We start from the raw sequence: 70,314 nt of genomic DNA, 5'->3' as shown, positions 1-70,314 counted from the left end.
ATGACAAATTCTTAAGTATACTGGTTTGGAGAATATTACTTATTATGGAACAACACCAGGTTACAAGGTAATTTTAGACAGTTGGAGGCACTGGCTGTTTCTTTATGACATCCATCATCTACCTGTGCACCTGTCAGGTTTCCTCACTATCTCAACAATGGGAGAGGAGTGGCTGTACCTGCTGTCTGGCCAGCAGCTGGGACATCCAATCTCCAAAATCTTCGTGAGTATCAGAATTATATATATATACATTATGTGTATATATATGTATGTTTCTGTGCTCCGAGATGTTATGTAATGAGAGGAAATGGTGTACCATTTGATGAGAGGGGTGTAGCTAAAGTTGAACTCAGACATGATTTTATATTGTGTGTTGTTGCATTTAAGTAATATTGCTAAAAATAGAGTTAACTGTATTAAGATGCTTTAATAATTTTATACTGTGAACTGATCACTCACAGTCAAAGGTTTATTTAATATTTGTGTAGTGAAGAATGTATGAATTATGAATGTATGAAATATGGAGATGTACCTGTTTTTCGACAGACAGACGTGTCGCAAGAGGTAATACAAATGTGTTTGTAGTTGCTTGGAGAAAAACAGGTGATCATAGGAAGCTTGTTCTGACTATGTGCATTTCTATGGTGAGTGTTAAAAAAATGACAAGAGATGATAAAATGTGTATTCCAGTGGATGGAAATAAAAAAAAGTGCAGCGTAAAGTGTTAATTTGTAATGTTTACATAATTAGTATTAGTAATTCTAAATTAAATGCAGAGATCAGTCCGCGCGCTTGCGTAAAGTATGTCATGTTAAAACTCTATAAAAAAAAACAAATGGATGTTGTTGGGAACACAATGGCAGGCTGCAGCTTCTTTTGCTATTTCTATAGTTGTGTCAGTAATGTTTAAAAAAATATTCTTAAAAATCTTTAAAATAGTGTTTAGTATCTGTAAAACAAAAAGTGATTCTGTCACAGTATCTGAAAAGTACAGGCAGAGTTTACGTTATTGTTTGCCAAGAAAGTTCTTATAAGTTCAGAATGTCCCAGACAAAAGACAGAGAGTTTACAAAAGCAAGAGAACTACAAAGGCTTATATATTTATTACATTGTTACATAAACCAATAGAGAAAGTTTTGAAACAGCTGATTTTTAGAGAAATGTGATTTTTGAGATAAATAGTGTTGATGTTATTAATGACCATAAGCCAAATGTTTAATGCTATGTTATACCAGACTAAATAAGAATAAAACCGTTGCGGCTAATCATAAAGGATTCCACATGATTACATGCTTAAGGGACTTTTTAAGGCTAGGCTGAATGATGCATAACGTAATAGGGCAGCATTTTAATATCTAGAGTGGGAAGAACAATACTTTAACATAATTGCCAACTTAACAAGGAGAGGAGAGACACAGATCTTTTGCAGAACAGAGATGTTGGGTTGGAAGATATTTGGATGTAAGTGAAGAGATGTATGTTGGTTTGGTTAATAGCGTCATTCGTGAGTGTAAGTATTTTAAGTTGAATATGGTAGAAGACCGACAACCAATAGAGAGTCAGACAGAGTAGATTAGCAGACACTGAACATTTGGTGAGAAAGTTCAACTTCGCAGCTATATTCAAAATGTCATATAGTGGGGAAAACCAATAATGAGACTATTACAATTGTCTATGAGGAAATAATGACTCCATGTGCTAGATTTGTTACATTGTCTTATGTAAGATATGGTCGAAGTTTGGCTATGTTTTTTAGATGTATGTAACAGGATTTAGAGACAGTTGAATGTGAGAAACATTAGACAGTTTATAGTCAAGGATGACACCAAGGCAGCGAGCTTGTGAAGTGGGGTTGATTGTCAAGTTGTCAATAGTTATAGAGATATCAGGATGGTAACTATTATTGGCTGGTAGATATATAATTAATTCTGTTGTGGATATATTAATTTTTAGGTGGCAAGATTACATTCCAAGATGTAATGGTGGAGAGATATACAGTGACACAGATGAGCGCAGTTAGTGACAAATCTGGGGAGAATAGGGAGAATTTGAGTATCCTCTGCATACAAATGATACTGAAAACCAAAGGAGCAGATTAGTTAGCTAAGAATGGAGGTAGAATCAGAAAAGTGCTCAGTATAAGAACGATTATATAAGTAGGATGTCAATCAAGAAGGGATGTGTCTTGAAAACCTAGGGATTATAGTGTTTGCATAGGAGGAGAATGCTGTTTCTGTGAAGTATCAGGAATGAGATGAGAAGAGTGTAGATACTTCATCTATATTAGAAGGGACTAATAGATATAATCCTATATACTTCCTATGTTCACAGCAGGATTGTAAACTTTTGTAATGACAAACTGTTTAACTCGTTCTTTCAATATTTTCAGAGTGAGAAACTGTCTGTCTGTGTACTTTGTGCGTTAGTGTGAGTTTCACTCTCTCTCTGTGTATACCCCTCCCAGATCGAGAAGCTGCACCGAGGAGAAGAAAAAAAAAAAAGTTTTGTTTCAGAGAAATGCTTTAACTATCTCAGAGCATGAGACTGTGTCTGTATTCTTACATCATAGGTTTCTTTTGTACCTCAGCCAGGGTACTAATAAAAGAAGGTTATGAGACACTTTTTAGTATATACGCAGTATCTACATAATGTTTTCATAAAGCAAAAGGATATATTCTGAAAAAGTTTACAAACAGTTTACAATATTTTCAAAATAATCTGCAATTTTTTTATGTTCTTACAGATGACTCGTTCCTTATCCAACAGTGCGCTATGGTTATATTCAAAGTTATTTTAAACTTCAATAAGAGATAATAACAAACAATTGTGTTTTTTTTGCAGAAGCAAGTTAAAAGTTTAATGGGACAAAATCCAACTGTATACTGATAATTTTAAATATACAGGACATTGTTTTCCACCAGCTCGAAGACATTTATATCCTTAAAGGGTGGCATTAATTGTTAAGTTGAATTGCATCTATTGGTTTTATATACTGTTATGCAGATATTTAATAATGCTCAACTTAAACATGTTCCTACAGCCAGATTTTCTCAATGGGAGATAATATCTTAGACTCATATCAATCTTACATATGTCATAATTTCAATTGTGTTACATTGATCTTTATCCTCAACAGGGGGGAATATGGTTGATAATAGTTAATGGTGAGGAAAAAGGAAGACAATGAACATGTTTGCAATAATGAAATATAAAAATATTTTTCAGTAATGGGAAGTTTCATTAGATAATCTTGACTTAGTTCTCTTTACTGATGATAACTGTTACAGACAGATACATAATGTTTTTTTGGTTACAGCGTATGCATTACAGTAACTACTACAATCAACGTAGTTAGCTGAATGTAATGTACAGTATTGATTGTAGCAATTGGAAGCATAGGGGTTACCGCATAGCTTCTGGGAACTATAATTTTACATGTACAAACAGTTAAGGAACTGAAAGAAGCAATATGTTTACTGATAATAACTTGTAGTAATTAAGTGTCGGGTACAAACTAAAGAGATTGATATTATTTTCATGGGTAACATATTAGCTTACAGGGTAGTATGAAAGGTAATTTTAAGTACATATGATGAATCAGTTATAGAAACTCAGTTGATGTTGTTTAAGGATATCACATTTTACCAATAAAGACAATATCAGGAAAATACTTCTCACAATGAGGTCAATGTCTGGGAATTAGAGCATTGGTACAAGAGAAGATGATAATGGGTATTTGAGTAGAATTGAAATTATTACAAGCCTTATAGAGATGTTCATGGGTTAGTACATTTAAGAGCAGATAATATAAATCACATTGTACAATCTTACTGGTATGCTCGAGCCAGAGATAAAGTGAAAATGTGAATGTTTATGTCATTCAGATGATAAATAATGAAGAGAAAATGATACCTACTAAAACATTTTCAAAGTACTATTGATAATTGATTTTATTCAGTTACCAATGAAGAAAAAAGAAGGATTAAAGTATGTCGATGAGAAGGATTTGGAGTATATCGATTAGAAAGGAGTGGGGCATGTCGTTTTAGAGGATTAAAGTATGTTATTATTAAGGTTTCAGGATGTTGTAAAATATAGTGTTAGCATGTTCTTGGAGTTTACCGAATGTATAGCTCCATAATGCTAAGAGAAGAGATTTTGGAAGAATTTGTATGTCAGGTATAGGTTGCTTACTGTAAGTGTTATTGAAAGTTACAAGGAAAGTTTTTCAAATAAGTGAAATGATGGGAATAAAAGGAAAGTTACACACAATGGTGTTATAAAAAACAAATGAGTTAAACTTACAAAAGAGACAGCAATGGCATTGTTTGAAGGCCTATATTTGGTGCTTCATAGTAATAGAATCACACCTGAGCCTTATCTCAATCTCTCCTTATTATTAATTGTTTTTTTTTAACTACAATCAAGATGTGTTACTAAACCAAAGACTGATTTGAGATTACAACATGATTTGACTGTTCAATATTTTATACAATTGTCTAAGCAGCTACAAGAACAATTTTGGGGAAGCTCAACAGGATATTCAACTAACATCAGCATTTGATGCAGAAGATGAAATACAGTCTAGAGACTATGATGGTATGATGAGAAGTTTGTTACATTCTGGTTCCCTTACAGATCAATGGGATGGTCCTTGGCATGGCAAAAGTAATGCTGACAACAGATACAGCTATAAAGATTGCTGAGAAGGACACCTGGATTCATGGCTCACAGTGAAAAAGGTCAGAGAGAGATCTGAGCTTAAAGGGGACTTATCCTCAGACTCAAGTGCTGATATAGAGACTGTGATATAAGACTATGAGAACTCTTCAATCAAGATGGAGATTTTTGCCCACAAATAGACTATGATATAGACTGATGACAAAGGAACCATAATTTTTCTTAGCTGCGTGATGGAAACAATCGTGTTTATTGCAACATTGAGACTTATTTTTATTTTGGAGAGAGGGCGAGCAAGGGTTCATGGTCTGGTATGACTACACATCCAGTAGTGTGGATGATGGGGTTATTCTAATAAGTCCTTTCCTTCCTCTTTTCTAAGCAGGGAAAATGATCGGCATCAGAAGTCTGATTTTTCATCTATTGAAAAGTGCATTGGCATTTACTGTACTAAACCAGAAGAAAGATGTATACTATGGTGTATGGATATTATTCAAAAGAGTATCCAATTCTACAAAAATATTCATTGATGGGTAAAGTATTAAATGCTATTAATTGTTGAATTTGTGCCAGAACCATTCTTGAGTTGAAATATACTGAAAATACTAAGATAATTAACATAAAACCATGTGAGAATTGTGAAAGAAGGTTGTAAACAGGAAAAGGGGTTACTGATAACTATAACTTCACAAATCCACTAATAATGATGTTATTTTCATATGTAAGTGAACGCATTCCATTCTGTTTTAATAAGAAAGTATATGAAATGAAACAGACTACACCTCAGATCTGAATAACTACAGGAATGTTTACTAGTCCAATACAAGTAGAAAATGTTGAGTCATAATATTGTAATAAAATCTTTACTGTGTACAAACCTTAAATTCCTGGCTATACTGATCAATGTAAGGAAGATTTTTTAAAGGACTGAATGCTTATTATGTACAATGTATTTTTACAATGAGACATTTGATTATACACTGCTAGGGATTAGTTCCAATATTGAGTGTTCCAAACAGTGATACAGATCATATAGTTCAGACGTTAGTAATACTAATTACTACCATGATATTTCAGTTTGATGTTATTTTCTTGTTACCAGATAATCTTTATTACCTATGAGGAAAGTATGCTTACAAATTATTGCCAATTAATTCAGAAGATATTTCCTTTTTAGGCAAACTGATGCTACAATTTTATGTGATAACTCATAATAATTTGTGATAAGTTATTTTGCAGGATGCCAGACGTTTTACAAGAGATATTGATCCAGTGAATAAAAATACATTTCTCTGATTGATACTTCAGTGAGACATCATGTTGGAAACAACTTTGCTAACATCCTTACGTATGATAATTGGGGATATTTGGATAATCAACATGAAATTATTGAACTGGACAAATTTATTGACAATGATACTGGACTTTATATGATAAGACATTCATATATGTTGGACATTTATTAAAAATATTCCGGAATGAACAATTACTACAACACCGTCATAATTGATTGCTTAATTGTACAGACTGGAGGATATTATCGAACTTTTTATACAAATCTTGAAATTCACTGTTGAAGTTATTTGACCAATAATACTACAGATGAAGAAACCATTATTATCAATTACATAAATGAGGCGTATACGATAGAAGAATTTCTATGAATACATTATGATAAAGACTCTAAAGTGATTTATGATGATCATGATTAGATACTAATTTTTGATTTTCAGGTTTAGAAATGTTTTTTAACATATTTTATGTACAAAGTTTATTCTTGAAATCTTAATCCTGATTTTTGTAGGTGGCCTATGCTGTATTCAGATGGCTACTTTAAAAATGAAAACATACAAGAAATGGAGATGAGATATAGCACATGTAATTAATGTGCTTATCTAAGGGTGGAGCTGTCGAAGACTAATTTACATAATTCCATATTTATGTATGCTTTATGCTGTATAATGAAGCAGTACATGAGATATAATAGAGCATTGGTACTTCCATTTTCTTTCTCTGTCCAAACTCAGATTTAAATGGAAATTAGTGTGTGTCTTTAAGGCCGCTCCCAAGGGAAACTGTTTATCTAACACAGTGAAGAAAGCATGCCCATATATGTATGCTTGTGCTGAGGAAAATATTCAGACTAAATATGGGATGCACCAAACGATGAGTATCTCTCAAAGGAATTCCGTTTCGATTCTGATTACCAAGGAGGAGTTAGCAAGAACAAGCTTTGTCTATCTGATAATGTTAGTGGGTGTATAAGGGGCGTATAATCTGAATATTGTAATAATGTATAAGTACTGTGTGATAATGTCAATCGTGGTTACTACTGCATTAACACTGGGAGAATATGTCCCAGTTAAAAGGGCTTGATTTAATTAATTAATAAAATGACAAATTCTTAAGTATACTGGTTTGGAGAATATTACTTATTATGGAACAACACCTGGTTAAAGGAAACTTAAACACTCTTCATTTCTTCCATTCCTCCGGCCATGGATCCTACTTCTCCCCGTGATCCTATATGCTGCACACAGTAACTATTATATGTACTTGCAGACAAGACTCTTCATTTCTTCCATTCCTCCGGCCATGGGTTCTACCTCTCCCCATGCTCCTATATTCCCGCTATTAAGAAACTCTCTCATTTTACCATATAAAAGTAAATATCTTTACTCTTTAGTAGTAGATATCTCATCCAACACTTTGAGAGATAAAACACTAACTCTCTGGAAATCAGATTCACCTTCCCTGTCTGACAGTGAGGATCTGTTTCGGCATTATGACTGCGAATATTGCATTCTTCTTACTTAGCAGAAGTACATATTCCAACAATTTTTCAGTGCCGATATCCTACTCAAAGACCATTTCAGTACAGTCTATGCCGCAGAAAGCCCAAAATGTCTTATCTGCAGGATTCATGCATTGCATGTGGGATTGCAGGAACATTATACAGTTTTGGCATAAATTATTAAATTGTCAACTCAATTTGTTCCATCTCAGTAACCCCAGACCCAGAAGCTGTATTTGTTCAGATTTCTCAAATTGGGATTTAAACCCCAATAGGAAACAGTTGATTCCGCTGCTTATTATTATAGTAACAGTAGCATAGAAGATGATGATCATCCTCTCCGTCAATTTCAGAAGTTAAACTGAAGCTACTCCAGCTATTATATTTTGATAGAAGAGACACGTTCCCAGCTATTATATTTTGATAGAAGAGACATGTTACCCCTTGCTGGGATTGCACAGGGAGTAGACCCCCCTGACAGGGCCTACTTACATCCTCCATCGAGTCAGTGCTCCCCCTAAAAAAAACTTCCTCATATTAAAACACCAAGGACTGCTTGAACCCACACCGTGGGGGAACAAAAGACACTGTTAAAACTTTCTACTCGCATCTGGAACTTATATGCATGTTTGATACACTGTGTAAATGACTTCACCCTTAAACGGGTCCTCCCCACTACTGCAAGTTTAAGATTGTACACCCCAATAAAGATCATCTCACTAAACACATCCCAGTCTGTAGATCACTCCACACCCACCCGCATATATCCAAACCCCCACACCACACCTTGAGCACCTGTTACCCTCCTCTATACATCGATTCACCAAAGTAGGTCGGACACTCCTACTCCCACATCGCCGCTCAGGTACCATCCCCAACTACCCATCCCACATACAACTACCCATTCCCCTGCCCACCCCCCTTAAACGCACACCACTTCGGACAAAGCGCGAAGCACCCCCACACATTACCCAGTTCAGTATTCTATAGGACATATATATGCATCCTGGAACATCATATATTCTTCTTATAGACAAAGTACACCATTCCATGTAGTAAGAATAGCATGTTGTTTATATGATTGCTAATTCTGTAGTGATTTTTTTCTTCTATTAATACACCTTATATGGATTGGGCACAAATCTTCCCTCCCCTCCTCTATTCCCCATGTGTTTTCCTATTGTTATCCCTCCTTTCTTTTATACTTTAATATATTGTAGTGAGTTATTAATGGTCCCTTTGTATAGGCAATATAAGTGTATATATACTGTAATTATTGTGATCCCTGCCTATTTTGGCATCAGAGTGTATTATTGTCTATGCTTTCTTGCTTACTCTAATGGCGGGCATGCTGTTTTGTGGGACTGGGCATTTCCCTTTCTTATAATACTCAGGGATCAAAGATATTTGTACTTGTTATGTAATATGGCATACATGGCTATTGTTCTCAGTATTATATTCTGTTTGTATGATAAAAATCTTAACAAAACAGATTTAACTAACAATTTGAGGTAGTCTAAATCACAGTGAATATATGGCTTATGTATTATATACTCAGTGTCCGTCACCCAAAATGTATAATAATATAATGTGGAGTGCTTGTTTTGGTTCCCACAGTAGAAAGTAAACTTTTGGCTAAATGGCATGAACACTTTGAAATCCTAGAAAAAGTGGGGGAGATTAATTATAAAGTTTACCAGCCTGGGAAAAGCCAGAACAGATATACCATGTAAATCTTATAAAACCTTGGAAGGATATAGCAGCTGTCCTATCCCCTCCAGTAAACCCAGGGCCTTTGGTTCCCAAAGTAACAATTGCTAAAACCCTATCAACTGTTCAACAGCAGGAGACTAAAGATTTTCTTATAAGAAATAGGGTTTTGTTTTCAGACATAAAGTGTATAACCAAAGACATTAAACATGACATGATCACTAACTCAGGGGTTAAGATGAACCTAAAGCCCTATAGATTACCAGAAGCCCAACACGAATCAGTGTCCAAAGTAATTAAAGAAATGTTGGAGTTGGGTGTAATTGAATAATCACATAGTGAGTGGACAAGTCCCATTGTGCTTATTTCAAAGCCTGATGGGAGTTTGCACTTCTGTAATGATTTCTGTAAGTTGAATAATGTGTCAAAGTTCGATGCCTATCCAATGCCTAGGGTGGATTTCTGCACCAGAAGGGTTGTTCCAATACAAGATGTTGCCATTTGGCTTACATGGGGAACCTGATACCTTTCAAAGGAGGATGGATACAATTCTAAGGCCCCATAGACAGTATGCTGCTGCTTATCTAGATGATGTAATCATCTAGTCTTGATTTCACTTACCCAGACTACAAGCAGTGTTGGACTACATCTATAATGCTGGATTGACAGCCAACCCAAAAAAGTGTTGTCTAGGGATGGAAGAAGTAAAGTGTTTTGCATACACCATTGGCAGGGGTTTGATAAAGCCCCAACTTAATATAATCGAGGCACTACAATATTGGCCACGACCCCTAAATAAGAAGCAGGTGAGAAGATTCTTGGGAATCATGGGGTATTATAGGAGATTTATATCTAATTTTGCCACCACTGCAGTCCCACTGACAGACCTTACCAAAGGCAAATAAAAAGTTATGGTTAAATGGAGTTTTGAAGCAGAAAAGGCTTTTCAGGAGTTAAAAGTAGCATTGTGCACCCAACCAGTTCTGACGATACCTAAATCTGACGAAATTCAGGATGATTACTGGTCATGCCCCTTTAAAATGGTCAGAGAATAAAGAGAGCAATAGGAGAATAACGAGGTGGTTCTTGGTACTGCAAAATGTTACATTTTCAGTAGAGCACAGGCCAGGAAGCCAGCTGGCCAATGCAGATGCTTTTTCTCATGTGTTTTATTTGGGGGCTGCAGTTGTTCCACCCCACAGGTCAAAACAAAGGGGGGATATGTGACAGAAGCACTGGTAAAGTGCTAAATGGCATATATGTGTGTCCAAGGTTTTTGACCCTCAGGATGTCTGTGTCTGATTGATTAGAGTTTGGGCTTTAAGTAAAACCCGGATAATGGGTCCTGGGGGTGTGGATGTGAGAGAGAAGAGAGGGCTCCATCCACAAGGCTGGTTCAAGTGTTTAAGGCGCTTGAGAGCAGGCTAATTAGTGACTGCAGCTGTGAGAGGCTGATAAAGGTTGTATCAGGGTTTGGCTCAGTGTTTCATACATGGGAGAGCAGGCAGTCAGGCTTGTTCAGAGAAACTGATGTACCACTTGTAAGTACTGTGCATATGCCTATGTTGGTGGTTAAGGCAGTATGCCCTACCACTTTGAGAGATGGAATTTATTATCTAGTTAGTGCCCAGATGGGCTAAGATTTATTTTTGTTTTACGTTTTTATACTACACAATAAAAACTAGCTGTGGCTAGCTTGCACAAAAAAAACTGGACTGGTTTCCTAGCAGCTATGTTTGGAGGTGTCCATCTACTCTAGGAGAGGGACCTCCTACCACGATCCTATTACAGCACACACTTGCATACATACACACGCTTACACACATACTTTCTGTGCTCATTTAATCCTTAATGATAATGGGTAATGAATATGTGTCAATGTAACAGCAGTATATTAGTATATTTAAATATTGAAGATATAATATCTTTAATGTTTTTTTTTTAAATTTGCTATGAATAACGTTTGCACTAATATTGGGGTAAGAATATGGTATTGGGATTGCGTAGAATAAAATTATTGGGCAATATTACAGGTATTCATATGATACTGAGGACAATGCCTAGAATTTATTTAATTGTCTATACAGGACACTGTAATACCTAAGGTTAGGCTGTGGGTGAGATACTTAGTCTTTGGGGGGTTTAGAGTTAAGCTGTGGGGAGATAGAGTTAGGCTGCAGTTGGAAGGCTTAGGCTTTGGCTGGGTTAGGGTAAATCTGTGTGAAGTGATTGGGTTAGGCTGTGGGCACGAGGTTTAGACTGTGGGGGTTAGGGTTAATCTGTGGGGGTCAGTGTAAGTTTAGGTGTTAGGGTTAAGCTGTAGGGGATAAAGTTGGGCTGTGAGGGGGTAGGGTTAAGTTGTCGGGGGTAGTGTTAGACTGTGGGGGGTTAGGGTTTAGCTGTGGGGGGGATAGGGTTAGGCACTATATGGATGATTAGCAGTATACTTTCTGGAATGATGGAGGATCACAGGTCTGAAGTTACATGAGAGGTGGAACATGGAAACTGCTGCAGCCATCAGGAGCAGGTAAGTAGCTGCTGGGCCACCAGGGAGAATATGGTGACATTCTACAGATCTACATGTTGACTATCAACGTGGTTAATAGTGACATTCTCATTGCAGCATTATAAATGTTGCCAGATCACACTATCGATGGCTTGGATCCAATGTTAAGTGGCTTACCCAACAAGGCTGAGGTTCCAATGTTTCCTTATCATTGACAGTTCAGTTCCAATGTTAGCTCACTGTGACTGACTCCTGTGGCCGACCTACCCCCACTAACTTCAGAGAATCTTCAACCAGACATGCAGCTTGGGCTGCGGCTAGTTGTCTATGACGTGATGGTAACACTCAGTATGTTACAGCAGAGCAGCTCTGCCTGGCAATGACAAAGTGCACTGCTGATTGGCTAAGCTCAGAGTCCATCAGGACAGTCACATGGGGGTCACAGGTGGCAGAGCATTGTGTGATCACTGCTGAGCATGAAGCACAGTAAAAGCCAGCCTACCATTACTAGGAGGTGGTGGGTCATCTCAGCCAGTCCTGCTGTAACCATGAAGAGTCATCAGAACACACTGATATTTCATAACCAATGTTTAAAACTAAATGTTCTGTGACAAAAGCTAAATACATCGGCTCTATCAATGTTTTCATGTCCAATTCTTACTGTAATACAGACATCAGTAATAGTATCTATGTTGTCATCAGAGAAAATGTGGAGATGATTTACCATAGATGGTTCCAGTGACAATTCCCAGCATCCTCCTCCAGTCCTCAGACCAAAGTTGGGAATATGCAGAGAAGCAGGTACATTAGTCCATGTATAAGGGGGAACTGTCCTATTATATCTACATGACTGACATAGGGAGATGCTGTGACCCATCACCAAGGCTCACAGTACCCATTGTCCTTGTACCCATTACATGATCCCACATATGGGCTGTTATGGATCACGGTGGTAGATCCTCCCATGTCAGAATACCAACAGCGGCATCCAGCCAGAAACCCTATGCCTGGAGGTAAGTACCCTAATTCCTCCCCTCCTGCAGCCTAACCCTAATCCCCCTTCTCCTCAGCCTCCGCCTTGTTCCTAACCTAATACTTACCATTGGGATGTCAACGGTGATTCCAGTGCCGGGATTCTCACCACTAGCATCTTACCACCGAGCTGTCGACTATATCCCAATATAATAAAGGTTACAGTTGTCTCCCTCATTCCCCCCACACTCCGCCTTTTCCTTTATACACAAGTTATCACTAAACACAGCAGTGAGGCAGAATCTTCTACATCAGAGTCATTTTATTGCAAGGTTACAAGAATATAGTTTCCTTTTGTAGTAACACTTGGAATGTTATTTATTGAATATTTAATACTACAGATTACTATAATATTGTGATTGTTTTGCTACTAGAATAGTGCAAGAAACTCAGATTATAAAATGAGCAGCTGCTGTATCCTGCAAACCTGGGGGCAGACACACAAGCAGCAGATAAAGTGGATGGAGATAGAAATCTGTAACTTAAACATAATGGTAACAGCAGCACAGAGTATTTCAGCTCATACAACTCCATTACAACTATGGTCAGACAAGACTGACATGGATACAGCTAGGTAACAGTACAGAGTAATGATGTGAGGTTCCCGGCATACTGGTACAGTGACGCTGTGCATCTGTATATAGATAACAGATCATACATCCAACGCTCAGAGATGTGCAGCATCCTGGCATTTTCCATCAGGTGGGGTCTGTACGTATTAGGAGCCGTCCATGAGGAATAGCTGTCCTGGCTTTCTCTCTTTGGTATAATATGGTCCTTACATTAATGATGAGAGTAACATCCTGCACATAATAGTCCTGTAACGTCCAGTTACTCATACAGAGCAATTCCTGTTATCATTCATGGCTTGTGTACAATGTGTCATTTCTGTATTAGTCATGTATTATAAGCTGCAGGATATGATACTCGCACAGTGCTGTCATTCCCTCCATGGCACACATACAATAGAGATGACATATTATCTAATGCATATGTACTAACATAATGCTGATATATATCATGATAGGAGGTAATAACAGGACAGGCCAGTGTATCCATGCAGGTGCCCATCAGAGAGCAAATCCCCAACACCAGAGCGGTGTCACAGTGACAGGAGACGGGAAAGTGGGGCACACATGTAAGACAAAACCTTTCTTGTTTGGGTATGAAAAATGGATACTAAGACAGTCACAGTATAAAGGTACTAAAAGCAAAGTTAGGATAAATCTAAAAAACAAAACAATAAAAAACTGCATAACAAGAACCTGGGAATACGAAGAGCTGGTGCAACCCCACTATATACCTATAATCACACCAATATATACCTATAATCACCGGTACCTAAAGTGAGAGTAATACAGCTTTATGTCAGTTTATATCCAGTTCTGAATGAGTCAATAGTAATTGTCTGACTGACCAATACCGACACGGCTTATGCCTGACGTTTGTTCTTCGGTGGACCTGACCTCGGCTCGTACCCTGGTCTAAAGCTGACTGCCCTGTCCCTATCTCTATGTTATTTTCTCCTGCCAGCTGTGGCCTAGTGTGACCAGCCAGTGAGACAACTCACTCTCATGCAGAAACCTCTATACTTCCTTGTGATATCTCTGGTAATATCAGTGTTACCACTAAATCATGTCTTACAGCAAATCACTAGATCTTACACGTAGGCCATCACAGAACATGTGCACTACCGAGAGGGCAACTATTCCAGCTTTACTCACAATGTACAAAAACTTTCAGGTCAAAAAGTGTGGTAAATACTAACAAAAAAGCGTCACACGCAGCTGTGTTACCCCACATGGATGTCAGACAGGTCCGTGTGGTGTTTGGTTTCCTTGTTACCAAACTCTATATCTCATATTTTTGTAGGTGTATATGATTTCCTCACTACCAATAATCCTCATCTCCTGACTCTTTGAGCTCATATTTTTGTACGTGTATAACAAAGCTTGTATTGTCCTTTCTGTGACTTCCTCACTACCAAATAATCTCCATCTCCTGACCCTGCACATTACTGGTGGTGTCACCACTGTGGGAGGTGACAGTGCAGGACATACTGAGGACAATCTGTACTGATCCTACTTATCCTGTGATGTCCCTGTATTATTCCTCCATTACTACGTACCCTGCTCACATCAGTATTCTGCTGGGGATATCGGGAGCCTGATGCACTTAATGGACATTACTGTTAGTGGTTTATACCAGGACCAGCAGCTTCCTGTGTCCCAACACGAATTACATTATCTAATGTATAAATTACATAAGTGATCATGATATTAATGTCCTTATCTTTTGGAATAATGTAAATAGCAGGATACAGAGGATCTAATTAGAAGGAACCAGACATCAGACTGCTGTAAGGAGATTAGAGATCCATTTACCAGGAAACCCAACCAGAGAATACTGGATCCAGTGAGATAAAATCAGAGGTTACAGATGTCATTATATCGCCCATCTCACCCCGTCACTTACAGCCCAGTCATCACATGATGTCATAGTTTCCCACTTCCCATATTACATCCCCAGCACATTGTCATGGTGACAGATTAGTTATGTCCCTATATTACATCATGTGGTCTTGTTACTGCACAAATAGGCAAATAGCACAATAATAATATAATACAGAGCTTCCCAAAGTCCTCCATTACAGGCCAGGGTCTAAGGATATCCATGCTTGAGTAATGTAAATGTCATTTACCCTTCATCAACAGCAATCTAGGCTAACATTGTATTTATGCTTGTTCTGATAATTCCCAATAATATTACAGTACTGCAAATATCGCCGAAGTTTCTATATATTTCTTAAGGCTCATACACATTGTTTTTCTCCTGTGTGACGTCTCTGATGTATAACAAGATGTGATTTCTGTGTAAAACATTTCTCACACTCAGAGCATGTATATGGTTTCACACCTGTGTGACTTCTCTGATGTATAACTAGATATGATTTCTCTGTAAAACATTTCCCACACTCAGAACAAGGAAATGGCTTCTCACCTGTGTGAGTTCTCTGATGTGTAACAAGAATTGATTTCTCTATAAAACATTTCCCACACTCAGAGCATGGAAATGGCTTCTCACCTGTGTGACTTCTCTGATGTATAACTAGATATGATTTCTCTGTAAAACATTTCCCACACTCAGAGCATGGAAATGGCTTCTCACCTGTGTGACGTCTCCGATGTATAACAAGAGATGATTTCTGTGTAAAACATTTCCCACACTCAGAACATGGAAATGGCTTCTCACCTGTGTGACATCTCTGATGCATAACTAGATATGATTTCTCTGTAAAACATTTCCCACACTCAGAACATGGAAATGGCCTCTCACCTGTGTGACGTCTCTGATGTGTAACAAGAGATGATTTCTGTGTAAAACATTTCCCACACTCAGAACATGGAAATGGTTTCTCACCTGTGTGACTTCTCTGATGTACATCAAGTTTGCTCTGCTGTAGAAAACATTTCCCACACTCAGAACATGAATATGGTCTCTCACCTGTGTGAATCTTTGTATGTGTAGTAAGATCTCCTCTCAGTGTAAAACATTTCCCACACTCAGAACATAGAAAAGGCCTCTCAGCTGCGTGAACTCTCTTCTGATGCATAGAAAGACTGATCTGCTTGGTAAATCCTTTCCCACATTCAGAACATGACAATGGTTTATCACCTGTGTGATCTGAGCTGTGTGTAACATTACTGGGATTATCAGGAGAACATTCCTCATGGTTAAAAGGATCAGATGATATATCTGCACTGTGAGATGCTGGATGTATACTGGGGATAATGGGGTTTTCTCCTGTAGAGTCCTGTGAGAAGTTATTATCGTCTAGGTCACAATCTGGAGATAATATGAGACGTCTCCCCGAGTTATTCCTGCTGCTGTGTCCATCTGCTGGGAACAGAATAATGATATGGGAATTAGCGCCCCTGCAGAGCTATACCATACTGTGTAATTATAATAAGATGTGCACGGCTGTACCCCTACATCTCCATATTGTGTCACTATAAAACATTCCCGGCTGTACCCCAACATTTCCATACTGTGTAACTATAAAAAGACGTGCCTGGCTGTACCCCTACATCTCCATAATGTGTAAATATAATAAGACGTGCCTGGCTGTACCCCAACATGTCATACTGTGTAACTATAAAACATTCCCGGCTGTACCCCAAAATCTCCATATTGTGTAACAATAAGACGTACCCAGCTGTACCCCAACATCTCCATACTGTGTAACTATAAGATGTGCCCGGCTGTACCCCAACATCTCATACTGTGTAACTATAATAAGACGTGCCCGGCTGTATCCCAACATCTCCATACTGTGTAACTATAAGACGTACCCGGCTGTACCCCAACATCTCCATACTGTGTAACTATAATAAGATGTGCCCGGCTGTACCCAAAAATATCATACTGTGTAACTATAAGACGTGCCCGGCTGTACCCCAACATCTCCAAACTGTGTAACTATAAGTGCCCGGCTGTACCCCAACATCTCCATACTGTGTAACTATAAGACGTGCCCGGCTGTACCCCAACATCTCCATACTATGTAACTATATAAGACATACCCGGCTGTACCCCAACATCTCCATACTGTGTAACTATAATAAGACGTGCCCGGCTGTACCCCAACATCACCATACTGTGTAACTATAAGACGTGCCCGGCTGTGCCCCAACATCTCCATACTGTGTAACTATAAGACGTGCCCGGCTGTACCCCAACATCTCCATACTGTGTAACTATAAGACGTGCCCGGCTGTACCCCAACATCTCCATACTGTGTAACTATAAGACGTGCCCAGCTGTACCCCAACATCTCCATACTGTGTAACTATAATAAGACGTGCCCGGCTGTACCCCAACATCTCCATACTGTGTAACTATAAGATGTGCCCGGCTGTACCCAAACATCTCCATACTGTGTAACTACAATAAGACGTGACCAGCTGTACCCCAACATCTCCATACTGTGTAACTATAATAAGACGTGCCCGGCTGTACCCCAACATCTCCTACTGTGTACTATAATAAGACGTACCCGGCTGTACCCCAACATCTCCATACAGTCAGTGACTTCATCATGTATGTACTGACAATTGTCATGAGGAGGATTAGGGTGTAGGAGTAACACTGGCCGGGGAGTATCCACTAAAGGGGGAGATGTATCAAACCTCACAGAGGCAAAGTGGAGAAGTTGCTATTTGCAACCAATCAGCTTCTGTCAATTTACAAACTGTACTTGAAAAATAAAAGCTACAAGCTGATTGGCTGCTGCGGGCATAAAATCTCTCTCTTATGACACGTTATGTACAATGGGCGCAACATATGGGCATAAACCTGGGATAACTTGAAATGTATTCAGACACCTTATCTATATGCTACACTGGTAGATACCCACGTTACTACCGGTCACTACCAACAGAGTGCAGGCATGGTCTATCCATTATATCACACACAGGTCATACTAGCTGTATCCTGCTGTGTCCTCACACTCTCCATATCTCCATCTCAGTATGTGTAACAGAGTGCAGGCATGGTCTATACATTACATCACACACAGGTCATACTAGCTGTATCCTGCTGTGTCCTCACACTCTCCATATCTCCATCTCAGTATATGTAACAGAGTGCAGGCATGGTCTATACATTATATCACACACAGGACATACTAGCTGTACCCTGCTGTGTCCTCACACTCTCCATATCTCCATCTCAGTATGTGTAACACAGTGCAGGCATGGTCTATACATTATATCACACACAGGTCATACTAGCTGCACCCTGCTGTGTCCTCACACTCTCCATATCTCCATCTCAGTATGTGTAACAGAGCGCAGGCATGGTCTATACATTACATCACACACAGGTCATACTAGCTGCACCCTGCTGTGTCCTCACACTCTCCGTATCTCCATCTCAGTATGTGTAACAGAGCGCAGGCATGGTCTATACATTACATCACACACAGGTCATACTAGCTGTATCCTGCTGTGTCCTCACACTCTCCATATCTCCATCTCAGTATGTGTAACAGAGTGCAGGCATGGTCTATACATTATATCACACACAGGTCATACTAGCTGCACCCTGCTGTGTCCTCACACTCTCCATATCTCCATCTCAGTATGTGTAACACAGTGCAGGCATGGTCTATACATTATATCACACACAGGTCATGCTAGCTGCACCCTGCTGTGTCCTCACACTCTCCATATCTCCATCTCAGTATGTGTAACACAGTGCAGGCATGGTCTATACATTATATCACACACAGGTCATACTAGCTGCATCCTGCTGTGTCCTCACACTCTCCATATCTCCATCTCAGTATGTGTAACAGAGTGCAGGCATGGTCTATACATTATATCACACACAGGTCATACTAGCTGTACCCTGCTGTGTCCTCACACTCTCCAGATCTCCATCTCAGTATGTGTAACAGAGTGGAGGCATGGTCTATACATTATATCACACACAGGTCATACTAGCTGTACCCTGCTGTGTCTTCACACTCTCCGTATCTCCATCTCAGTATGTGTAACAGAGCGCAGGCATGGTCTATACATTACATCACACACAGGTCATACTAGCTGTATCCTGCTGTGTCCTCACACTCTCCATATCTCCATCTCAGTATGTGTAACAGAGTGCAGGCATGGTCTATACATTATATCACACACAAGTCATACTAGCTGTACCCTGCTGTGTCCTCACACTCTCCAGATCTCCATCTCAGTATGTGTAACAGAGTGCAGGCATGGTCTATACATTATATCACACACAGAACATACTAGCTGCACCCTGCTGTGTTCTCACACTCTCCATATCTCCATCTCAGTATGTGTAACAGAGTGCAGGCATGGTCTATACATTATATCACACACAGGTCATACTAGCTGTATCCTGCTGTGTCCTACAGTGCAGACATGGGGCCTAATTCAGACCCGGACGCAAGTACCCGGACGCACGTACGGCGTACGAGCCGAAAAATGCAAATTCAAGCGCTCGCTCTTAATTTCGTACGCAGCTAATCTTCCGCCCCATAGTCTACCAACCCCTCCTCTAGCTAACGAGCGTGCCAAATTGCGACTGTACATCTCCAATTGTGCATGCAGGGAACGCTTGCACCAGTCCAAACCGCAAGTGGGCCTGTCAGTTTTCGATTACCTGCTCGTTCATTCTGCATCCATCCTTTAATCGTATCATGCCAATCAACAGATCAATTAGCTTAATTGCTCTTCACCTTTTTTTTTCATTTTCAATAAACTTTACTCTTGTCCGTGTTTGTTTTTTCACGCAGAATACGTACGGTTTAAACAATGGTTTTCTTTATCCAAAATACATGTTTTTTGCATTTTTCATATTGTTTTCTGTGTTTTGTCTGACGCATATTTTACTTGTTTCATTTTTTGGGTTAAATTAGCTAACGCATGTCACTGCATTTAGCCAATCATAACTCTCATTAGATTTTTTAGCCTGTCGAACACATGACTCATACATTAACCAATAGAATGGTTCCTGTTAATTTTCCAAATACATTAGCCAATCAAAATTATTATCTGGTCTTTATTAAAACTGTTTTTTCAAAATCCCACCATTGCCATCATGAGAGCCTCTGCGTTCACCAGGCGGGAGCTTCTAGTCCTGACGGAGGTAATGGACCGGCGGATAACCAGCCAGCCTCCCCCCATCAGCAACAGAGAAAAGCGATCCGCCTATGCGGAGGTTCGCCGCCGCCTGCGCTCCTTCGGCTCACGCCGACAGATTGGCCAACTGGAGAGCAGGTGGTCTGATCTCCAACGTCGCACGCCACGCTTCCTGGCATGTTTTCGCCAGCGTATAGCTGAAAGTAAGTTTTTTTTTTTTCGCTTTCCATTTTTATTTTGCGGCCCTATCTGCGTGTGCATGTTTTCATTCTTGCCCTGTTTGTTTATTTGCTACATATCTGCGTGTGCATGTTTTCATTCTTGCCCTGTTGGTTTATTTACTACATATCTGTGTGTGCATGTTTTCATTCTTTCCCTGTTTGTTTATTTACTACATATCTGCGTGTGCATGTTTTCATTCTTGCCCTGTTTGTTTATTTACTACATATCTGCGTGTGCATGTTTTTTTTTTTTATAAAAAAAATTTTTTGAGGATGTTTTCAAGGTTAAAAATTAATCATAACTTAAATTGTTATCCATCATTTAGGGGCAGAGCGCAGTCTACGCCGGCATCGGCAGCGATGCCGTCGGCCTCGTCCCCTATCCCCAACTCCCAGCCAATCCTCCTCTCCCCACCCTACCCCTAATTCACCCTCCAACCCAGCCTGACCAGACCCGGACGCCAATCCCTCTCAGATACTTCCCATCCCTCAAAATTCCCCCTCCCCTCAACCCCCCTCTATCTTTTCATCACCTCCCCTCCAACCACCCCTCTCTTTTACACCCCCTCCCCCCCTTCAGAAATCACCCCTCCTCCAACAGACCTGCATTTGCCGACCTCCGAGGAGGACGATGGTTGTGCTACAGGTCCAGGCGTCATTGTCAACGGTATGTTTCCCTTTTTATTTTTTTTGGGGGGGGATGTTATCCTTTGCCTGTGCATTTTTCAAATTTTACTTATTTATAATGTTTGTTATATATATCTTGATTTAAAAATGTCTATGTTTACCCCTTACACATATCACACATGTCCAAACACTCATACTTGTATCTCTTGTTTACGGTACCCACAAAAGTAGTTTTTCTGCGTACTTCTCATTTTTTACATTTTTGATTTTTCAGAGTCATTTTTTTTAATTTACTTGGGCCAAGAATGTTGGCTTTGAATTGTAATGTTTGGCAAAATTTACACTTTTTATAAAGTTGTATTTCCTTTGGAAGTTGTTTGTCAAACAAAATTACGGGTTTTTTTGATTAAGCACCTCATTTTTTTAACCCACAGAGGACCAGAGGCGGCTGACAGAGGCAGCAGCATGTGTGCAGAGGTTGAGGGGCCATGTTATAGGCATGCTGGTGGTCCTCGATCACATGGCGGGGATCCTACGACCTTAATTTTTTTGTTTGTGCCAAATTTGGTCATGTTTTCTTTAAAAAAAAAAAAAAATTTTGTTTAAAGTCTCATTCCTTCTGTGTAAATATTATATTGTTTAACCTTACATAAGTCGACTACTGCAGAAAGTATTTTAAAGTAATGTAACTTAGATTCTAGAAAGCTGAATTATGTAAGCTGGCACATTCAACACCTAACAATACTAATAGGTTTGTCGTTTTTTTTTTTGTTTTTTGGGGTGGGGGAAAGGTAAATATTAAATGAAACCTGTTTAGGCCGAGATTAGAAAACATACTGATTCCACATAATACCTTTGGGTGTTTGTTTTGAGCCACTAAGCATGGTAAAATACTGCAAAATTTAAAACATTACAGGATTAGCCCTTAAGCAAGTTTGCATTTTTTGAACACGGTTACACTTGCATGTAATTTAGAAAGGATTTTTTTAACGTTACCAACATTTATTTACTCAAAATTAAGAAACACAATGTGATTAAGGACAATAAATACACACAGTGAAAACACTCTTCAAAAATCAGCCTACACACAAAATATACAAAAACAAAACAATCAAGAACGGTTTGACGAAGTATGAAGAAAAAGCAGCCGGTGTGTCAGGGGGTATAGATAATATATGACAAGGTTCGTGTGTTAAAATAAACAAATTTATTAACAATTAAAATGGTATAATAGATGAATAGACATATAACCCTGGATAATCTGTTTAAAGAAAACTGTGCATAATATCACATTAGTGATCTTACTGTAGAGATAACAATGTCCAAATTGAATGGCTGTGGTATATAGGATAATATCCAAAAAAAGTGAGGATGCAAATTGATACACTTATCACCACCGTATTGTTTGACGAAGTAGCATGCCAACATGATTCCACAAATGAGTTGACGACAAATTTGGTCCAGAAGTTAAATCCAATGTGTCCACATGAAGTCATTTTTTACGATCAGGTAGTAGTCATGGTTTTCACGCAAAAAATTATGGAATAAATCACAAAAAAAAAGTTCAAATTGTTAATTACATTATTACATGTCTACATTGTATCATCTAACTTCATTTGGGACAATAATTACCTAAAAAATCGGGCCACCACATCATCGCGTATGGCCCCCCCACATACTGACCTCCGACCAACCTCGGGGGGGCCATCCTCAGGCAAGGCATCCTCTGGCTGCATTTGGACACCACTCCTTATGGCGATGTTATGAAATATCCCACACAGGACCACAATTTTCGAAACCATATCCGGCAAATACATGAGCTCGCCACCAGAGTGGTGGAGGCATCTGAATCGGCCTTTTAAAAGGCCGATACAGCGCTCCACCACTTGCCTGGTGGCTGTAAGTGCGGAATTAAAATCACTTTGTGGCCCTGGTGTGGGAGCCAAATAAGGAGTGAGCAGCCAGGGCGTGCAAGGGTAGCCACTGTCTCCTGTGAAAAAGAAGTTACAAAATCAGGATCACTGTGTATCAAGCGTTGCATTGGTATCTAAAAAAGGTCTCAACTTACCCAGAAACCATGCATCACCAGCTTGTAGGTTGTTTAATTTATGCCAAATGCCGGATGACGAATGAGTCATGTGCACTCCCGGGTAATTTTGCATTCAGGGACAGGATCTGGAGGGAGGCATCACATACTACCATTACATTCAGTGAGTGATAGTGTTTTCGGTTCCGAAAAATGGCCTCCAGCCGTGCTGGAGGCTGAAGTGGTATGTGAGTACCATCCACAACCCCTATGGTGTGTGGGAAGCCAGCTATTTGGTAAAAATTGGCCTTCGCCACACTAAGGGAACCCATATCCAAAGGCATTTGAATAAAATGATGGAGGTGTTTGAAAAGGGCCTCCATCACTGCCGTCAGGATCCTTGAAAAGGAGGATTGGGAGATTCCCGCAACTATTCCCACCATGGTTTGAAAGGATCCTGAGGCACAGAAATGTAACACCGCCATAAATTGCGTAAGTGGTGGTATTGCTGTAGGACTGTCAATATGCCGCTCAAGATCACTCTCTATTAATGAGTGTCTATGATGATTTGGGGCGGAAGACGGTATCGCCTTAACACCTCATCATCGGGCATTCCAAAAAGGGTGACACGTGTTCTATATATCTGGGGCCTTGCATGCCTATGATGCCTACGCCTGGGACGAGACTGAGGTTGGTCGGCTTCCGGCAGCATGGCCACAATAATACGACCAACATCAACCTGAAATGGTAAGAATTGTAGTTAAGGTATGTTGCCCCAAAAAATTAAAAAAATACTTATCTTTACGTTAAAATCCAAAGATGCTTACATGCCGGGGTATTGTCATGATTTCAAAAACCTACATTTAAAAAAAACAAAAAAATTTTTTAATTTGGGTTGGCCATTTTGTAATCTTGTGTTTTTTTAAAATGGGCCAAAATAAAGGGGGTGAGCACACATTTCGAACAATAGTAAACCTACATTGAGAGAACTTCCACAATTTGATCCCATATTTTAAAAAAACACGAATTTGAGCGCTAAATGGTTTGCATTTTGAACAGGGGAATCAAGCCTACAAAAGTGCGCTAAATGGTTCACATTTTTACAAGGGGAATCAAGCCTACAAAAGTGCGCTAAATGGTTCGTTTTTTTACAAGGGGAATCAAGCCTACAAAAGTGCGCTAAATGGTTCGCATTTTTACAAGGGGAATCAAGCCTACAAAAGTACGCAAAATGGTTCGCATTTTTACAAGGGGAATCAAGCCTACAAAAGTGCGCTAAATGGGTCGCAGTTTACACATCCCCTAAAACCCGGAAACAAACCGTCAAGACCCCAAAATATGCGAAGAACAAGACATGAACATTTAACAAACAAGTTAAAATAAAAACTTACCAATACACGACAAAGAAGTCACAGAACAAAAACGTCTTTGGGGCATAGCCCAAAAAAACCTACAAAAATAAAACAATAAAAAAAATTCGTTTTTGGCCCAAACCCAAAAAAAAGGAGAACCATATTTTACAAAAGGATGACGGGAAAAAACTTACACAGAAAAAACACCACACCTAAAAAAAAACACAAAAAAATTCGAACGGAAAGTTACCCCAAAAAACCGCCTCTAACACAATCCAAAAAAACGCCAAACACAACTCCCTCCAACAAACCACTCCGAACAACGTAACCTCCAACAAACAACAACCGCCACCTCGACTCGAGTCGCCAAAAGCCATAGTGTTTCTTTTCCAGCTCAAATTAAGAACGGATCATAGGAACGCACAATCAATGATGCGGCCGAATAATAAGGACGCATGTATAAATACGTCACGGAAAAAAAGAAACGGTCTGGTGTAGTTCTTGTTTTTGCTGGAAAAATGGCTACAGACCAGCCAAACAATGGCCAAGAGGCGGCCGGTAAATATTTCTCACATTTCTAATCAAGGCTGATTTTGAAAAATAATATAGTGAAAGATTGACATCTAAATTCAAAATAATTTAATGTAAATAGGTGTTGAGGATGACATGGAAGAGGCTGCTGGGCCCAGTATTCCGGCCAAAGCTGGCAAAAAGAAAAGGCAGCCACAATTCACAAGAAAGGAGATGGAGGTTTTGGTTCAGAAGTGTGTGGACATCCTGCCACAGGCAGACAGGAATATGGGTGTAAGCCAGAAGTGCAGAATGTGGGAGGAGATAGCCAGTGCTGTCAATAGGGTGGGTGAGAGTGACCGTGCAACCCGGGATGTCAAACACCGGTAAGTTAAAACCTAAATTAAAAAAATGGATAGAGGGCCAAATAACGCAGGAATAATGCCAACTTTTTCAACAACAGATGGCAAGACTTCAAATATCGCCTGAAGCAAAAACTGGCTGACAGGGCTAGGCATGCAAGGGGGACAGGTGGGGGTCCCACCCCTGTGTCATTGGAGCTGAATGATTTGGAAGAGCTGGCACAGGGGTGTGTGCAGAATGTGGAGGTGTTTGGCGTGTCCAACATGGATACGGACATGCCAGACTTTGCTGCTCCTCATGTTGTCCCAGGTAAATGTTGTGATGTAACCAACTCTGAAATGTTATTGTGACAATATGTAGATTCTAATGTGACTCTTTTCTCTTTTTTCTCACAGAGACACAGGCGGATGAGTCTGCTCCAGAGGGGAGCCTTGGCCGCAGAATTTCTGCAGGGGAGGAACCAGTACATCCGGCTGAGGACCCTGCAGAAGCCAGTCCAGGGCAATCCCCCTTGCAGGCAGTGGCACTCCTCACAGAACTCAATTTTAAATCGGATTACCATACGGAGATTCTGCAGAGGATGGACGCCAGTCTGCTACGGGTGGCTGAGGCCCTGGAGCAAAATGCTGCGGCCAACGTGACCATTGGTCAGGCCCTGGCTGAAAATACCAGGGCCAACATCAGAATCGCCAATGCCCTGGAGCAGCTCGTTCGCCAGCACATGGTGGAGCCGACCTCCCTTCCTGCCGGAACATCAGGATCCTCCACCTCTGGCACAACAACAGCCATTCCTCCAAATGTGCCTAGCCCTGTGCCTAGTCCAGAGGCCACAACATCTGCCTCTGGACAGGCCAGCCAGAGGACATCCCGGACCCGGTCTGGCGCCCACCCTACCCCAGCCAAACGGGGAAAAAAATGATGACAGCACTGGCTAATTTTCCCACACTCCTTCTATGCTTGCCCCATATTCCTTTCTGGCCAAAACTTCCCTCTCCTTTCTTGTGAAATGTTTTTAATTTGTTTTAAAAAAAAGGGCTCTTTAAGGAACACTTTAAAATTAAAAAAAGGATGCAAATTCTCCTGGCCAAAGCAAATGGTAAAATACACACAAACATGATGACATTATTGTTACAATAGCACAAAACCAAAATAAAAAAAACATTCCTACAAATGTACGCTAATTGATTGTGTAATCCTGAAATTAGCAGCTGTGATTTCCACCTGCGTACGGTTTTGTGCTAACCAAAAAAAACTCTTTACAAAACACATTACAAGCTGGTTTTCAATTCAAAGTTGATTGTTTTTCTGACAAGCCGTGATTAATCGATGAAACATCGTGGAGGCCCGGACCGGAGGACAAGGCCATCGCCATTGTGGTCAAGTAATCCACACCCCAAGCTGTGCGAGCAGTTTGAACGGAAAGAGGATCAGCCAGTGACGTATGACTTGGTACGAACACATTTGACGTTCGCATCTGAAAATTTATGTACGCCCAAAAAACGCCTCGCCACGCCTGCGTTTTTCCATCTCCAGCCCCGTCAACGCCCAAAAACGGCCTGTTCTGTCAATCACATTTGACATGTCACTTCCAGTTCGCAATTTGACGAACGAGACAAAAAAAGCTCGCAATCTGCCTTACGCACATGCGCAGTGGAACACCGGCACATGCGTGGTTTCCTAACATCGGAACGCAACAAGCGTACTGATGCTAACGAACGGCTATGAATGAGGGCCATGGTCTATACATTATATCACACACAGGACATACTAGCTGCACCCTGCTGTGTCCTCACACTCTCCTGATCTCCATATCAGTATGTGTAACAGAGTGCAGGCATGGTCTATACATTATATCACACACAGGACATACTAGCTGCACCCTGCTGTGTCTTCACACTCTCCGGATCTCCATCTCAGTATGTGTCACAGAGTGCAGGCATGGTCTATACATTATATCACACACAGAACATACTAGCTGCACCCTGCTGTGTCCTCACACTCTCCGGATCTCCATCTCAGTATGTGTCACAGAGTGCAGGCATGGTCTATACATTATATCACACACAGAACATACTAGCTGTACCCTGCTGTGTCCTCACACTCTCCATATCTCCATCTCAGTATGTGTAACAGAGTGCAGGCATGGTCTATACATTATATCACACACAGGTCATACTAGCTGTACCCTGCTGTGTCCTCACACTCTCCGGATCTCTATCTCAGTAAATGTAAAAGGACCAGTTTGTATCTCTCTAGGAATTAATATCTTCACTGGAGGTTAGATACGCTCTAACCTCTAAGGGGATCTACTGGAACATGCAAAAGAACCAGCTGGACTCAAATGAATCAGCAAAAACACAATGGAACAGAAAAATCCACATTTTAAACAATCGGGATCCACCATTGCTCTCGCTGTGGACCTCCAGGCAGAAATTTAATACTTTCCTAAAAGATATTTATACAGGTCTGGTTCATATCTCTGGTAAAACAGAATGAAACCAGTACAAGAAATCACATTCAAAGATGTTATTACCATCAGTGACCATTGATAATGTCAGGCAGTAGTGGCCAGGAAGGATCATGGGTGGGAAGGATCGTAAACAAAGGTCATTTTTGAAGTGGACAGTAAAGAACATGAGTAGCTGGTAGCAGACAAAGATATGATGAGTGTGGGGAGAAGACTGGTCAGATCTCTGGGCTGGTAACACACAGTGATATGATGTGAGGGGGAGAGCAGGAGTATAATAAGGGCTAATGGCTCCTGATGTATGAGATACACCAGAGAGTGTGGGGAGGGGACTGGTTAGATCTCTGGGCTGGTAAAACACAGTGACATGATGTGAGGGGGGAGAGGAGTATAATAGGGGCTAATGGCTCCTGATGTATGAGATACACCAGAGAGTGTGGGGAGGAGACAGGTCAGATCTCTGGGCTGGTAACACACAGTGACATGATGTGAGGGGGAGAGCAGGAGTATAATAGGGGCTGATGGCTCCTGATGTATGAGATACACCAGAGAGTGTGGGGTGGAGACTGGTCAGCTCTCTGGGCTGGTAACACACAGTGACATGATGTGAGGAGGAGAGTAGGAGTATAATAGGGGCTGATAACTCCTGATGTATGAGATACACCAGAGATTGTGAGGAGGAGACTGGTCAGATCTCTGGGCTGGTAACACACAGTGATATGATGTGAGGAGGAGAGCAGGAGTATAATAGGGACTGATGGCTCCTGATGTATGAGATACACCAGAGAGTGTGGGGTGGAGACCGGTCAGCTCTCTGGGCTTGTAACACTGTGACATGATGTGAGGGGGAAAGCAGGAGTATAATAATAGCAAATGGCTCATGACTCCCCCACTGTGCATATACATTTTATTCATTAGTTTGTACTGACAGAGGAGGGTGTAGGATAAGAGATTGCTGTAGTGACTGAACAGAGTATGTGACTCTTTTCTGCAATAAGTGCTTAGTACTCACCTGTGCTGATATCTGTAGGGATTTCCTCCTCTTTACACTTCTGATCACCCCTCACATACGTCTCTTCTTCTTCCTCTGTATCTTCTTCCTTTATATCAGTCACATATGTCTCTTCTTCTCCCTCTATATCTTCTGCCTTCATATCAGTCACATACGTCTCTTCTTCTCCCTCTATATCTTCTGCCTTCATATAAGTCACATACGTCTCTTCTCCCTCTATAACTTCTACCTTAATATCAACAAGATCTTCACTCTAAATGACCCATAAAATAATCACGTCTAATTTAATTGAGAATAAACAGAATTTAATTGAGAATAAACAGTAAAATAATCAGTGTATAATACACACACAGACTCTCTATAGATCATATAGTCACAGTCACTTTGGTGTACTGGTATCTACCTGATGCTCCTGTGGGGTCCTGTGACTCTCCTCTGTACAATCCTGTGAATAAAGATGATGGGGACATCTCTCTGTGGTATTTCTATTACTGGGTCCATCTACAGGAAACACAGTGACTGAGAACATTGTATATATGTGATTATCAGGTAATGTGTGTATATAGGGCTCCCAAACCTGCTCTACCCTGTACAATAAATGACAGTCTCCTCTTACCCAGTGATGTGAGGGGCTGGTGATTCTCCATCATCGCGTCCTTGTACAGACCCGTGTTCCTCTATATATTCCTTCTTCTGCATGGAGACATAGACAGTGACATCCTGACACCTTATAGGAACCTGACACACACAATGATATAGTAATCTCCCAGACACATCCCCTGGTTGTACTGTCATGTATTATTACTACAGATATAAGTGACGTTACAGTGACACTCTCAGATCCCCTCACCTCCCCAGTCATGTCCCTGTATTATTAATATAGATATAAGTGATGTCACTGTGACACTCCCAGATCCCCTCACCTCTCCAGTCATGTCACTGTATTATTTATATAGATATAAGTGATGTCACTGTGACACTCCCAGATCCGCGCACCTCCCAGTCATGTCCCTGTATTATTGCTATAGATATAAGTGATGTCATTGTGACACTCCCAGATCCCCTCACCTCCCCAGTCATGTCCCTGTATTACTACTATAGATAAAAGTGATTTCACGGTGACACTCCCAGATCTCCTCACCTCCCCAGTCATGTCCCTGTATTATTACTATAGATAAAAGTGATGTCACTGTGACACTCCCAGATCCCCTCACCTCCCCAGTCATGTCCCTGTATTATTACTATAGATAAAAGTGATGTCACTGTGACACTCCCAGACCCTCTCACCTCCCCAGTCATGTCCCTGTATTATTACTATAGATAAAAGTGATGTCACTGTGACACTCCCCTGGATTTAGGGGTCGATCCAATTAGACATGACAGTCGCATCCACGAGTAAGTACAGCTATATGCCACACTTACGGTGCCATCACACACATATAAATATCCATGGTTGCGGGGCTGGATCGGGCCATGAGCGGAGCAGGTTGCAGGTTAGTTGGTGGCGATAAGTCACCCCTTTGCATCTACTTGAATCAAAGCCATAGTATTCCCAGTCATTTCACTCCTGTCTTTGTCTTTAATATAGCATATACACTAGATAAGCTCACTTAAAAAAACAGGGATCATATTTAAACATGCACCACCGAAAGATGTAGTTTGAAATCTGAGAGCTCTCATGGTAAAGGTTGTTTTAAATTACAAAAAAACCCTCTATTTACTCAGGTAGTTACTGTGAGAGGTAATAGGTGTATGTGTGTGTGTGTAGGTAGTCGGGTGATAAGTGAGGGGTTATATTTTGCAACAAAGGTTAGTTTCTTTTTATCACTCTATATCAGCTCTAAGAAATATGGTGATAGAGAATCAGCCCTTAGTCACATCTCCATATAACACCACTAGTAATACATGTGCCCAGTTATTCCCTAATAACTACAGGGTTATTACACCTGATGCTCCATCTACCACTGATCTGTATTATTGTATTACTGAGAATCAGCTCTTAGTCACATCCCCATCTAACACCACTAGTAATACATGTGTCCTGTTATTCCCTAATAACTACAGGGTTATTACAGCTGATGCTCCATCTACCACTGATCTGTATTATTGTATTACTGAGAATCAGCCCTTAGTCACATCTCCATCTAACACCACTAGTAATACATGTGTCCTGTTATTCCCTAATAACTACAGGGGTATTACATCTGATGCTCCATCTACCACTGATCTGTATTATTGTATTACTGAGAATCAGCCCTTAGTCACATCTCCATCTAACACCACTAGTAATACATGTGTCCTGTTATTCCCTAATAACTACAGGGTTATTACAGCTGATACTCCATCTACCACTGATCTGTATTATTGTATTACTGAGAATCAGACCTTAGTCACATCTCCATCTAACACCACTAGTAATACATGTGTCCTGTTATTCCCTAATAACTACAGGGTTATTACATCTGATGCTCCATCTACCACTGATCTGTATTATTGTATTACTGAGAATCAGCTCTTAGTCACATCCCCATCTAACACCACTAGTAATACATGTGCCCTGTTATTCCCTAATAACTACAGGGTTATTACAGCTGATGCTCCATCTACCACTGATCTGTATTATTGAGAATCAGCCCTTAGTCACATCTCCATCTAACACCACTAGTAATACATGTGTCCTGTTATTGCCTAATAACTACAGGGTTATTACAGCTGATACTCCATCTACCACTGATCTGTATTATTGTATTACTGAGGATGATATTAGTGGTATTTGCCAACCAAGAGGAAATTGTTACTTACATGTGCATCTAAATTGGCTAAAAATGAATGGGATGTACTAAGGGTCACATCTGTGAGAGAACCTGGCACTCGGGTCCCTTGTTTCATCCTCGTCTACCGTATACCCAGAGGCCAGACTTTGTGAGAGTGAAAAGATCCAGACTAATATATAGTAATGTTCTTTATTGTGTTATTCATTAATGTGTGACATCCTGTACAAGGAGACGGCTGGGAGACGGGAATAATAATAAATCACAGGATAGTGACAATCTTACCTGTGGAAGTGTTCTTTTGTCCACTTCAAGTGTCTGCAATAATCAGAGGCTTGGGTAAAACCCCTGTATAAGAGGAAAGAAACTACATATGAGACAAAGAGAAAATGTCAGATATCAATTACCTACATAACGCATAAACACAAACAGGACCTAAATAGACCATAACCACAAATAGCACCTACATAGAGCATAAACACAAATAGCACCTACATACATAAACACAAATAGCACCTACATAGAGCATAAACACAAACAGGACCTACATAGAGCATAACCACAAATAGCACCTACATAGAGCATAACCACAAATAGCACCTACATAGAGCATAACCACAAATAGGACCTAGCGTTCCCGCTAGACTGTTTCAGCGGGGCGCCTTGCTCTGCCCTATTTCTGAAGGGCAGAAAGCACCCTGCCCTCCAGCGCGGAGCCCTGCTGAAACAGCCTTCAGGTTCCGTCCTCCATTCGCGGGCTGCAGTGTCCCGTGGGTGGGGAAAACGGCAGAGCGGAGGTCACCACCGGTGAACGGATTCCATCACAGTGACCGCAGTGCTTGGGGGCTGCCCGGCATGTCCGTAAGTACTGGGCATGCCCCCAAGAGTGACGAAAAGGGGACGCGTCACTTTTCAGTGACCATGCCCCCTTTTCGGGTGCACGCGCCTTCGACGCACGTAGAAGTGCCCTTACTCTAGGTCCAGTTCCCTGCCTGCCACCGGACCTACAGTGAAAACTAAGGACCTACATAGAGCATAACCACAAACAGGACATACATAGAGCATAACCAGAAATAGGACCTACATAGAGCATAACCAGAAACAGGACCTACATAAAGCATAACCAGAAACAGGACCTACATAGAGCATAACGACAAACAGGACCTACATAGAGCATAACGACAAACAGGACCTACATAGAGCAGAACCACAAATAGGACCTACATAGAGCATAACCACAAACAGGACCTACATAGAGCACAACCACAAATAGGACCTACATGGAGCATAACCAGAAACAGGACCTACATAGAGGATAACCAGAAATAGGACCTACATAGAGGATAACCAGAAACAGGACCTACATAGAGCATAACCACATACAGGACCTACATAGAGCATAACCACATACAGGACCTACATAGAGTATAACCACATACAGGACCTACATAGAGCATAACCACATACAGGACCTACATAGAGCATAACCAGAAATAGGACCTACATGTAATCAGAGCAGCGATATAATAAATCAAGAAGCATCACAAAAAACATGTAAAGGATGACAGATCATTAATGACCCGGTTGGACAAGAACTCCGGCAACTGCTGACTGACACTAAATGGACGCGTACGCGCAATGTAGCAAATTTCAGCAAATCTCTATTCAAAAACATGGTTGAGATTCAGGTGAGAGGGAATACTATATGGAGGTGTTGGAATGGGCATTTCAGTGCAACACAAAAGGTACTGCTGCCCATTCCTACCATCACTTTGGTGGCAGTCGCCTTGCACGTCCACTCTTTCTGTACGCCAGTCCCTGATCTGCTCAGGGTTAGTACTGCTCATGGGCAGGATGCGGGGGCCAGGTTAGAGGACAGAGCTGCAGACAGAACTGTAGTGTTCAGTCTAGCACCCTGCTCCTGTCACAACCCATGCAGTTCCTTTTTCCTGTATGGGGTGTCACTAACTGATCTGGTGGTTCTAGCACACTATGGTATGTATCTCAGCAGTTTGTTGCATTAGCAAGTAATATCACATATCAGTGTGTACTGGGAGCTGTGTTATTCCCCCTCATATATCACTGTACAGTCCCCTCTCCCCTATATAATAATACCACGCATCAATGCCCGCATCCCCCTATATAATAATAATATCACATATCAGTGTGTGCTGGGAGCTGTGTTATTCCCCCTCATATCACTGTACAGTCACCTCTCCCTATATAATAATAATAACACATATCAGCGTGTGCTGGGAGCTGTGTTATTCCCCCTCATATATCACTTACAGTCCCCTCTCTGTTATATAATAATAATAATACCACATATTAGTGTGCGCCGGGAGCTGTGTTATTCCCCTTTATATAGCACTGTACAGTTCCATCCCCCTATATAATAATACCACGCATCAATGCCCGCATCCCCCGATATAATAATAATACCAGGCATCAATGCCCGCATCCCCCTATATAATAATAATACTACGCATCAATGCGTGCTGGGAGCTGTGTTATTCCCCCTCATATATCACTGTACGGTCCCCTCTCCCCCTATATAATAATAATACCACATATCAGTGTGTGCTGGGAGCTGTGTTATTCCACCTCATATATCACTGCACAGTCCCCTCTCCCACTATATAATAATAATAATACCACACATCAATGCTTGCTGAGAGCTGTGATATTCATCCTCACATATTACTGTATGGTCCCCTCTCCTCTATATAATAATACCACATATCAGTGTGTGCCGGGAGATGTGTTATTCCCCTTCATATATCACTGGGCCTGATTCAGCATTTATAGCAATTGCAACTGTATACGCAGATTTAGCAATAGTTACTGCACATTCACCACACGTGTGCAGCGATCACACTGCCATTATGGACGCAGAGCAGAATCCATCGCAGAGTGAGTGACAGGATGTAAGCGGTTTGGGGTGGTGACGGGCGAGCTTGTCCGTTTGAATGGGCATGCATAAATTAGCCACTGCGATGGCATACACAGCTTGAGTACTCACTGCGTGAGACAAGGCTTGAAGTTCTGCGTAGGGTCTGACGTGCCTTAATTGCGTAATGGGCCGATGTTCATCAATGTTACCAATGTTTACACTAGATTGCAAGGTAAGACGGATGTGAGAAAACAGAAGTGGGCGTCTTAATGGCGGCTGAGCTTTTGCAATCACTAACATTATCGCAGTTTCAATGCATGCGTATTTGCAGCTAAGAATGCAGTTGAGAGCCGTGCTGGATCAGACCCACTGTATGGTCCCCCCTCACCTATATAAAAATACCATATATCAGTGTGTTCTGGGAGCTGTGTTATTCCCCCTCATATATCACTGTACAGTCCCCTCTTCCCTATGTAATAATGACACCACATATCAGTGTGCGCTAGAAACTGTGTTATTCTCCCTAATATATCACTGCATGGTCTTCTCCCTAAATAATAATAATAATAATATCACATATGTCAGTGCCAGGAGCTGTGTTATTCTCCCTCATATATCACTGTACAGTCCCCTCTCCCTCTATATAATAATACCAAATATCGGTGTGTGCTGGGAGCTGTGTTATTCCCTCTCATATATCACTGTACAGTCCCCTCTTCCCTATATAATAATAATACCACATATCAGTGTGTGCTGGGAGCTGTTATTCCACCTCAAATATCACTGTACAGTCCCCTCTCCCCTATATAATAATAATAATAATACCACATATCAGTATGTGCTGGGAGCTGTGTTATTATTCCCCCTCATATATCACTGTACAGTCCCCCACCTATATAATAATACCACACATCAATGCGTGCTGAGAGCTGTGTTATTCCCCCTCATATATCACTGTACACTCCCCTCCCCCCTATATAAGAATAATACCACATATCAGTGTGTGCTGGGAGCTGTTATTCCCCCTCATATATCACTGTACGGTCCCCTCTCCCTATATAATAATAATACCACATATCAGTGTGCTGGGAGCTGTGTTATTCCCCTAATATTTCGCTGTACAGTCCCCTCTCCCTTATATAATAATAATACCACATATCAGTGTGCTGGGAGCTGTGTTATTCCCCCTCATATATCACTGTACAGTCCCCTCTCCCCTATATAATAATAATATCACATATCAATGTGTGCTGGGAGCTGTGTTATTCCCCCTCATATCACTGTACTGTCCCCTCCTCCCTATATAATAATACCACATATCAGTGTGTGCTGGGAGCTGTGTTATTCCCCCTCATATATCACTGTACACTCCCCTCTCCCCTATATAATAATAATACCACATATCAGTGTGTGCTGGGAGCTGTGTTATTCCCCCTCATATATCACTGTAGTGTCCTCTCCCCCCTATATAATAATAATACCACATATCAGTGTGTGCTGGGAGCTGTTATTCCCCTTCATATATCACTGTACAGTCCCCTCTCCCCTATATAATAATATTAATATCACATATCAGTGTGTGATGGGAGCTATGTTATTCCCCCTCATATATCACTATACAGTCCCCTACCCCCTATATAATAATAATATCACATATCAGTGTGTGCTGGGAGCTGTTATTATGGGACCACCAGTGCTGCTGTATGAGGAGACTGTGTGACAGTACAGGGTATATAGCCCAGGCCTCCCCCCACTGGTATATAGTATAGGTATAGGCCGATCCCCTTGTATGCTAGGACACCACAGGACGCTCCCCCTGTATAGTAGGACACCATAGGCCGCTCCCCTTGTATAGTAGGACACCACAGGCCACTCCATCTGTATAGTGGGACACCACAGGCTGCTCCCCCTGTATAGCAGGACACCACAGGCTGCTCCCACTGTATAGTAGGGCACCACAGGCTGCTCCCCCTGTATAGTAATGCACCACAGGCTGCTCCCCCTGTATAATAGGACACATTACCTGCTGCTGCTGGACACAAAGACGTCGCCTTCCCCGCACTCTATGTAACTCCGCCCACTTCCCACCGTCACTTGTTGTTAATCTGTAATAGGCTTTAGCTCTGCTTTGTAATTTTAACAATCTGATTGTCTCCTCGAAACGTCACTCACCTCATTATCAGGGAGGAGTGGAAGACTGCAGCCATAGAGACGGCGGGTGGGCGGAGCCGTGTTAGTCAGCCCGGTAATCCTCTCTAGAATGACAGTTTTATCTATAATACATGTCCTCAGTGCAGGAGGGCGGCGGCCATTTTCCTGTATACCAGTCCAGCTGCAATATCATGTTCCCTGGCCCTGAGGTTACATTAGGAGCGGCGGCCATTTTCTCCTGGTCTGAGGTCTCCCTCCTCCTATCATTCCCACAGGAAGCAGCAGGGACAGGGAGCAGCCAGTGTTGTGTCTGACAGCAGGTAATTATATTATTATTATTATTAATACTACTATTATTATTATTATTATTATTCTGTAGGCTGAGCAGACATTGGTGTCACCTTGCTATACTACAGGGAGACCAGACACTGATTCCTTGCTATAGTACAGCTGGAGCAGACTGTGGTGTTGTATTGTCACTGTGCAGGTAGGATACACTCTAGTGTCCTATTTTTCTAATGCAGATGGCGCAGACCCTGCTGTTACTATAACACAGGTGGTGCAGACTCCATTGTTACTATAATAGAGGTGGTGCAGACCCTGATGTTACTATAATACAGGTGGTGCAGACTCAGTTGTTACTATAATACAGGTGGAGCAGACCCAGTTGTTACTATAATACAGGTGGCACGGTCTCCGTTGGTACTATAGACTGTTGTTACTATAATACAGTTGGTGCAGACTCTATTGTTAGTATAATACAGGTGGTGCAGACTGTTACTGTAATACAGGTGGAGCAGACCCTGTTGTTGCTATAATACAGCTTTAGCAGACTCAGTTGTTACTATAATACAGGTGATGCAGACTCTTGTTACTATAATACAGGTGGTGCAGACTCCATTGTTACTATAATACAGGTGGAGTAGACCCTGCTGTTACTATAACACAGGTTATGCAGACCCAGTTGTTGCTATAATACAGGTGGCGCAGACCTTGTTAATATAAAGAGAAGGAAATCGGGAACACTGATAATTTGTTTTAGTATCATACAAGACATCTAACAAATATCAAAAATCCAAATTCAAAGAGATTATTAACTCTGGATCTTTAATAAAATATTCTAAAATATTGACCAATAAAATTCTGCTTGTGTCACTAAGTAGTAGCATTTATCATATTAAATACAAACATAAAAACAATTTCAAAGTAAAAAAGAAACAATTGTTGCAGATCAAGGAAGAAGAAATCCTGTAACTCCTGGTGGAGGATAAGTATATATGTTACACGTCCAGTTATTGTAACAGAAATCCGGATAATAAGTATGTTGGATAATGTTTCCCGGGATAATGGATGACCCGTATATTTGTATGCAGGATGAAAGGTTGAATAAACTTTATGTGAAGCGGGCAATAAGTCTTATTTGTGGTTAGAGGTTCTTACCCGGTAACCTCCTGTGACTCCAATCCTGTACTAGTCAGGGGAAGGAGCACCCGCTGTCTGCTCCACAACTGATCCCGGCCGGGTAACCTCCTGTGTCAAAGCTGAATAATTGAGTGAGACAAGTTCAGTTTAAAATTTAATCGCAGCGACGCCATCTTGCGAATGACCGCAAGACTCCATTTTGGAAATGAGATCGCAAGACACCATTTTTGTGGTCAGCATTAATTCAAGTTATAACCCAGGAGCTAAGAACAGATGGCAATGTTTTTGTTTACCTATCAAGGGCAACTGGAAAAACCAGCTGTCTGAGTAGAAGTAAATAAGAAGAGATAATGGGTATTTTTACATACAAATTGGGAATCCCTGGATGCAGATAAAGTATAGTTGTGGCAATTGTAATATAATATCTACACAATTGGATTTGCCTGAATCCTAGACAGGATGGCTCCAAATCCTACAGTTTGAGGTGATAATACATTTGCATTTCACACAAGAGTCTGTGAGAACAAAAGAGGTTTTGTTTTCCTTTGAACACAGCAGGTGGGGGCCTGCTGACAGAGAGCATGTAGAATTACAACCCTCAGCCATCCACACTGCTGGATGTTCACTTCGTGTATGAGAGATTATGCACTTAAATCTCACCCATTAATAACTAGCGTCCTTATACCAAACCCCGAATACCCACACACTACATATTCGAACACAAGGTTCCATAAGCATCAAAATGTATGATTCAAGAAGGTTCAGTTAGTTTAAATGCTAAGAAATAAAGATATTTGTTAACTAAGGAATTATACAAGATAAACATGTCATTCTTGGAGTTGTTCTGATGCATACTCTTTCCACAGTTTCCCGGTGCTATCGGTGAGGAGATCGCATTATGCACTCTCGAGTTATGGACCGCAGAACCTACAAGCAACCAAAATGTATATTTTAGATTCAAGTGTTAGGAATGCTAAAGGAGGCGTTACCAGAAAGACTCCGGCTGTTAGAGGCAGGGAAAGTCTATTTGAAACAAACCTGTTAAATGTGTCGTTACATATGCTTCTCCTCTGGGAACCAATGAGATCAGCAGGAAGTTCTCCCTTTGTCCTGTTTCAGTCTGGGGGGGAATAAATACATGTGTCCAAACACTGGTTTGCGAGTTCATGCTGAATTTTGGGTGAACTGAGGATATCTAGTCAGAAGTCTATCTCTGGGTCCGGAGGCGCAGCGAATGTATAACCGTACTTGGTCTGTATTATTTCCTTTTTACGCCTAAATTATGTATGTATAGATTGCGTGTAACTGACTGTACTTTTACCTGAATAATACTTGTGCGTTGGAAACAGATTCCACTCCTGTCTTTATTTGCGGTTAAACTGCGTACGCAATTAGCGTTCTGTTTAGAGGTTTTAGGCAGGGTTTTGTCTTAGAGGTTCTAGGCAGGTGAATCTTAGAGGTTTATAGGAAGGAATGTATTAAATGGTTTATTTACAAATTTAACAGTGGGGGCTCATCGGTTTATCACACTATCTGATACACGATAACACTCCGTCAGTCCTCTCTCAGCAAAAGGGTGGAGGCGCCTTTTGAAAGACGCATTAGTCTTTCATTACCACAGTGTTGCTGAGAGCGTACTGCCGGTTATTGTGTAGAGGAAGCGCTGATTAGAATCCAGGGACAAGAGAGGAAAAAGTTTGTTTTCCTCTGTTGATAGAACCTTGTGTTTAGAGGGGTGCCGCAGTATTGAATATGCGGCTGAGATGCACTTTTGCGTACGAAGTTAAAAAGTCATTATACGCTTGTGTGGTAGTCGCATAATTGTGTATGCGGCCGGTCGCACAATAAGCGTATACGCACTTCCGGTTCTGCTGCCACGTGTTTGAACAAAGCCATTAAGGTTTACATTTTTTTTCTATCTACCAATATCTGGGTTAAACGTTTATTTTCTGCGCAGAGAAAAAGTGTGTAACAGAGAGTATGTGTTGGACAGTTAAGGGTATTGTATGATCCTTAAGGGCTAGGTGCAAGGGTTAGCCTAGCCGCTCGGTAAGCAGCTTACCGTTCAGTACACAGAGCAGGTGTATGGTTTGTTATTTTTGTTAGGGACCGGCTCTCAGTGTGACTGCAGTGTTCAATAAAATTTGAGCATTGTAGTTGAGCCGCACTAGGTGTGATTGTGAGCTGAGAGATAATAGGTGAGCGTGGCGCATCTAGAAATTTCGTCCGTAGGTGAGCGTGGCGCATCTAGAAATTTCGTCCGTAGGTGAGCGTGGCGCATGAAATTTCGTCCGTAGGTGAGCGTGGCGCATCTAGAAATTTCATCCGTAGGTAAGTGAAAGTATCTTGATTGTCTATCACCAGTTTAAATTTTTATTGAAAAGCGTAGGAGTTGTCTCAGAATGGGAGCCACACAAACAGTAGAAATGTTAGGCAATGATGTGCTGCTAATGGAGGAATATGATGAGAAAGAGTGTTAGACCGTTTCCCAGAATTGGTGGTTTTGATAAAAATGTGTTAGATAATGTCCAGGATCACATCAGTATGGTGCGATCCTGAGAGAAAAAGATTAAGTATTTTGAATGTTTAAAAAAATATGGCAGCATGAAGGGGATGCTTGGCTTAAAAATGTGCAAACGACGCAAACTAGCGTTGCGAACGCATTGCCAGAAAATACATCCACGACGCTGAGATGCAATACGGGCGAGCCGCAAATTGGCGCGTATGTGCGGCAAAGTAGCGTCGTGGAGAGTATTGCCAGCAGTTCACGCTCACCTCCCCCACCTTATGTGGATGGAGGTGCAAGTACGGTTACCAAAAATACCAATAAAAATGTAACAAGCAACTTGTACCCTCTCTTAAGGAACCATAAAGAAAGTGTTTATGATATGGATGATGAGCCTATTGTAATGTCTGCCATTTCCCATGCTGTGCAAATGATAGATGCTGCATCACCACAATCACGGGTGGTGCCGCCATCTCCATCGGTAACAGCAAGGGAAGTGTTAACACACTCTGCACCCATAGAGGAAGTTGTTAATACCATACGTAGCAGCAGCAGCAGATTAAACCACCAGCCAGGTAACCAGGTCAGAGGTAGCAACGCTGCCGGTCTGCATCCCATTCGGACAATAACTGCTCCGAATGGAAATGCAGATGCAAACGGTGTAGTGCCCACGAGGGAAGTAGTAATGCATTGTCCATGGACAAGAGCAGAACTGAATTCCATCATAAATGATTTCCCCAATCCCAAAAAGGAACTAGCCAAATGTCAAAGATTTTTGAGAAATTTGGGTAGTTCTCATGAGCCCACTAATAAAGATTGGCATGTAGTGTTAAGGGCCTGCCTGCCACACAATACCGACGTGACAAAATTTATCACGGACTGTGTATTGGATGGCGACGTTCCCTTAACAGACCAAGTAAACCAAGGTAACATTTCCCGCATTGTGACTCAATTGGGTGTATATTTTCCAGTAGTAGTTAACTGGAACAAAATCTTCACAATTAAGCAAAAGGAGAGTGAAACTGCAGAAGACTATTGTGACCGGGCTCTGCAGGCTATCACCCAGTACACTGGGATAGAAGATATTAAAGATAGCACTCACCACAGGGGAATGATAGTCACGGTACTCATGGACGTTCTGAAAGACGATTTAAAGATTCGGGTTCAGACCTCACAACCTGGCTGGAGGGGACTTACAATAGATAACCTCATAGAGTCTGCCATAGAACATGATAAAAACATCTCCAAAAAGAGAGAGACCCAGAGTGAAAAACTAATGGCTGTCAGTATTCAAGCTCTGGAAGGAATGACAATAACATCACAGCCAACCGACACACCTGCACACACACCTGCACCTGAACAATTACATGTCCTCACCAATCCCACACCACAGCAAACACATCCTTACCCCACATATCATACACACCACAGGTCCCATACTCATATCCCCCGCAATATCCTTACCCTCCCTATCCTTACCCATACCCACCACCTTTCCCTCTTGCTCAAATCCCATAACAATCTTTTCATCCACCCCGTTCAAAATTATGTTTTAACTGTCACCAAGTGGGACACATAAGTAAGTACTGCAAAGTGAAGAACACCACACAGGAACACGAGTTTCCCATGAGTTCATAGGTAACCCCAGTATCTTCTCCCAGGCCTTATATGACTGTTTATAATTTTTTCAACCTATCAATGGATTTGTTCTAATGTAAAATGTGGATGATTTATTGTTGTATTTTGGGTCATGTTTAAATGATATTAAACTGTTGTGCTTTATCTCCCACTCATAGGACGCAAGGTTGCTAAGGATAAACGGCAGCCATGCCAGGCTGAGGTCGACTACTCGGAAAACTATCCAACCCAGCGGCACAGGCATTATTTAGAGCAGTAGCTATTAATAACAAGATTTAATTGCAGGAACCTGTATGCAGATACTATATCCCTAGAATTATTAAAAGTGATAGGGGGACTTATTTTACAGGTGACGTTTTCAAGAACATGCGTAAGATAATGGGTAACAACACTAAGATTATCCCAGACTGTCTTTTCCTTTATTTGCCCCCCCTTTGGACAGATACTGTCCAAACAGGCAGCCTCATGTGAAAAATTGATAATGAGGTTACTGTGCAGGGGCTCACGAAGATGAATGAGAATAACCGAAATTGGAAGTGTTATTAACTAACATGTCTAATGCAACCTGTCATGATGTCAAATCTGGAAGAATTTGTTATGATCCAAATTTTTTTTAGCTCAGGTTGTTTGACTGATCGGTGGAAAGGTCCGTATCTGACGATACAGCATCCTCAAAGGGTGGCCAGGGAAGATACGTGGGTCCATTCCGCTCACTATAGGGAGGTTAACCAACCGGTGGAGATACAAGGCAGAGACAAGGCCGATAACGTGGACCTGTCGATTGCGAGCTTGTGCCGGAAGGATTAAAAAGGTGACGGTGAGATATCTGAGCTAAAGAAATGTGTAGATCAGTGCTTCAAGCAATGGAGTGGTCTGCTGTGGTCATCCTAGTTCTTTTTTTTCCAGAGTTTTATTTTTTTTTTGTCATGATGATCTGTTTGGGGATGCTCGGTGTCTGTGATGGGGGACCAATAAAGGAGATGTGAGCTGATGGCGGAGCTGATGGAGTGGAGTCAGGAGGAGGAGTGCTATACCAAATCAGGGGAGTGCCGGTCCAATTTCAGTACAGTAAATTGTTGTGAAAATGTGAATAATAATAATAAGGAAGAACTGTATTTCAATCCTGAGTTATGACGTAGTGTATAACAATGTAGCCTGAGTTTGAGTGGTCGTGCATGGATATAACGTTTATGTTGTTTTGTCATCTTAGGTAATGCAGTCCAAACCCCTTCCAAGGCTCTCCTTATAGGATAGGTGCATCCCCACATCTTTCCCATGATCCCTTAAGAATCCGCGGTGTGCGTATAAGGGCAGTTTTATGTCACTCCCGGAGACGCATTATCTGAATGGTTCAAATGACCATACTGTATCATACCATAATAACATTGAACGGTATATTCTCATGCATGGCTAAACAGATTCAAATTAGGTTGTGATAGCATGTTGTTTGCTATCAAAGGGTGGACTGTCAAAGCTGAATAATTGAGTGAGACAAGTTCAGTTTAAAATTTAATCGCAGCGACGCCATCTTGCGAATGGCCGCAAGACTCCATTTTGGAAATGAGATCGCAAGACACCATTTTTGTGGTCAGCATTAATTCAAGTTATAACCCAGGAGCTAAGAACAGATGGCAATGTTTTTGTTTACCTATCAAGGGCAACGGGAAAAACCAGCTGTCTGAGTAGAAGTAAATAAGAAGAGACAATGGGTATTTTTACATACAGATTGGGAATCCCTGGATGCAGATAAAGTATAGTTGTGGCAATTGTAATATAATATCTACACAATTGGATTTGCCTGAATCCTAGACAGGATGGCTCCAAATCCCACAGTTTGAGGTGATAATACATTTGTATTTCACACAAGAGTCTGTGAGAACAAAAGAGGTTTTGTTTTCCTTTGAACACAGCAGGTGGGGGCCTGCTGACAGAGGGCATGTAGAATTACAACCCTCAGCCATCCACACTGCTGGATGTTCACTTCGTGTATGAGAGATTATGCACTTAAATCTCACCCATTAATAACTAGCGTCCTTATACCGAATACCCACACACTACATATTCGAACATAAGGTTCCATAAGCATCAAAATGTATGATTCAAGAAGGTTCAGTTAGTTTAAATGCTAAGAAATAAAGATATTTGTTAACTAAGGAATTATACAAGATAAACATGTCATTCTTGGAGTTGTTCTGATGCATACTCTTTCCACAGTTTCCCGGTGCTATCGGTGAGGAGATCGCATTATGCATTCTCGAGTTATGGACCGCAGAACCTACAAGCAACCAAAATGTATATTTTAGATTCAACTGTTAGGATGCTAAAGGAGGTGTTACCAGAAAGACTCCGGCTGTTAGAGGCAGGGAAAGTCTATTTGAAACAAACCTGTTAAATGTGTCGTTACATATGCTTCTCCTCTGGGAACCAATGAGATCAGCAGGAAGTTCTCCCTTTGTCCTGTTTCAGTCTGGGGGGGAATAAATACATGTGTCCAAACACTGGTTTGCGAGTTCATGCTGAATTTTGGGTGAACTGAGGATATCTAGTCAGAAGTCTATCTCTGGGTCCGGAGGCGCAGCGAATGTATAACCGTACTTGGTCTGTATTATTTCCTTTTTACGCCTAAATTATGTATGTATAGATTGCGTGTAACTGACTATACTTTTACCTGAATAATACTTGTGCGTTGGAAACACAGATTCCACTCCTGTCTTTATTTGCGGTTAAACTGCGTACGCAATTAGCGTTCTGTTTAGAGGTTTTAGGCAGGGTTTTGTCTTAGAGGTTCTAGGCAGGTGAATCTTAGAGGTTTATAGGAAGGAATGTATTAAAAGGTTTATTTCCAAATTTAACACCTGTGACTCCAATCCAGTAATAGTCAGGGGAAGGAGCACCCGCTGTCTGCTCCACAACTGATCCCGGCCGGGTAACCTCCTGTGACTCCAATCCTGTAATAGTCAGGGAAGGAGCACCCGCTGTCTGCTCCACAACTGATCCCGGCCGGGTAACCTCCTGTGACTCCAATCCTGTAATAGTCAGGGGAGGGAGCACCCGCTGTCTGCTCCACAACTGATCCCGGGCCGGGTAACCTCCTGTGACTCCAATCCTGTAATAGTCAGGGGAAGGAACACCCGCTGTCTGCTCCACAATTGATCCCGGCCGGGTAACCTCCTGTGACTCCAATCTTGTTTTAGTCAGGGAAGGAGCACCCGCTGTCTGCTCCACAACTGATCCCGGCCGGGTAACCTCCTTTGACTCCAATCCTGTAATAGTCAGGGGAAGGAGCACCCGCTGTGTGCTTCACAACTGATCCCGGCCGGATGACCTCCTGTGACTCCAATCCTGTAATAGTCAGGGGAAGGAGCACCCGCTGTCTGCTCCACAACTGATCCCGGCCGGGTAACCTCCTGTGTCTCCAATCCTGTAATAGTCAGGGGAAGGAGCACCCGTTGTCTGCTCCACAACTGATCCCAGCCGGATGACTTCCTGTGACTCCAATCCTGTAATAGTCAGGGGAAGGAGCACCCGCTGTCTGCTCCACCACTGATCTAGGCCGGGTAACCTCCTGTGACTCCAATCCTGTAATAGTCAGGGGAAGGAGCACCCGCTGTCTGCTCCACAACTGATCCCGGCCGGGTAACCTCCTGTGACTCCAATCCTGTAATAGGGGAAGGAGCACCTGCTGTCTGCTCCACAACTGACCCCGGCCGGGTAACCTGTGAGTCCTATCCTGTAATAGTCAGGGGAAGGAGCACCCGCTGTCTCCTCCACCACTGATCCCGGCCGGGTAACCTCCTGTGACTCCCAATCCTGTAATAGTCAGGGGAAGGAGCACCCGCTGTCTGCTCCACAACTGATCCCGGCCGGGTAGCCTCCTGTGACTCCAATCCTGTAATAGTCAGGGGAAGGAGCACCCGCTGTCTGCTCCACAACTGATCCCGGCCGGGTAACCTCCTGTGACTCCAATCCTGTAATAGTCAGGGAAGGAGCACCCGCTGTCTGCTCCACAACTGATCCCGGCCGGGTAACCTCCTGTGACTCCAATCCTGTAATAGTCAGGGGAAGGAGCACCCGCTGTGTGCTCCACAACTGATCCCGGCCGGGTGACCTCCTGTGATTCCAATCCTATAATAGTCAGGGGAAGGAGCACCCGCTGTCTGCTCCACCACTGATCTCGGCCGGGTAACCTCCTGTGACTCCAATCCTGTAATAGTCAGGGGAAGGAGCACCCGCTGTCTGCTCCACCACTGATCCCGGCCGGGTAACCTCCTGTGACTCCAATCCTGTAATAGTCAGGGGATGGAGCACCCGCTGTCTGCTCCACAACTGATCCCGGCCGGGTAACCTCCTGTGACTCCAATCCTGTAATAGTCAGGGGAAGGAGCACCCGCTGTCTGCTCCACCACTGATCTCGGCCGGGTAACCTCCTGTGACTCCAATCCTGTAATAGTCAGGGGAAGGAGCACCCGCTGTCTGCTCAACAACTGATCCCGGCCGGGTAACCTCCTGTGACTCCAATCCTGTAATAGTCAGGGGAAGGAGCACCCGCTGTCTGCTCCACAACTGATCCCGGCCGGGTAACCTCCTTTGACTCCAATCCTGTAATAGTCAGGGGAAGGAGCACCCGCTGTGTGCTTCACAACTGATCCCGGCCGGATGACCTCCTGTGACTCCAATCCTGTAATAGTCAGGGGAAGGAGCACCCGCTGTCTGCTCCACAACTGATCCCAGCCGGGTAACCTCCTGTGACTCCAATCCTGTAATAGTCAGGGGAAGGAGCACCCGCTGTCTGCTCCACAACTGATCCCGGCCGGATAACCTCCTGTGACTCCAATCCTGTAATAGTCAGGGGAAGGAGCACCCGCTGTCTGCTCCACAACTGATCCCGGCCGGGTAACCTCCTGTGACTCCAATCCTATCATAGTCAGGGGAAGGAGCACCCGCTGTCTGCTCCACAACTGATCCCGGCCGGGTAACCTCCTGTGACTCCAATCCTGTAATAGTCAGGGGAAGGAACACCCGCTATCTGCTCCACAACTGATCCTGGCCGGGTAACCTCCTGTGACTCCAATCCTGTAATAGTCAGGGGAAGGAGCACCCGCTGTCTGCTCCACAACTGATCCCGGCCGGGTAACCTCCTGTGACTCCAATCCTGTAATAGTCAGGGGAAGGAGCACCCGCTGTCTGCTCCACAACTGATCCCGGCCGGGTAACCTCCTGTGACTCCAATCCTGTAATAGTCAGGGGAAGGAACACCCGCTGTCTGCTCCACAACTGATCCCGGCCGGGTAACCTCCTGTGACTCCAATCCTGTAATAGTCAGGGGAAGGAGCACCCGCTGTCTGCTCCACAACTGATCCCGGCCGGGTAACCTCCTGTGACTCCAATCCTGTAATAGTCAGTGGAAGGGGCACCCGCTGTCTGCTCCACAACTGATCCCGCCCGGGTAACCTCCTGTGACTCCAATCCTGTAATAGTCAGGGGAGGGAGCACCCGCTGTCTGCTCCACAACTGATCCCGGCCGGGTAACCTCCTTTGACTCCAATCCTGTAATAGTCAGGGGAAAGAGCACCCGCTGTCTGCTCCACAACTGATCCCGGCCGGGTAACCTCCTGTGACTCCAATCCTGTAATAGTCAGGGGAGGAACACCCGCTGTGTGCTCCACAACTGATCCCGGCCGGGTAATCTCCTGTGACTCCAATCCTGTAATAGTCAGGGGAAGGAGCACCCGCTGTCTGCTCCACAACTGATCCCGGCCGGGTAACCTTCTGTGACTCCAATCCTGTAATAGTCAAGGGAAGGAGCACCTGCTGTCTGCTCCACAACTGATCCCGGCCGGGTAACCTCCTGTGACTCCAATCCTGTAATAGTCAGGTGAAGGAGCGCCCGCTGTCTGCTCCACAACTGATCCCGGCCGGGTACCCTCCTGTGACTCCAATACTATAATAGTCAGGGGAAGGAGCACCCGCTGTGTGCTCCACAACTGATCCCGGCCGGGTAACCTCCTGTGACTCCAATCCTGTAATAGTCAGGGGAAGGAGCACCCGCTGTCTGCTCCACAACTGATCCCGGCCGGGTAACCTCCTGTGACTCCAATCCTGTAATAGCCAGGGGAAGGAGCACCCGCTGTCTGCTCCACAACTGATCCCGGCCGGGTAACCTCCTGTGACTCCAATCCTGTAATAGTCAGGGGAAGGAGCACCCACTGTCTGCTCCACAACTGATCCCTCCTGTGACTCCAATCCTGTAATAGTCAGGGGAAGGAGCACCCGCTGTCTGCTCCACAACTGATCCCGGCCGGGTACCCTCCTTTGACTCCAATCCTGTAATAGTCAGGGGAAGGAGCACCCGCTGTCTGCTCCCCAACTGATCCCGGCCGGGTAACCTCCTGTGACTCCAATCCTGTAATAGTCAGGGGAAGGAGCACCCGCTGTCTGCTCCACAACTGATCCCGGCCGGGTAACCTCCTGTGACTCCAATCCAGTAATAGTCAGGGGAAGGAGCACCCGCTGTCTGCTCCACAACTGATCCCGGCCGGGTAACCTCCTTTGACTCCAATCCTGTAATAGTCAGGGGAAGGAGCACCCGCTGTCTGCTCCACAGCTGATCCCGGCCGTGTAACCTCCTGTGACTCCAATCCTGTAATAGTCAGGGGGAGGAGCACCCGCTGTCTGCTCCACAACTGATCCCGGCCGGGTAACCTCCTTTGACTCCAATCCTGTAATAGTCAGGGGAAGGAGCACCCGCTGTCTGCTCCACAACTGATCCCTGCCGGGTAACCTCCTGTGACTCCAATCCTGTAATAGTCAGGGGAAGGAGCACCCGCTGTCTGCTCCTTAACTGATCCCGGCCGGGTAACCTCCTGTGACTCCAATCCTGTAATAGTCAGGGGAAGGAGCACCCGCTGTCTGCTCCACAACTGATCCCGGCCGGGTAAAGTGAATAGTGGTGCAGGGTGTGACTCCGCTCTGGCGCTGTATGTGACAGCGGATATTAATGATAGAAGATGCTAGAGAGCTGCTGGATTCGCCATGTAGCGCTGAAAGCACGGTTAAAAAACCAGGGTAATCCGGGGTCACAAACAAGTATCCCAACAAGTAGAAATAGGTCGTGGTGAGAGTAACTAATGCGTTTCTCAGCCATGTATAAACTGACCGTTTCCTCAGAGGCAATAAATCTCACTCTCAAGGACTTGTGAATTAATTGTATAATTCTGTGAACCTTCAATGTATGACAAACGGATGGTTCATCAATGTGCTAAATTATATAAACATAAAAGATATATATATATACTGGCAGGAATGTAATATATAACGGTGTCCTGCCAGTGTGACTAAGTGACGGTATAGTACACTAGTCATCTGTGTGATATGCAGGAATGTAATGTATAACGGTGTCCTGCCAGTGTGACTAAGTGATGGTATAGTGCACTAGTCATCTGTGTGATGTGCAGGAATGTAATGTATAACGGTGTCCTGCCAGTGTGACTAAGTGACGGTATAGTGCACTAGTCATCTGTGTCATGTGCAGGAATGTAATGTATAACGGTGTCCTGCCAGTGTGACTAAGTGACGGTATAGTACACTAGTCATCTGTGTCATGTGCAGGAATGTAATGTATAACGGTGTCCTGCCAGTGTGACTAAGTGACGGTATAGTACACTAGTCATCTGTGTCATGTGCAGGAATGTAATGTATAACGGTGTCCTGCCAGTGTGACTAAGTGACGGTATAGTACACTAGTCATCTGTGTGATGTGCAGGAATGTAATATATAACGGCGTCCTGCCAGTGTGACTAAGTGACGGTATAGTACACTAGTCATCTGTGTGATGTGCAGGAATGTAATATATAACGGTGACCTGCCAGTGTGACTAAGTGACGGTATAGTACATTAGTCATCTGTGTCATGTGCAGGAATGTAATATATAACGGTGTCCTGCCAGTGTGACTAAGTAACGGTATAGTACATTAGTCATCTGTGTCATGTGCAGGAATGTAATATATAACGGTGTCCTGCCAGTGTGACTAAGTGACGGTATAGTACATTAGTCATCTGTGTCATGTGCAGGAATGTAATATATAACGGTGTCCTGCCAGTGTGACTAAGTGACGGTATAGTACATTAGTCATCTGTGTGATGTGCAGGAATGTAATATATAACGGTGTCCTGCCAGTGTGACTAAGTGACGGTATAGTACACTAGTCATCTGTGTGATGTGCAGGAATGTAATATATAACGGTGTCCTGCCAGTGTGACTAAGTGACGGTATAGTACACTAGTCATCTGTGTCATGTGCAGGAATGTAATATATAACGGTGTCCTGCCAGTGTGTATAAGTGACGGTATAGTACACTAGTCATCTGTGTGATGTGCAGGAATGTAATCTATAACGGTGTCCTGCCAGTGTGACTAAGTGACGGTATAGTACACTAGTCATCTGTGTCATGTGCAGGAATGTAATGTATAACGGTGTCCTGCCAGTGTGACTAAGTGACGGTATATTACACTAGTCATCTGTGTCATGTGTAGGAATGTAATCACTCACTGATACATGAGAGACACAATGACCAGAAGATCCTGTAACTCACCAACAAGATCATTATTCTGCTGACTGGAAAGGTGACTGCTCGGAATGGGACATTATACAGTAACACCAGGGGATGTGTCTGGGTGATGACTGGAGAGGTGACTGATGGGAATGGGACATTATACAGTAACACCAGGGGATGTGTCTGGGTGATGACTGGAGAGGTGACTGCTGGGAATGGGACATTATACAGTAACACCGGGGGATGTGTCTGGGTGATGACTGGAGAGGTGACTGCTGGGAATGGGACATTATACAGTAACACCAGGGGATGTGTCTGGGTGATGACTGGAGAGGTGACTGATGGGAATGGGACATTATACAGTAACACCAGGAGATGTGTCTGGGTGATGACTGGAGAGGTGACTGCTGGGAATGGGACATTATACAGTAACACCGGGGTATGTGTCTGGGTGATGACTGGAGACGTGACTGCTGGGAATGGGAGATTGTACAGTAACACCGGGGGATGTGTCTGGGTGATGACTGGAGTGGTGACTGCTGGGATTGGGACATTATACAGTAACACCAGGGGATGTGTCTGGGTGATGACTGGAGAGGTGACTGCTGGGAATGGGACATTATACAGTAACACGAGGAGATGTGTCTGGGTGATGATTGGACAGGTGACTGCTGGGAATGGGACATTATACAGTAACACCAGGGGATGTGTCTGGGTGTTGACTGGAGAGGTGACTGATGGGAATGGGACATTATACAGTAACACCAGGAGATGTGTCTGGGTGATGACTGGAGAGGTGACTGCTGGGAATGGGACATTATACAGTAACACCGGGGTATGTGTCTGGGTGATGACTGGAGACGTGACTGCTGGGAATGGGAGATTGTACAGTAACACCGGGGGATGTGTCTGGGTGATGACTGGAGTGGTGACTGTTGGGATTGGGACATTATACAGTAACACCAAGGGATGTGTCTGGGTGATGACTGGAGAGGTGACTGCTGGGAATGGGACATTATACAGTAACACGAGGAGATGTGTCTGGGTGATGATTGGACAGGTGACTGCTGGGAATGGGACATTATACAGTAACACCAGGGCATGTGTCTGGGTGATGACTGTATCATTGTTTGTGCCAGGTTCCTATAAGGTGTCAGGATGTCACTGTTTATGTCTCCATGCAGGAGGGGGAGCATATAGAGGAACACAGGGGTCTGTACAAGGACGTGATGATGGAGACTCACTGGCCCCTCACATCACTGGGTAAGTGGAGACTGTCATGTATTGTACAGGGGAGAGCAGGTATGGTGGCCACCTGTATGCACACATCAGCTGATAATCACATATATACATTGTACTTAATCACTGTGTGTCCCCTACAGATGGACCCAGTAACAGAAATACCCCAGAGAGATGTCCCCATCCTCTTTATTCACAGGATTGTACAGAGGAGAATCACAGGACCCCACAGGGGCATCAGGTAGGTGGGATTTAGGGTCTCAACAATATACCACAGTGACTGTCTTTATATTCTCTGTAGAGAAGCTGTGTGTATCTTATAAACCAGAATTTTTCTACTTAATATGATTAATTAAATGTGACATGTTTAAACTGTTATTTTATTGCTTTGGGGGTTTCTTAGGGTGAAAGTCTGGATGATATCATGGCAGAAGATATAAAGGGAGAAGTAGAGACATATGTGACTGATATAAAGGTAGAAGATATAGAGAGAGAAGAAGAGGCAAATGTGACTGATATGAAGGTAGAAGATATACAGGGAGAAGAAGAGATGTATGTGACTGATATGAAGGCAGAAAATACAGAGGGAGAAGAAGAGACGTATGTGACTGATATGAAGGTAGAAGAAGAGACGTATGTGACTGATATGAAGGCAGAAAATACAGAGGGAGAAGAAGAGACGTATGTGACTGATATGGAGGTAGAAGAAGAGACGTATGTGACTGATATGAAGGCAGAAGATACAGAGGGAGAAGAAGAGACACATGTCTTCGGTGATCAGAAGTGTAAGGAGGAGGAAATCCCTACAGATATCGGCACAGGTGAGTAGTAAACACTTATTACAGAAAACAGTCCCATATTCTTATTGCTCAGTCACTACAACAATCTCTTATCCTACACCCTCCTCTGTCAGTACAAACTAATGAGGGAAATGTTTTCTGGCCAGTGGTGGAGTCAGGAGCCTTCCCCCCATATTAGACTACTGCCCTCCCCCTCACATCATGTCACTGTGTGTTACCAGCCCAGAGATCTGACCAGTCTCCTCTCCACACTCTCTGCTGTATCTCATACATCAGGATCCATCAGCCCCGAATATAATCCTGCTCTCCCCCTCACATCATGTCACTGTGTGTTACCATTCTTCTCCCCACACTATATGGTGTATCTCATACATCAGGATCTATCAGCCCCTATTAGATTCCTGCTATCTATCATTTAACATTTTAGAAGTCAATACTTCTTGGATCACACAGACAAGACAACAGGGAAGTTACAATTATATCTTTAGTGCAGTACAGACAGTGTAATGGTTAGCATTACTGCCTCACAGCACTAAGGTCGTGGGTTCAATTCCCACCATGGCCCTAACTGTGTGGAGTTTGTATATTCTCCCTGTGCTTGCGTGGGTTTCCTCCGGGCACTCCGGTTTCCTCCCACACTCCAAAAATATACTGGTAGGTTAATTGGCTCCCAGCAAATATTAACCCTAGTGTGTAAGTGTGTGAGCATGTGTTAGGGAATATAGATTGTAAGCTCCACTGCGGCAGGGACTGATGTGAATGGCCAAATATTCTCTGTAAAGCGCTACTGAATATGTGTGCGCTATATAAATAACTGGTAATAAATAAAAATAAGGTACCTGTGGGAGAACTGTGTATATGATAGATTTGGACAGTAATATTCCTACCCCACCTCCTTTACTATTACCAGTGTGTGTGATGTGTAGGTCACTGTGTGACAGTGCTGCAGGGGAGGGAGTGTATGATTGTGTGACAGTGCTGCAGGGGAGGGAGTGTCTGATTGTGTGACAGTGCTGCAGGGGAGGGAGTGTGTGATTGTGTGACAGTGCTGCAGGGGAGGGAGTCTGATTGTGTGACAGTGTTGCAGGGGAGTGAGTGTGTGTGACAGTGCTGCAGGGGGGGGTGTCTGATTGTTTGACAGTGCTACAGGGGAGGAAGTGTCTGATTGTGTGACAGTGCTGCAGGGGAGGGAGTGTCTGATTGTGTGACAGTGCTGCAGGGGAGGGAGTGTCTGATTGGGATAGTGCTACAGGGGAGGGAGCGTCTGATTGTGTGACAGTGCTGCAGGGGAGGGAGTGTCTGATTGTGTGACAGTGCTGCAGGGGAGGGAGTGTCTGATTGTGTGACAGTGCTGCAGGGGAGGGAGTGTCTGATTGTGTGACAGTGCTGCAGGGGAGGGAGTGTCTGATTGTGTGATAGTGCTGCAGGGAGAGGGCGCTGCGGAATATGTGTGCGCTATATAAATAACTGGTAATAATAATAATAATAATAATAATAATAATTTATTGTGTGTTATGGTAGTAATACAATACAGTACATCACACTAAGTGGTACCTATAGCAGTCGCCATGTTAATCGCCAGTCCCCTAGATCAGATGTTACCCACACAATGTACCTGGTAGGGGTAGCACCTCACACCCCAAGTACTGACGATGTCAGTCACTACAATCACCTCCTGTATGCCCATCCAGTGACACAACTCTGAGGTGCAATGTTCTGCAGAAGTGTGAGGGGATCCCTAGTCCAGCAGCCTATCACCGCCAAGGCCTGGACATCTTCCCACTGTACCATCCTGTAATACCGTCCTGCTGTCAGGAGACAAAGCTCCACTCTCCAGTATCTCCTTGTAGGAGCCTAAACTCCACACCCCAGAGGACATTACACAGTACTGAGCCCCAACCCCCTCCTGTCCTGTCCTTGTAATACAGCTCAGTGCCCACAATGTAGGTGTACACCCCTGTGCAGGTAACTCATTAGTGTGTGCACTGGTATTGGGTATCCCTGCAGGGGGGCTGGGTGTGATGTACCCTCCCCCTGATTACTAGTTACCCCCTGTGGTGTGAGCGGCTTAGTGTCTGAGAGTTACCGGGATAGAACAATGGGACTCAGAGGATTGGTAATGAGGAGGGGGATCTATGATAATGAGGGGTCCCTCCTCTAGTTATCTCATAGTCATCTGTGACATCCCGCACCCTCCACCTGTTCTGTGCTTCCTGCCTCATAGACAGACAGAGGACACGGCCACAGATAGACGTCCTCTAATACCTTCATATTTCACCTGATAATGTTACATATACACAACATGACACCCTAACTGTACACATTACTGCTATACACCCCTTATGTGCTGTCTATATCCCTCACCTACAGTATATGCTGCACATTACTACTATACACCCCCTTATGTGCTGCCTATACCCCTCACCCACAGTATATGCTGCACATTACTACTATACACCCCCTTATGTGCTGTCTATACCCCTCACCCACAGTATATGCTGCACAGTACTACTATACACTCCTTATGTGCTGCCTATACCCCTCACCTACTGTATATGCTGCATAGTACTACTATACACCCCCTTATGTGCTGTCTATACCCCTCACCCACAGTATATGCTGCACATTACTACTATACACCCCCTTATGTGCTGCCTATACCCCTCACCTACAGTATACACTGCACATTACTACTATACACCCCCTTATGTGCTGTCTATACCCCTCACCCACAGTGTATGCTGCACAGTTCTACTATACACCCCCTTATGTGCTGTCTATACCCCTCACCCATAGTATATGCTGTACATTACTAATATACACCCCCTTATATGCTGTCTATACCCCTCACCTACAGTATATGCTGCACATTACTACTATACACCCCTTATGTGCTGTCTATACCCCTCACCTACAGTATATGCTGCACATTACAACTATACACCCCCTTATGTGCTGTCTATACCCCTCACTCACAGTATATGCTGTACATTACTACTATACACCCCTTTATGTGCTGTCTATACCCCTCACCCACAGTATATGCTGCACATTACTACTATACACACCCTTATGTGTTGTCTATACCCCTCACCCACAGTGTATGTTGCACATTACTACTATACACCCCTTTTGTGCTGTCTATACCTCTCACCCACAGTATATGCTGCACATTACTACTATACACCCCCTTATGTGCAGTCTATACCCCTCACCCACAGTATATGCTGCACATTACTACTATACACCCCCTTATGTGCTGTCTATACCTCTCACCCACAGTATATGCTGCACATTACTACTATACACCCCTTATGTGCTGTCTATACCCCTCACCCACAGTATATGCTACACATTACTTTTATACACCCCCTTATGTGCTGTCTATACCCCTCACCCACATTATGTGCTGCACATTACTACTATACAGCCCTTATGTGCTGTATATACCCATCACCTACAGTATATGCTGCACATTACTACTATACACCCCCTTATGTGCTGTCTATACCCCTCACCCACAGTATATGCGACATATTACTACTATACACCCCCTCATGTGCTGTCTATACCCCTCACCTACAGTATGTGCTGCACATTACTACTATACACCCCTTATGTGCTGTCTATACCCCTCACCCACAGTATATGCTGCACAGTACTACTATACACCCCCTTATTTGCTGCCTATACCCCTCACCCACAGTATATGCTGCACATTACTACTATACACCTCCTTATGTGCTGTCTATACCCCTCACCCACAGTATATGCTGCACATTACTACTATACACCCCTTATGTGCTGTATATACCCATCACCTACAGTATATGCTGCACATTACTACTATACACCCCCTTATGTGCTGTCTATACCCCTCACCCTACAGTATATGCTGCACATTACTACTATACACCCCCTTATGTGCTGTCTATACCCCTCACCCACAGTATATGCTGCACATTACCTCTATACACCCCCTTATGTGCTGTCTATACCCCTCACCCACAGTATATGCTGCACATCACTACTATACACCCTCTTATGTGCTGTCTATACCCCTCACCCACAGTATATGCTGCACATTACTACTATACACCCCTTATGTGCTGCCTATACCCCTCACCCACATTATATGCTGCACATTACTACTATACACCCCTTATGTGTTGTCTATACCCCTCACCCACAGTATATGCTGCACATTACTACTATACACCACTTATGTGCTGTCTATACCCCTCTCCCACAGTATATACTGCACATTACTACTATACACCCCTTATGTGCTATCTATACCCCTCACCCACAGTATATGCTGCACATTACTACTATACACCCCGTTATGTGCTGTCTATACCCCTCACCCACAGTATATGCTGCACATTACTACTATACACCCCCTTATGTGCTGTCTATTCCCCTCACCCACACAGTATATGCTGCACATTACTACTATACACCCCCTTATGTGCTGTCTATACCCCTCACACACACAGTATATGCTGCACATTACTACTATACACTGCCTTATGTGCTGTCTATACCCCTCACCCACAGTATATGTTGCACATTACTACTATACACCCCCTTATGTGCTGTCTATACCCCTCACCCACAGTATATGCTGCACAGTACTACTATACACCCCCTTATGTGCTGTTTATACCCCTCACCCACAGTATATGCTGCATGGTACTACTATACACCCCTTATGTGTTGTCTATACCCCTCACCCACAGTATATGCTGTACATTACTACTATACACCCCCTTATGTGCTGTCTATACCCCTCACCTACAGTGTATGTTGCACATTACTATACACATCCTTATGTGCTGTCTATACCCCTCACCCACAGTATATGCTGCACATTACTACTGTACACCCCCTTATGTGCTGTCTATACCCCTCACCCATAGTATATGCTGCACATTACTACTATGCACCCCCTTATGTGCTGTCTATACCCAACACCCACAGTATATGCTGCACATTACTACTATACACCCCCTTATGTGATGTCTATACCCCTCACCCACAGTTTATGCTGCACATTACTACTATACACCCCCTTATGTGCTGTCTATACCCCTCACCTACAGAATATGCTGCACAGTACTACTATACACCCCCTTATGTGCTGTCTATACCCCTCACCCACAGTATATGCTGCACAGTACTACTATACACCCCCTTATGTGCTGTCTATACCCCTCACCCACAGTATATGCTGCACATTACTACTATACACCCCTTATGTGCTGTCTATACCCCTCACCCACAGTATATGCTGCACATTACTACTATACACCCCCTTATGTGCTGTCTATACCCCTCACCCCACAGTATATGCTGCACATTACTACTATACACCCCCTTATGTGCTGTCTATACCCCTCACCCACAGTATATGCTGCACATTACTACTATACACCCCCTTATGTGCTGTCTATACCCCTCACCCACATTATATGCTGCACATTACTACTATACACCCCCTTATGTGCTGCCTATACCCCTCACCCACATTATATGCTGCACATTACTACTATACACCCCTTATGTGCTGCCTATACCCCTCACCCACAATATATGCTGCACATCACTACTATACACCCCCTTATGTGCTGTCTATACCCCTCACCCACAGTATATGCTGCACATCACTACTATACACCCCCTTATGTGCTGTCTATACCCCTCACCCATAGTATATACTGCACATTACTGCTATATACCCCTTATGTGCTCTCTATACCCCTCACCCACATTATATGCTGCACATTACTACTATACACCCCCTTATGTACTGTCTATACCCCTCACCCACAGTATATGCTGCACATTACTACTATACACACCCTTATGTGCTGTCTATACCCCTCACCCTCACAGTATATGCTGCACATTACTACTATACACCCCCTTATGTGCTGTCTATACCCCTCACCCACAGTATATGCTGCACATTACTACTATACACCCCTTATGTGCTGTTTATACCCCTCACCCACAGTATATGCTGCATAGTACTACTATACACCCCTTATGTGTTGTCTATACCCCTCACCCACAGTATATGCTGTACATTACTACTATACACCCCCTTATGTGCTGTCTATACCCCTCACCCACAGTATATGCTGCACATTACTACTATACACCCCTTATGTGTTGTCTATTCCCCTTACCCACAGTATGTGCTGCACCGTACTAGTAAACACCCCCTTATGTGCTGCCTATACCCCTCACCCACAGTGTATGCTACATATTACTACTATACACTCCCTTATGTGCTGTCTATACCCTCACCCACAGTATATGCTGCACATTACTACTATACAACCCTTTATGTGTTGTCTATACCCCTCACCCACATTATATGCTGCACATTACTACTATACACCCCTTATGTGCTGCCTATACCACTCACCCACATTATATGCTGCACATTACTACTATACACCCCTTATGTGCTGTCTATACTCTTCACCCACAGTATATGCTGCATATCACTGCTATAAAACCTCTTATGTGCTGTCTATACCCCTCACCCACAGTATATGCTGCACATTACTACTATACACCCCCTTATGTGCTGTCTATACCCCTCACCCACATTATATGCTGCACATTACTACTATACACCCCTTATGTGCTGTTTATACCCCTCACCCACAGTATATGCTGCATAGTACTACTGTACACCCCTTATGTGTTGTTTATACCCCTCACCCACAGTATATGCTGTACATTACTACTATACACCCCCTGATGTGCTGTCTATACCCCTCACCTACAGTATATGCTGCACATTACTACTATACACCCCTTATGTGTTGTCTATACCCCTTACCCACAGTATGTGCTGCACAGTACTACTAAACACCCCCTTATGTGCTGCCTATACCTCTCACCCACAGTGTATGCTACATATTACTACTATACACCCCTTTATGTGCTGTCTATACCCCTCACCCACAGTATATGCTGCACATTACTGCTATACACCCCCTTATGTGCTGTTTATACCCCTCACCCATAGTATATGCTGCACATTACTACGATACACCCCTTATGTGCTGTCTATACCCCTCACCCACATTATATGCTTCACATTACTACTATACACCCTCTTATGTACTGTCTATACCCCTCACCCACAGTATATGCTGCACATTACTACTAAACACCCCCTTATGTGCTGTCTATACCCCTCACCCACAGTATATGCTGCACATTACTACTATACACCCCCTTATGTGCTGTCTATACCCCTCACCCACTGTATATGCTGCACAGTACTACTATACACCCCTTATGTGCTGTTTATACCCCTCACCCACAGTATATGCTGCATAGTACTACTATACACCCCTTATGTGTTGTCTATACCCCTCACCCACAGTATATGCTGTACATTACTACTATACACCCCCTTATGTGCTGTCTATACCCCTCACCCACATTATATGCTGCACATTACTACTATACACCCCTTATGTGCTGTTTATACCCCTCACCCACAGTATATGCTGCATAGTACTACTATACACCCCTTATGTGTTGTCTATACCCCTCACCCACAGTATATGCTGTACATTACTACTATACACCCCCTTATGTGCTGTCTATACCCCTCACCCACATTATATGCTGCACATTACTACTATACACCCCTTATGTGTTGTCTATACCCCTCACCCACAGTATATGCTGTACACTACTACTATACACCCCATTATGTGCTGTCTATACCCCTCACCTACAGTATATGCTGCACAGTACTACTATACACCCCCTTATGTGCTGTCTATACCCCTCACCCACAGTATATGCGACACATTACTACTATACACCCCCTTATGTGCTGTCTATACCCCTCACCTACAGTATATGCTGCACATTACTACTATACACACCCTTATGTGCTGTCTATACCCCTCACCTACAGTATGTGCTGCACATTACTACTATACACCCCTTATGTGCTGTCTATACCCCTCACCCACAGTATATGCTGCACAGTACTACTATACACCCCCTTATTTGCTGCCTATACCCCTCACCCACAGTATATGCTGCACATTACTACTATACACCTCCTTATGTGCTGTCTATACCCCTCACCCACAGTATATGCTGCACATTACTACTATACACCCCTTATGTGCTGTATATACCCATCACCTACAGTATATGCTGCACATTACTACTATACACCCCCTTATGTGCTGTCTATACCCCTCACCCACAGTATATGCTGCACATTACTACTATACACCCCCTTATGTGCTGTCTATACCCCTCACCCTACAGTATATGCTGCACATTACTACTATACACCCCCTTATGTGCTGTCTATACCCCTCACCCACAGTATATGCTGCACATTACCACTATACACCCCCTTATGTGCTGTCTATACCCCTCACCCACAGTATATGCTGCACATCACTACTATACACCCTCTTATGTGCTGTCTATACCCCTCACCCACAGTATATGCTGCACATTAATACTATACACCCCTTATGTGCTGTCTATACCCCTCACCCACAGTATATGCTGCACATCACTACTTTACACCCTCTTATGTGCTGTCTATACCCCTCACCCACAGTATATGCTGCACATTACTACTATACACCACTTATGTGCTGTCTATACCCCTCTCCCTCAGTATATACTGCACATTACTACTATACACCCCTTTTGTGCTATCTATACCCCTCACCCACAGTATATGCTGCACATTACTTCTATACACCCCGTTATGTGCTGTCTATACCCCTCACCCACAGTATATGCTGCACATTACTACTATACACCCCCTTATGTGCTGTCTATACCCCTCACCCACACAGTATATGCTGCACATTACTACTATACACCCCCTTATGTGCTGTCTATACCCCTCACACACACAGTATATGCTGCACATTACTACTATACACTGCCTTATGTGCTGTCTATACCCCTCACCCACAGTATATGCTGCACATTACTACTATACACCCCCTTATGTGCTGTCTATACCCCTCACCCACAGTATATGCTGCACGGTACTACTATACACCCCCTTATGTGCTGTTTATACCCCTCACCCACAGTATATGCTGCATGGTACTACTATACACCCCTTATGTGTTGTCTATACCCCTCACCCACAGTATATGCTGTACATTACTACTATACACCCCATTATGTGCTGTCTATATCCCTCACCCACAATATATGCTGCACATTACTACTATACACCCCTTATGTGCTGTTTATACCCCTCACCCCCAGTATATGCTGCATAGTCCTACTATACACCCCCTTATGTGCTGTCTATACCCCTCACCCTACAGTATATGCTGCACATTACTACTATACACCCCCTGATGTGCTGTCTATACCCCTCACCCACAGTATGTGCTGCACATTACTACTATACACACCCTTATGTGTTGTCTATACCCCTCACCCACAGTGTATGTTGCACATTACTACTATACACCCCTTATGTGCTGTCTATACCTCTCACCCACAGTATATGCTGCACATTACTACTATACACCCCCTTATGTGCTGTCTATACCCCTCACCCACAGTATATGCTGCACATTACTACTATACACCCCCTTATGTGCTGTCTATACCTCTCACCCACAGTATATGCTGCACATTACTACTATACACCCCTTATGTGCTGTCTATACCCCTCACCCACAGTATATGCTACACATTACTTTTATACACCCCCTTATGTGCTGTCTATACCCCTCACCCACATTATATGCTGCACATTACTACTATACACCCCTTATGTGCTGCCTATACCCCTCACCCACAATATATGCTGCACATCACTACTATACACCCGCTTATGTGCTGTCTATACCCCTCACCCACAGTATATGCTGCACATCTCTACTATACACCCCCTTATGTGCTGTCTATACCCCTCACCCATAGTATATGCTGCACATTACTGCTATACACCCCTTATGTGCTGTCTATACCCCTCACCCACATTATATGCTGCACATTACTACTATACACCCCCTTATGTACTGTCTATACCCCTCACCCACAGTATATGCTGCACATTACTACTATACACCCCCTTATGTGCTGTCTATACCCCTCACCCTCACAGTATATGCTGCACATTACTACTATACACCCCCTTATGTGCTGTCTATACCCCTCACCCACAGTATATGCTGCACATTACGACTATACACCCCATTATGTGCTGTCTATACCCCTCACCCACATTATATGCTGCACATTACTACTATACACCCCTTATGTGCTGTTTATACCCCTCACCCACAGTATATGCTGCATAGTACTACTATACACCCCTTATGTGTTGTCTATACCCCTCACCCACAGTATATGCTGTACATTACTACTATACACCCCCTTATGTGCTGTCTATACCCCTCACCCACAGTATATGCTGCACATTACTACTATACACCCCTTATGTGTTGTCTATTCCCCTTACCCACAGTATGTGCTGCACCGTACTAGTAAACACCCCCTTATGTGCTGCCTATACCCCTCACCCACAGTGTATGCTACATATTACTACTATACACCCCCTTATGTGCTGTCTATACCCTCACCCACAGTATATGCTGCACATTACTACTATACAACCCTTTATGTGTTGTCTATACCCCTCACCCACATTATATGCTGCACATTACTACTATACACCCCTTATGTGCTGCCTATACCACTCACCCACATTATATGCTGCACATTACTACTATACACCCCTTATGTGCTGTCTATACTCTTCACCCACAGTATATGCTGCATATCACTACTATAAAACCTCTTATGTGCTGTCTATACCCCTCACCCACAGTATATGCTGCACATTACTACTATACACCCCCTTATGTGCTGTCTATACCCCTCACCCATAGTATATGCTGCACATTACTACTATACACCCCTTATGTGCTGTCTATACCCCTCACCCACATTATATGCTGCACATTACTACTATACACCCCCTTATGTACTGTCTATACACCTCACCCACAGTATATGCTGCACATTACTACTATACACCCCCTTATGTGCTGTCTATACCCCTCACCCACACAGTATATGCTGCACATTACTACTATACACCCCCTTATGTGCTGTCTATATCCCTCACCCACAATATATGCTGCACATTACTACTATACACCCCTTATGTGCTGTTTATACCCCTCACCCCCAGTATATGCTGCATAGTCCTACTATACACCCCCTTATGTGCTGTCTATACCCCTCACCCTACAGTATATGCTGCACATTACTACTATACACCCCCTTATGTGTTGTCTATACCCCTCACCCACAGTGTATGTTGCACATTACTACTATACACACCCTTATGTGTTGTCTATACCCCTCACCCACAGTGTATGTTGCACATTACTACTATACACCCCTTATGTGCTGTCTATACCTCTCACCCACAGTATATGCTGCACATTACTACTATACACCCCTTATGTGCTGTCTATACCCCTCACCCACAATATATGCTGCACATTACTACTATACACCCCTTATGTGCTGTCTATACCCCTCACCCACAGTATATGCTGCACATTACTACTATACACCCCCTTATGTGCTGTCTATACCCCTCACCCCACAGTATATGCTGCACATTACTACTATACACCCCCTTATGTGCTGTCTATACCCCTCACCCACATTATATGCTGCACATTACTACTATACACCCCTTATGTGCTGCCTATACCCCTCACCCACAATATATGCTGCACATCACTACTATACACCCCCTTATGTGCTGTCTATACCCCTCACCCACAGTATATGCTGCACATCACTACTATACACCCCCTTATGTACTGTCTATACACCTCACCCACAGTATATGCTGCACATTACTACTATACACCCCCTTATGTGCTGTCTATACCCCTCACCCACACAGTATATGCTGCACATTACTACTATACACCCCCTTATGTGCTGTCTATACCCCTCACCCACAGTATATGCTGCACATTACTACTATACACCCCCTTATGTGCTGTCTATACCCCTCACCCACAGTATATGCTGCATAGTACTACTATACACCCCTTATGTGTTGTCTATACCCCTCGCCCACAGTATATGCTGTACATTACTACTATACACCCCATTATGTGCTGTCTATACCCCTCACCCACATTATATGCTGCACATTACTACTATACACCCCTTATGTGTTGTTTATACCCCTCACCCACAGTATATGCTGCATAGTACTACTGTACACCCCTTATGTGTTGTTTATTCCCCTCACCCACAGTATATGCTGTACATTACTACTATACACCCCCTGATGTGCTGTCTATACCCCTCACCTACAGTATATGCTGCACATTACTACTATACACCCCTTATGTGTTGTCTATACCCCTTACCCACAGTATGTGCTGCACAGTACTACTAAACACCCCCTTATGTGCTGCCTATACCTCTCACCCACAGTGTATGCTACATATTACTACTATACACCCCCTTATGTGCTGTCTATACCCCTCACCCACAGTATATGCTGCACATTACTACTATACACCCCCTTATGTGCTGTTTATACCCCTCACCCATAGTATATGCTGCACATTACTACTATACACCCCTTATGTGCTGTCTATACCCCTCACCCACATTATATGCTTCACATTACTACTATACACCCCCTTATGTGCTGTCTATACCCCTCACCCTACAGTATATGCTGCACATTACTACTATACACCCCCTTATGTGCTGTCTATACCCCTCACCCACAGTATATGCTGCACATTACTACTATACACACCCTTATGTGTTGTCTATACCCCTCACCCACAGTGTATGTTGCACATTACTACTATACACCCCCTTATGTGCTGTCTATACCTCTCACCCACAGTATATGCTGCACATTACTACTATACACCCCTTATGTGCTGTCTATACCCCTCACCCACAGTATATGCTACACATTACTTTTATACACCCCCTTATGTGCTGTCTATACCCCTCACCCACATTATATGCTGCACATTACTACTATACAGCCCTTATGTGCTGTATATACCCATCACCTACAGTATATGCTGCACATTACTACTATACACCCCCTCATGTGCTGTCTATACCCCTCACCCACAGTATATGCTGCACAGTACTACTATACACCCCCTTATGTGCTGTCTATACCCCTCACCTACAGTATATGCTGCACATTACTACTATACACCCCTTATGTGTTGTCTATACCCCTCACCCACAGTATGTGCTGCACAGTACTACTATACACCCCCTTATGTGCTGTCTATACCCCTCACCCACAGTATATGCGACACATTACTACTATACACCCCCTTATGTGCTGTCTATACCCCTCACCTACAGTATATGCTGCACATTACTACTATACACACCCTTATGTGCTGTCTATACCCCTCACCTACAGTATGTGCTGCACATTACTACTATACACCCCTTATGTGCTGTCTATACCCCTCACCCACAGTATATGCTGCACAGTACTACTATACACCCCCTTATTTGCTGCCTATACCCCTCACCCACAGTATATGCTGCACATTACTACTATACACCTCCTTATGTGCTGTCTATACCCCTCACCCACAGTATATGCTGCACATTACTACTATACACCCCTTATGTGCTGTATATACCCATCACCTACAGTATATGCTGCACATTACTACTATACACCCCCTTATGTGCTGTCTATACCCCTCACCCACAGTATATGCTGCACATTACTACTATACACCCCTTTATGTGCTGTCTATACCCCTCACCCTACAGTATATGCTGCACATTACTACTATACACCCCCTTATGTGCTGTCTATACCCCTCACCCACAGTATATGCTGCACATTACCACTATACACCCCCTTATGTGCTGTCTATACCCCTCACCCACAGTATATGCTGCACATCACTACTATACACCCTCTTATGTGCTGTCTATACCCCTCACCCACAGTATATGCTGCACATTAATACTATACACCTCTTATGTGCTGTCTATACCCCTCACCCACAGTATATGCTGCACATCACTACTTTACACCCTCTTATGTGCTGTCTATACCCCTCACCCACAGTATATGCTGCACATTACTACTATACACCACTTATGTGCTGTCTATACCCCTCTCCCACAGTATATACTGCACATTACTACTATACACCCCTTTTGTGCTATCTATACCCCTCACCCACAGTATATGCTGCACATTACTTCTATACACCCCGTTATGTGCTGTCTATACCCCTCACCCACAGTATATGCTGCACATTACTACTATACACCCCCTTATGTGCTGTCTATACCCCTCACCCACACAGTATATGCTGCACATTACTACTATACACCCCCTTATGTGCTGTCTATACCCCTCACACACACAGTATATGCTGCACATTACTACTATACACTGCCTTATGTGCTGTCTATACCCCTCACCCACAGTATATGCTGCACATTACTACTATACACCCCCTTATGTGCTGTCTATACCCCTCACCCACAGTATATGCTGCACGGTACTACTATACACCCCCTTATGTGCTGTTTATACCCCTCACCCACAGTATATGCTGCATGGTACTACTATACACCCCTTATGTGTTGTCTATACCCCTCACCCACAGTATATGCTGTACATTACTACTATACACCCCATTATGTGCTGTCTATATCCCTCACCCACAATATATGCTGCACATTACTACTATACACCCCTTATGTGCTGTTTATACCCCTCACCCCCAGTATATGCTGCATAGTCCTACTATACACCCCCTTATGTGCTGTCTATACCCCTCACCCTACAGTATATGCTGCACATTACTACTATACACCCCCTTATGTGCTGTCTATACCCCTCACCCACAGTATATGCTGCACATTACTACTATACACACCCTTCTGTGTTGTCTATACCCCTCACCCACAGTGTATGTTGCACATTACTACTATACACCCCTTATGTGCTGTCTATACCTCTCACCCACAGTATATGCTGCACATTACTACTATACACCCCCTTATGTGCTGTCTATACCCCTCACCCACAGTATATGCTGCACATTACTACTATACACCCCCTTATGTGCTGTCTATACCTCTCACCCACAGTATATGCTGCACATTACTACTATACACCCCTTATGTGCTGTCTATACCCCTCACCCACAGTATATGCTACACATTACTTTTATACACCCCCTTATGTGCTGTCTATACCCCTCACCCACATTATATGCTGCACATTACTACTATACACCCCTTATGTGCTGCCTATACCCCTCACCCACAATATATGCTGCACATCACTACTATACACCCGCTTATGTGCTGTCTATACCCCTCACCCACAGTATATGCTGCACATCTCTACTATACACCCCCTTATGTGCTGTCTATACCCCTCACCCATAGTATATGCTGCACATTACTGCTATACACCCCTTATGTGCTGTCTATACCCCTCACCCACATTATATGCTGCACATTACTACTATACACCCCCTTATGTACTGTCTATACCCCTCACCCACAGTATATGCTGCACATTACTACTATACACCCCCTTATGTGCTGTCTATACCCCTCACCCTCACAGTATATGCTGCACATTACTACTATACACCCCCTTATGTGCTGTCTATACCCCTCACCCACAGTATATGCTGCACATTACGACTATACACCCCATTATGTGCTGTCTATACCCCTCACCCACATTATATGCTGCACATTACTACTATACACCCCTTATGTGCTGTTTATACCCCTCACCCACAGTATATGCTGCATAGTACTACTATACACCCCTTATGTGTTGTCTATACCCCTCACCCACAGTATATGCTGTACATTACTACTATACACCCCCTTATGTGCTGTCTATACCCCTCACCCACAGTATATGCTGCACATTACTACTATACACCCCTTATGTGTTGTCTATTCCCCTTACCCACAGTATGTGCTGCACCGTACTAGTAAACACCCCCTTATGTGCTGCCTATACCCCTCACCCACAGTGTATGCTACATATTACTACTATACACCCCCTTATGTGCTGTCTATACCCTCACCCACAGTATATGCTGCACATTACTACTATACAACCCTTTATGTGTTGTCTATACCCCTCACCCACATTATATGCTGCACATTACTACTATACACCCCTTATGTGCTGCCTATACCACTCACCCACATTATATGCTGCACATTACTACTATACACCCCTTATGTGCTGTCTATACTCTTCACCCACAGTATATGCTGCATATCACTACTATAAAACCTCTTATGTGCTGTCTATACCCCTCACCCACAGTATATGCTGCACATTACTACTATACACCCCCTTATGTGCTGTCTATACCCCTCACCCATAGTATATGCTGCACATTACTACTATACACCCCTTATGTGCTGTCTATACCCCTCACCCACATTATATGCTGCACATTACTACTATACACCCCCTTATGTACTGTCTATACACCTCACCCACAGTATATACTGCACATTACTACTATACACCCCCTTATGTGCTGTCTATACCCCTCACCCACACAGTATATGCTGCACATTACTACTATACACCCCCTTATGTGCTGTCTATATCCCTCACCCACAATATATGCTGCACATTACTACTATACACCCCTTATGTGTTGTCTATACCCCTCACCCACAGTGTATGTTGCACATTACTACTATACACACCCTTATGTGTTGTCTATACCCTCACCCACAGTATATGCTGCACATTACAACCATACACCCCCTTATGTGCTGTCTATACCCCTCACCCACAGTATATGCTGCACATTACTACTATACACCCCTTATGTGCTGTTTATACCCCTCACCCCCAGTATATGCTGCATAGTCCTACTATACACCCCCTTAAGTGCTGTCTATACCCCTCACCCTACAGTATATGCTGCACATTACTACTATACACCCCCTTATGTGCTGTCTATACCCCTCACCCACAGTATATGCTGCACATTACTACTATACACACCCTTATGTGTTGTCTATACCCCTCACCCACAGTGTATGTTGCACATTACTACTATACACCCCTTATGTGCTGTCTATACCTCTCACCCACAGTATATGCTGCACATTACTACTATACACCCCCTTATGTGCTGTCTATACCCCTCACCCACAGTATATGCTGCACATTACTACTATACACCCCCTTATGTGCTGTCTATACCTCTCACCCACAGTATATGCTGCACATTACTACTATACACCCTTTATGTGCTGTCTATACCCCTCAC

General features: G+C 43.2%; 2 protein-coding genes across 6 annotated transcripts; one reads left to right on the top strand and one right to left on the bottom strand.

Moving 5' to 3' along the window:
* Window positions 1–12,972: 12,972 nt before the first annotated feature.
* On the bottom strand, window positions 12,973–36,832 carry LOC148436297 (uncharacterized). Of its 5 annotated transcripts, none has more exons than XM_088465068.1 (6): window positions 36,801–36,832; window positions 32,021–32,083; window positions 29,581–29,657; window positions 29,368–29,465; window positions 28,965–29,217; window positions 12,973–16,622 (listed from the first exon to the last, which is right to left on the bottom strand). In XM_088465068.1, the coding sequence occupies exons 3-6, from the start codon at window positions 29,612–29,614 to the stop codon at window positions 15,535–15,537; spliced, it is 1,473 nt and encodes a 490-aa protein (XP_088321194.1). In that variant the 5' UTR covers window positions 29,615–29,657; window positions 32,021–32,083; window positions 36,801–36,832; the 3' UTR covers window positions 12,973–15,534. The 5 variants fall into 5 exon arrangements, with proteins under 5 accessions (XP_088321194.1, XP_088321195.1, XP_088321193.1 ...); XM_088465069.1 differs by lacking the exon at window positions 36,801–36,832 and adding an exon at window positions 36,652–36,775 and having other exon boundaries at window positions 29,581–29,702; XM_088465067.1 differs by lacking the exon at window positions 36,801–36,832 and adding an exon at window positions 36,652–36,775.
* A 113-nt stretch (window positions 36,833–36,945) lies between these two features.
* Window positions 36,946–52,957, top strand: LOC148436296 (uncharacterized; the record flags this gene model as incomplete). The annotated part of the gene is made up of 4 exons (XM_088465056.1): window positions 36,946–37,099; window positions 52,082–52,160; window positions 52,280–52,377; window positions 52,540–52,957. Coding segments are annotated over exons 2-4 (550 nt in total), but the record flags the coding sequence as incomplete, so codon positions are not given.
* Window positions 52,958–70,314: the final 17,357 nt, after the last annotated feature.

This window comes from Taudactylus pleione, unplaced genomic scaffold, assembly GCF_031769625.1.
Source record: "Taudactylus pleione unplaced genomic scaffold, aTauple2 ptg001839l, whole genome shotgun sequence".
Taxonomy (NCBI): Eukaryota; Metazoa; Chordata; class Amphibia; order Anura; family Myobatrachidae; genus Taudactylus; species Taudactylus pleione.
This window is presented reverse-complemented; position numbering and strand designations above follow the sequence as displayed.

Excerpts from the sequence above, each read along its gene's own strand:
- LOC148436297 (XM_088465068.1), bottom strand. The coding sequence starts at position 29,614 with ATGATGGAGAATCACCAGCCCCTCACATCACTGG. Across the intron at positions 29,466-29,580 it reads CCAGCCCCTCACATCACTGG|ATGGACCCAGTAATAGAAAT; the intron begins GTAAGAGGAGAC and ends TGTTTCCTGTAG. Across the intron at positions 29,218-29,367 it reads GGACCCCACAGGAGCATCAG|AGTGAAGATCTTGTTGATAT; the intron begins GTAGATACCAGT and ends TGGGTCATTTAG.